The 71,083-nt window shown below is 44.1% G+C and overlaps 2 protein-coding genes and 1 long non-coding RNA gene across 22 annotated transcripts in view; 1 reads left to right on the top strand and 2 right to left on the bottom strand.

Moving 5' to 3' along the window:
* The window catches only part of LOC106505376 (uncharacterized), a 675,862-nt gene extending 640,857 nt beyond the window's left edge, over positions 1 to 35,005 (bottom strand). For all 13 annotated transcript variants that reach the window (XR_014824140.1, XR_014824144.1, XR_014824146.1 and 10 more), the window contains exon 1: positions 34,741 to 35,005. This is a non-coding gene — a long non-coding RNA (uncharacterized LOC106505376). The remainder of the gene's footprint in view (positions 1 to 34,740) is intronic.
* A 6,760-nt stretch (positions 35,006 to 41,765) lies between these two features.
* Positions 41,766 to 46,801, bottom strand: ZIC1 (Zic family member 1). Its single transcript, XM_003358599.4, has 3 exons — positions 45,090 to 46,801; positions 43,501 to 43,664; positions 41,766 to 42,828 (listed from the first exon to the last, which is right to left on the bottom strand). The coding sequence occupies exons 1-3, from the start codon at positions 46,069 to 46,071 to the stop codon at positions 42,631 to 42,633; spliced, it is 1,344 nt and encodes a 447-aa protein (XP_003358647.1). The 5' UTR covers positions 46,072 to 46,801; the 3' UTR covers positions 41,766 to 42,630.
* Positions 46,802 to 49,526: 2,725 nt separating this feature from the next.
* On the top strand, positions 49,527 to 69,683 carry ZIC4 (Zic family member 4). 8 transcript variants are annotated; one of them, XM_084990003.1, is made up of 5 exons: positions 49,527 to 49,731; positions 53,380 to 53,464; positions 59,549 to 60,166; positions 64,638 to 64,956; positions 66,900 to 69,683. In XM_084990003.1, coding segments are annotated over exons 2-5 (1,008 nt in total). In that variant the 5' UTR covers positions 49,527 to 49,731; positions 53,380 to 53,394; the 3' UTR covers positions 66,901 to 69,683. The 8 variants fall into 8 exon arrangements, with proteins under 8 accessions (XP_084846129.1, XP_084846124.1, XP_084846126.1 ...); XM_084989998.1 differs by lacking the exon at positions 49,527 to 49,731 and adding an exon at positions 50,243 to 50,727; XM_084990000.1 differs by lacking the exon at positions 49,527 to 49,731 and adding an exon at positions 50,243 to 51,049.
* Positions 69,684 to 71,083: the final 1,400 nt, after the last annotated feature.

Below are 71,083 nucleotides of genomic sequence, written 5' to 3'. Positions count from 1 at the left end.
ACGAGTTTGAGCCCTAGACAGGCACTTTGGGTTAAGGATCTGACATCGCCACAGCTGTGGTATATGTCACACCTGCAGCTTATATTCAGTCCCTGGCCTAGGAACTTCCATATGCTGCTGAAGTGGCCAATTAAAAAAAAAAAAAGACTTCAATATGGAAATTGACACACATAATAATCACAATTCCAAGGAATATGTGATTTTATGATTGAATGAATTCTATGGGGATGGCACTATACCAGATGCAAGGTATGTACACCAACTATACTGGATTCGGGGTGCTCACAGTATAATAAAAATGGCAGATATACAAACAAACAAGTTACAAAACAACATGATAAGGGCTAAAGTAGGGGTACATAAAATCTGTGCCATAAAAGCCTAGAGGAGGAATGGTCAATTGAGCCAGCCAGGGAAATCAGATTACCTCTGTCACTTATCAAGTGAGTGGGTTTTGAAGGATGGGTAGGATTTTACTAGGGAGAGAATGGAACTGATGACAGAGGAGATATTCCAAACAAAATGAACATTAGACACAAATAAGACACAAATGTGAAAGTTTAGGGGGATGACAGACACAGTGATCCAACTTTTGCCTGTTGTCCTGACATAATTGTTTAGTAGCACTCCCTTTTACTCTTGAAAGGGCTCTCTTTTGGACAATACAGTATATGGTCAGCCTAACAAAAGAGTTAGTCAGAATTACTGGAATCCTAGGCATATTGGAGAAGGTGAGTGAGAATAAAGAAACATTAAGGAATCAAGATATTTTCTTCTTAGAGGCCATGGTGAGACACCAGAAAGGTTTAACTGGCAATATATCAGAATATGTGCATTTTAAGATAAGACTAATTGGCTATTTGGAGACTGGACAGGGATGTAGGGCCTGACTAGAGAGTCTGATAGCATAGCAATAAACAAAGGTATTAATTAATGGAGAGGAAACTCTAGGTTCTGGTAAAATCAATAAGACTTTAAAGACTAGTCAACAAAAGAAGACAACCAGAAGGGAGTGGGAGGGATCGGGAGTTTGGGGTTATCAGATATAACTTAGAATAGATTTTTAAGGAGATTCTGCTGAGTAGCTTTGAGAACTATGTCTAGATACTCATACTGCAACAGAAGAAAGGGTGGGGGAAAAAATGTATACATGTACGAGTAACTTGATCCCCATGCTGTAACAGCAGAAAAAAATAAAATAAAATAAAATAAAAAAGACAACCAGAACAGCCTCTTTTCTCATCCTCCACTAAAGCTTGTTTCTAAACCCTCAAGCCCCCAACCATGAATGCCAGATCCCAAGGCAAAAGTCAAGGAACATGTCCATCAAACCTCCTGACCCTAGCTCCAAATTCTTTTCCATCTCTCTCTTGTATCTTTCAATATCTCTCCTCATCTAATAAACATATAAGTCTATCCATTTCTCCCTTTCTTATAAAAACGCTTTCCCCCTTATGGATTTTCCCATTTTTCTCATGACCATCATCTCCAAATGTCTTGTAGAAGTGGATTACAGTCACCATCCCCAGCCCTCTACTGTCTTTGCTATTAAGCAAATAAAAATAACAACCACAATAATCACTAGCATAGATTGAGCACTTACTAGGTTTCAGGTATGATGCTTTATATGCTCTGTTTTATCAATCTTTTTATCAAAAACTCATAGTATGGATGCTATTACTATTCCTTTTTTACTGATAAGAAGACATTTGGTGAATATGAGTAACACAGCTTGAGAAAATGAGGCTCAGAGAAGTAACCAAAAAGAGCTTCTTTGGGGAACATCAGCCGAAGAGGCCTCAGCCATCACCTGTATACTGGTGATTTCTAATGTAAACGATTCCAGAACTGGCCCTTCCCTCTTGAGCTCCAGACCCATCTTCAGAACCCCCTGAATGACATTTCCACTTGAATAATCTGCTGTAAACCCAAATTCTACAGGCACAAAACTGAACCTATATTTACTCTCTTCAGTAATTCCACTGCCCCCACAAAAAAAAAAATCTTTCCAGTCATTTACCATACTAGGGGTTTTTGTATGTTTGAGGGTTTTTGTCTTTTTAGGGCCATACCTGCAGCACATGGAAGTTTCTGAGCTGGAGTCAAATCAGAGCAGCAGCTGACAGCCTACACCACAGCCACAGCAACACAGGATCCAAGTCCCATCTGTGACCTACGCCACAGCAACGCCAGATCCTTAACCCACTGAGCAGGGTCAGGGATCGAACCCATGTCCTCATGGATACTACTTGGATTCTTAACCCACTGAGCTACAACAGGAACTCATATACTAGATTCTTGAGATGAAATCTTGAGTCTTCCTTCTCCACTCTGTCTTTCTTCAATCATCATCATCAACTTTTCACCATGTCTCATGGCACGTGCCTCCAAAATCTCTCTCCTATTCATGATTTTCTTTCCCAAAGCTGCCCAAATCCAGCCCTACATCATTTCTTGACTGTAACATTACTAGTCACACACTTCAGTCTTTCAATACACCAATCACAGGCATCTTTCCTACACAAATGGCTACATCTGTAGACTTTATACACAGATCTGATCATCCCTGTGATTAAAACCTTTATGGGCTCAAAGCTTAACTCAAATGTCAGCTCCATTTTGAAATCTAACTGTGCCCCCTGCCCAAAGGAGAATTAGTCATCATTACCTTTAGAGATTTCCCTTCTTAGTTCATATGCTAGGATAGTATTCATCACATTTATAATATGTGGTTATAATATGTTGTGTTTCTTCCCTCTTGGCCCACATTGCCTTGATGGTAGGATCTGGACTTAGGTACCTTTGCGCACCCAGCATCAGGAATGGTGCTTAGCATCCTCGTTAAATAAATGTTTACCTAATTAATCGATTCAGAAATGAGATATGGTAACCATACAGTATCAAGTCCGTGGTGAAACAAGCGCTAACCACCTTCTTTGCCAAATATAAGGACACTCATGAGGCATTTTACTACAAAAATCTCACTAGAAGGAAATGGTAATGAGAAATCAGTGCCTAGTAGTTCTTGCCTAAAGCAGAAGATGCCAAATTTCATAGAAACTTTGCTACAAAGTGATTTTTCTCATCAGGCTTGCATTCTGCAAAGGTGTAGAGGTCAGATAACTAGCAGATTAACTTCTCAATACGCTCCCATTTTGAAGACTTATCTGAATGTTTCCAAGTTTTCGCCTTCCCATCTCCCTCAGCTTTATCCTTTACACCCCCATCATCGAGAATGTTAATAGCCTTTAAAGAAATCAATATCCTGCCATGGGGCTTTCACAAGGAGCACAGCCCAGGTCTGGCAGGTGAGTCATCATAGCACTGGTTGTGGGAACAGCTGCGAACATTTTCCAGGGACATCAGCTGGTATGCAAAAGGGCAGAATGTGGCCTTAAGATGAAACCGAATGCAAAGTCAAAATTAATTTAACTTATATTTTATTTATGATTCAATGAATTAATAATCAAGGATATTTGCATGGGCAAGATTTTTAAGCAGTGGTGTATCCTTTGATTGAGTTAGTATTTCCCCTCACAAGATACTTAAAATACTAGTGTAATAGAGCATACTGGAATGAAATCCAAAACTCAATTTGTGAAAGTTCTTTATACCTTAGGCAGATAATACCAATCCAAATTAGTGAGTAGGTAGTAAGTGGTGCCATACAACCTTATATAGGCTAAAACCCATCCATGACAAATTCTGTTTTGATGAAATTTTCTTGTACTAAAATTCTATTTAAAATATGGGATGCAATGGTTTACTGGTGTCTGATCTAAATCAATATCCTTAAGCATTATTTTTCTAACTTGTGGCCTAGGAGCCTTTTTTAGGTTCAAGAGTGATAAAGAAGGTGGGAATAAACACTATTTTGGTATCAAGAAACTGAGGTATTTACACAACTGGTTTTGTATTTCCCAAAGGAGGTAACTATTACTACTAATGAATCTGAAGTCTCCTTGAGCTACATGGAACCTTTCATTCCTATTTGACATGTATATATCCAGACCTTTCCTTTGGAATTATTTTCATATGTGTTCATATGTAGAAATAAATGACTATATCTGAGGCCTTTGTATCATGCTGATCACATTATTCTGCAACTTATTTTCATCTGTCTGTAGTTAAAGACAGTTTAGGGTGAAACTCAAACTCTGCCCCTTTATTACCTGTGTGACCTCAGGCAAGTTACTTTGCCTCCTTCTTGCCTCTGTTGTCTTGTTTGGAAGGTAGGGATAATAATATTACCTCCCTCATACAGTTTTGTAAGGTTTAAATGCAAGTCTTTTAGAACATAGTTTGCATGGCATACACTCTATATGTGTTGGCTTATTAGTATTATCAGATGTTATTGTATCCATTATTCTCAATTGTTTAATATTATCCCAAATTCTGGAACCACTGGAAGTCTCCTCCATCTCATGACTTTAAATGCCATCCACACAATAACAGCTCTCAAATTTATGTCTCCAAGATGGACCTCACCACTAACTCCAGATTCACATATAAAACTGCCTACTGTAGTTCATTTTTCTTGGAATATCTTCTCTGTCCTCAACTTTCATTCTCTCCTTGCTGAAATTCCACCTACCAATCAAAACCCAACTCAATTTCCATGGCCCAGAGGTAAGCAATCCCTTTCAGTTTTCTCAAGTGACCCTGATTATTTCCTCATCTGTGCTTTCTAGCACATGTTTTATATACCTCTTCTTTAACCCTTATCATGTTATTCTATAATTTGTGTGTCTAGCATTTGTGTTATGGAATGAGCTCCCACAATCTAGAATGTTAGTGTATCCTTGGATGGTGCTGAAGTGTTGACCAAGACAAGTCAATCGATCAATATAACAACATATTTCAATGAATAATGTTGACCCTTGGCACTGTCCTCCAGAGATTCTGATTCAATACCTTCTAAGTAGAGCATAGGAAACTGAATGCTTATTCTGCACCTCAGGTGATTCTAATTTAACTGGTCCACAGTACACACATTGAGGAATACAGTTATTAAAAAACAATAAGTACCTCAGAAAACTAAATATAGAACTACCACAGGATCCAACAGCCCCACTCCTGGGCATATATCTGGACAAAACTTTGTTTGAAAAAGATACATGCACCCCTATGTTCATTGCAGCATTATTCACAATAGCCAAGACATGGAAACAACCTAAATGTTCATTATCAGATGAATGGATTAAGAAGATGTGGCACATGACGTTCCCTTCATGGCTCAGCAGATAACAAACCCGACTAGGATCCATGAGGATGTGGGTTCAACCCCTGGTCTCACTCAGTGAGTTAAGGATCTGGTGTTGCCATGAGCTGTGGTGTAGGTCACAGACGCAGGTCCGATTCAACACTTAGCCTGGGAACTTCCAGATGCTGCACAAGGGTGACCCTAAAAAAAATTTTTTTTAAAAAGAAGACATGGTACATATACATGGTGGAATACTATTCAGCCATAAAAAGGAACAAAATAATATCATTTGCAGCAACATGGGTGGAACTAGAGACTCACATACTAAGTGAATTAAGTCAGAAAGAGAAAGACAAATACCATATGGTATCACATATCTGGAATCTAATACATGTCACAAATGAACCTATCTACAGAAAAGAAACAAACTCATGAACATGGAGAACAGAGTTGTGGTTGCCAAGGGGAAGGGGGAGGGAGTGGAATGGACTGGGAGTTTGGGGTTGCAAACTATAGCATCTAGAGTGAATAAGGAATAAGATCCTGCTGTGTAGCACAGTGAACTATATCTAATCACTTGTGATGGAACATGATGGAAGATAATATGAGAAAAAGAATATATATATGTGTGTATGTGTATATATATACAAATAATGGGTCACTTTACAGCAGAAATTGACAAAACATTGTAATCAACTATAATAAAAAAAAATTAAAAAAAAGACTAGGGAGGGAGTTCCCATCATGACTCAGAGGTAACGAACCCAACTAGTATCCATGAGGACGTGAGTTCGATCCCTGGCCTCACTCAGTGGGTTAAAGCTCCAGAATTACTGTGAACTGTGGTATAGTTCACAGAGATGGCTTGGATCCTCTGTTGCTACGGCTGTGGTGTAGGCTGATAGCTACAGCTCTAAGTCATCCCCTAGCCTGAGAACTTCAATATGCCGTTGGTGTGGCCCTAAAAAAAAAAGACTAGGGAAAATATACTAGGATCAAGCATTGTAGAATTATACCGCTATACCCTACCCACATTCTTACAGGTGGGTTTGTTAAAAATCATTTTTAACCCTTTGTTGACATATGATTAACATACAGAAAACTGTATATATTTAATGTGTTCAACTTGAAGATTAGTATACATCCATGATACCAAAATCACAATCATGTCATAAATATTTTCATCACCTCCAAACATTTCCTCCAGCTCTACATTTGTTTCGTTTTGATTCCTCTACTTTCGCTATTGTTTAAAATTTTGATACTATTAGGTATCTTCTCAAAAGCTCACAGATATCAGCCAATTGACTCAGTAAACTGTATAGGAGAAAAAAATAATTGACTGACTATAATCTACCCTAGTTAAACTAGGTTAAAGAACTCAGAATACAGTTTCCTGTTGTTTTAGTGCTGTTTCAACTTATTGAAATATGAGCCAGAAGAGTTAATGTGACTTTTAAACAGGAGGAAGCAGGGCAAATGGGAGGAGAGAGTTTTATCCAAATACACATACCAGACAGACACAGACTATCTAGAACAGATATTCTCATCAATCCAAATTTTATAGAAGTGAAACCTGAGGTTCAAAATGGTCAAGTAATTCACTCAAGTGCATACCTTCATAGTAGAACTCAGATTTTTAATCCATTTCTTTTTGATTCCAAAAGTAATGCTTTTTTTTTCCGACATACTGTGTTTCTTCCATATTGTCCAAAGAAAATACTGCTAAGTACATGAAAAAAATTATTTGTGTTTCTTGTGATAAAGAATCACCTAACACTGCTATTCTTGGGTGGCCGTGGAGTGAGAATACTGAAATCTAATCACTTGATGTGGGTCCCCAGTACCTGTCCCGAAAGAATCTGGCAAAGTAACTGAGCGTAGTGAGGCAAATAAAGTGTTTATTAAAAGAGAAGAAGAGAAAGCATAGGCAGGCTCTGGTGTCAGGGGAGAGGGGGTGGGCAGAGAGACAGAGAGGAAGAGAATGATGTGTGATTTGGATGTGGTTTAAATCACTTGTATGGGGGCAGTCCTTCCAGGCTTCCTCTGGCCAAACATATTGCTTTCATCTGGCCTTGAGTCCACGTTTGGCCTGACTCAGGGCCCTCCCCTGTGTGTGTGTGAATCTTTTAGCCAGGATGGATTCCAGCACGAGGGTCTCTGGGAAGTTGACAGGGTGTACTATGGTCTGGTGCCCCTCCTTTCTCTGACCCCTGACGAACCTTTCTGCGAATGTGTAGTCCCAAAAGTCTCTTTGACCTCAAGAATGAGAAAAAAAGGTGGTCTCTATCTTTTATCCAAGCAGAACACAGCTCCTCCTTGCTCCTTCCAATCTTTATCTTGAAGTATCTGTCCACAGGGGACACATTACAGTTGCTCAGCCTGGGACCCATCTATCTCCTGCCTCACTACCACTTAATAGTTGTGTAATCTTCTACTGGTCCTTTCATTTGTTTCAGCTTCAGCTTCAGTTGATGACCATGTATGAAAAGAAACAGTCTGACCAAAGGAAGTCTATGGGATCAAGACCAGCAGGAGGTAGCTGTTAGGAGACACCAAAGATGGTAACTCCATAAGCCACCCCACAGGGCTCCCAGAAGAAGACTGTTATGGACACTGTCTCCAGAAGGAGTGAACAGAAGTATTTAGAAACAAGAGCCATACCCTGCTTTGTTATTAGCAAACAGTAAGAAAAAGTATTAAAGATTGATGCCAAAGTGCCTGAGTCAAAATCTGGGTTGCCATTGCAGGGGGATTAAATGAGCAAAAAAACCTAAAGTGCTTAGTATAGTACCTGCCATTCAACAAATCTTCCTTATTATTAACTGTTTTATTATATCACAGGGTATTCAAGTGGGCAATATAAACATCTAAGATTTCCATTCCCTTAGAATCAGAAGCATAATTCGAAATACTTAGATACCATGGGCCAAGCCAAAAGGGTGTGTGTGCTCCATCTTGATGCCTGAGCCTAAAAGTTTGACCTAAGGGTTTGGTTTGTAAATACTGAATGCAACAGTGTTACATAAATATTATCTAGAAAAAATTCTCTGAGAACTAGAGTGGAAATTTGTGAACTTTTTACCCAGGCCTGGAAACTTTGATCACATGTTCTACCTACGTTGAACAACAGTGTATATAATATTCGATTTATCGATTTAACAAGATTGTTTATTTAACATTATAATTACTCTTAACTTTCTATTCTCCATGTGACAATAAGTGTATTTTTTACATTAACGTAGTCAGATACTAAAGGTAATAATAGTTTATAATAAATTGACATTTTTTCATATGAAAAGATTTTATGAAACATTCATGGTAGAACCAAACCTTATGCTATTTAAGAAAACAGATATATGGGTACATTGCTGTATTAAAGATACTACTACAAGAAAAATTACAGTGCCATATTTTAAACAAGTCTAAGCAAATTGATAATATGTGATATCCTACATATTGCCTGGGAATCACTGAATGTCCACACTATAGACTATGTTTGTAAAGTATGTATTTAATCTGCATAAAAAACCAAAGTTTAGTTCATATTTTAAAATCAAAGTCAATAATGTAAAAATTTTCTTTCTGGTAAAATCTATTATTTACCAGAAAACTTGACTATGTAACTGAATTAAAACAATGCTGGAGTTAACATCATGGCTCAGCGGTTAATGAAACCGACTAGGATCCATGAGGACATGGGTACAATCCCTGGCCTTGCTCAGTGGGTTAAGGAGCAGGTGTTGCCTTGAGCTGTGGTGTAGGTTGCAGACGTGGTTCTGATCCTGCATGGCTGTGGTTGTGGTGTAGGCTCCAATTCGATCCCTAGCCTGGGAACTTCCACATGCAGCAGTACAGCCCTAAAAGAAAAAAAAAAAAAAAAAAAAAAAAGAGTAAGCTTTCATTTCGTTAGCTACTATTAATTATTTTTCTCCACCATCTTAAAATATTTTAGAAAATCGATGACAGCTATTCAAGACCTAGTTCAATTATTTTGTCTAACTTTATTTTTCATTCTAATATTCTTCCACTTAACTTTCTACTTATAAAGTGTTATAATAAAGTTAGTTCATATTAGAACATTAGGTTGCTATGTAAACAGCCAGTGTCTTAGTTGTCACTTTAAAGGACAAATTATATTTGTATCAAGTTAGAGTTTTTGTGTTTATTTTCTTAAAAGACCCAAACTTACATTTCGGTGACTTTTATTCAAACTCACTACTGCTGAATTGCAAAATGTTGTCTTTGTCCTTAAGACCATGACAGAGAACTTTATCTGCATTCAAATTGCCTACCAGTTTGTGGTATTTCAATAATAAAACAGCAGGATTGAAGGCTCATGATGAGAAATCTGACTAATTACCTGTTAGATGATAGATGGTTGTAACTCGGCAGTGCCAGTCACTGAAAACAAAACACTTCGAGATATCAATCAGCTTCCTGACAAATCCAATTTCCCTCACATTCAGTGGACAATAAATGGGAATTTTACCTCTACATCTACATAGCACAGAGTTTTAACTTTAAAATATGCATAATGATATTTTAATAAAGTACAGATTTTTTAAGTAAATTAGTATTTAAATACCTGACATATTCATATTTCAATCTCATAGCTTTTAAATAGATAGATGGTGGAAATAATTAACATTGTAAATCTGTATTGTATTCCACTGAGAAGGGCAAGGTGTTGTTAATAGTAGTTTTCCTATTTTCTTTCTGCATTTACATTTAACTCAAATTATTCACAACAACTCTAATGGCTGTGTTCACTCTCTTCATTTTTTTTTTAATTTTGTGGTAAATGAGTTGGATGTACATTCTACATGAGATTCAAAAAGCAGAATGCCCAATTAACACTGCCACATACCAGCATGTGGGCAGAGTTAAAGCAAAGAGAGATTGAAGCATGGAAATTGAATGTAGGCCCAGAGAAACACCTTGTTCTTCCTTATAAGCAATGACTACATCATCAACATTTGGAATTTATTCTTAACTTTAATAAGTTAAAATATCTTATATATATATATATATGTATCTTAAACATCTTATTCTGTGATTGAAAATAAGAAAATAAAAGGCAGGAGAAAGGAGAAAGAGATACTGCTTTTTATTTATGGAAGAAAAATGAATTGGTAGACAAAGCTCAAAAAGTTTGATAGTAAATAGTCTGAAACCAAACACTTTCAAATATTGTTAGTAGAAGAGTAAGTTGATGCAACATGAAGGACAGTTTGGCCATAGTTATTAAAATTTAAAGGTTATACACAGCAATCTCCTTTAGGAATGGCTCCAGTAATTATCCTCATATATCTCTATGAATGCTCACTGTAGTATCATCCTTAATAACAAAAAAAGAATTTGTAACTGGGAATAACTTAAGTTCCCTCCACAGGGGATTGGTTGAATAAATTAGGTACATCCATGCAATAAAACACTAGGTAGCTAAACATGGTCGTTCAAAAGAATGAGGTATAGTTTTTTGGAACAATATTCAAGACACATTTCAAGTGAAAATATGCCAAATGCATCTGAGCTTTTTAACAGGATACAAAGTAAAAGTATAAATACCTTTACTTTGATTAGGAACAGAATATATGTTTGATGAGGAACAGAAATTTTATGGAGGGATACTTAAGAAAATGCTAAGCCTTTGGGAAAGGAGCCTAGAGACTTGAAAATAGAGGGACTGCATACTTTCTATCATAGACTCAAATTTGTTTGAAATTGCATCATATTCTTGTATCTCCTTTTCAATAATAAACAAACAAGTGAAAAAATAAACAAGGAAGGCAGGGAGGAAAGGAGGGAGGAAGGGAGAGAGAAAATAAGCACACACATGGAAGGTTTGTTTGACTCCAAAACCCATCCTTCTCTAGCCATCACACACTCAGAAACTTGGGGAGAGGGGATTACATTTTTCAAAGTAGCCTAAATCTTGCACTTTCCTAACAGAACTATGAAAACAGAAACAAAAGTCATATCCCAGACTGGTACTAAGAGTTGAACTTGAACATGACCATCCCCTGGGGCTGCTGGCTATGACCTGGTCTGTGACTAAGAATTGTAATTGAGTATTTGAGGATGGCAGTATCTAATTCAAGCCACCTGGGAGAATGAAAGGTCATTCTGGCAGCGAATCCCATCAAGCTCATGCTTTACTCAACCTGTCAAAGAACAGGATATATAAGGACTAGAAAGTTTTAAAAAGTTTGAAAAGTAGAAATCTCCTCTCCAACTCATCCTGCACTAAAACTCTATGAAGATACTGGATACCTCTTCTCCAGGGCCATAAAACACATGTTGGTATACACACACACACACACACACAGGAATTTCATGCACTCTTTGCAGAAGAGGAAATAAACAACTGCAAAAGTCAGAGAAAATCTAGAAATAACCAAATCTGTTGTCAGAACTAATTCTATCAACAGAAAGGACAAGTCTTCAAACAACATATGACTAAGGGGCATTTACTTATTTGACTGAAAATTTCTACCACTAATAGCACTGGCATATTACATACAAAATCGGGAATCTATAAAGTGTAAGAAAACTCTTGTCCCAAAGTGATGGAAAACTACCTTAGCAGTGTGACTTGTAATGACAGGCCACCCTGGAAGGATGAGGTGCAGGAAACTGAGATGGACTCCAAGAGGAAAGAGGAGATTTAAAGCAAAATATGTACTTGTTTCCAAATATTTTGTAGTAAGACTGTGGATATTTGTATAAATAACTAGAAAAGGTATATATTTTTACCTTTTGACAATTTTTTATTAAATATATATGTCTATATATTCAAAATATAAAGATTAACTATGAAGACCTAAAACACAGCACAATTATATTAAATGAGAAAATAAAAATAATTATGTGTCATACGAAGATGAAGAGCAACTGGTACTCTCTTCCATTTCTGGTGGGGAATTAAAATGGTATACCTTGTAATTTATACAAAATAAAATATATACTTACCATATCAACTAACAATTCCATTCTAAAGTATTTACTCAAAGGAAATAAAAGCATATACATAACAAAGACTTGTACCTGACTCTTCATAGCAGCTTTGTTCTTTTTTTTTTTTTTTTTTTTTTGTCTTTTTGCCATTTCTTGGGCCGCTCCCACGGCATGTGGAGGTTTCCAGGCTAGGGGTCGAATCAGAGCTGTAGCCACCAGCCTACGCCAGAGCCACAGCAACGCAGGATCTGAGCCGCGTCTGCAACCTACACCACAGCTCACGGCAACGCCGCATCCTTAATCCACTGAGCAAGGGCAGGGACCGAACCCGCAACCTCATGGTTCCTAGTCGGATTCGTTAACCACTGCGCCACGACGAGAACTCCAGCTTTGTTCATAATATGCCCAAACTGGAAACAACGCAAATGTCCCTCAACAAATGTATACAGAAATAATTGGGGAGTTCCCGTCGTGGCGCAGTGGTTAACGAATCCGACTAGGAACCATGAGGTTGCGGGTTCGGTCCCTGCCCTTGCTCAGTGGGTTAACGATCCGGCGTTGCCTTGAGCTGTGGTGTAGGTTGCAGACGCGGCTCGGATCCCGCGTTGCTGTGGCTCTGGCGTAGGCTGGTGGCTACAGCTCCGATTCGACCCCTAGCCTGGGAACCTCCATATGCCGTGGGAGCGGCCCAAGAAATAGCAACAACAACAAAAGACAAAAAGCCAAAAAAAAAAAAAAAAAAAAAAAAAAAGAAATAATTGTTGCCTGTCGATAACAATTTAATACTGCATAGAACTAAAAAGAAATGGATTACTGATAGAAGCAACAACATTATGCTGAAAAATGAAGCCATGTATAAATACTACACATATGTTTGCAATAGTATGAAACTTTTGGAGTTCCCATCATGGCTCAGTGGTAACAAACCTGATTAGTATCCATGAGGATGCAGGTTCAATCCCTGGCCTCGCTCAGTGGTTTAAGGATCTGGTGTTGCTGTGAGCTGTGGTGTAGGTTGAAGATGCAGCTCCTAATCTGGCATTGCTGTGGCTGTGGCATAGGCCAACAGTTGTAGCTCCCTTAGACTGGGGACTTCCAAGTGCCAGGGTACAGCCCTATAAAACCAAATAAATAAATAAAAATAAAAAATAATATGAAACTCTGGAAAAGGCAAAGCTAATCTTCAGTAACACAAAGTATTTCAGGGTTTGCCTGGATCCAGGACTGCAGGGGATTGATTGGGATGGAGTGTTGAAATGTCTCTCTTATCTTGACTGTAGAGGTTGTTATATAGGTATAAATATTTGTCAAAACTTTTTGAAACTTTTCCAAAATGTACACCAAAAATGGATGCATTTGCTATACGTGAATTATACCTTAATAAAGTTGATTTTTAAAACAAGTTATCTATGCTAATAATTATACCTGTGTGGAAATTGTTTGCCCTTACATACATCCAAAGAAAACTCTAGTCCTAAAAGATACATGCACCCCAATGTTCATAGCAGCACTATTTACAATAGGCAAGACATGGAAGCAACTTTAATGTCCACTGACAGATGAATATATAAAGAAATTGTGGAATATACATATATTACACAATGGAATATTACTCAGTCATAAAAAGGAATGAAACAATGCCATCTGCAGCAACATGGATGCACACAGAGATTATAATACTAAGTGAAGTCACGTCAGAGAAAGAGAAATATATGATATCACTTACATGTAAAATCTAAAAAATGATACAAATGAACCTATTTACAAAACAGAAACAGACTCACCAACATAGAAAACAAACTTTATGCTACCAAAGTGGAAAAGAGAGGGGAGGGATAAATTAAGAGTTTGGGATTCACAGATACAAACTACAATAATAAAATAAACAACAAGGTCCTACTGTGTAGCACAGAGAACTGTATTCAATATTCTGTAATAAACTATAATGGAAAAGAATATGAAAAAGAGTATACATATTTGTATAACTGAATCAGTTTGCTGTACATCAGAAACTAACACGGAGTTCCTGTCGTGGCGCAGTGGTTAACGAATCCGACTAGGAACCATGAGGTTGCAGGTTCGGTCCCTGCCCTTGCTCAGTGGGTTAAGGATCCGGCGTTGCCGTGAGCCGTGGTGTAGGTCGCAAATGCGGCTCAAATCCTGCGTTGCTGTGGCTCTGGCGTAGGCTGGTGGCTACAGCTCTGATTCGACCCTTAGCCTGGAAACCTCCACATGCCGTGGGAGCGGCCCAAGAAATGCCAAAAAAAAGGACATAAAGAAAGAAAGAAAGAAACTAACACAACACTGTAAATCAACCACAGTTAAATTTTTTACAGTAAATGAAATTTTTAAAAAAGAAATTACTTGCCTTTATACTGAAGTAGCAATTTGGAAGGAAAATGGATTATGAAATAGTTGATTCACTAACTAGTGAAATTGCACCTAAAACCTACCTTTCTACGCTTTATTTAGAACTTCAGGAGTTCCCGTCATGGCTTAGTGGTTAACGAATCTGACTGAGAACCATGAGGTTGCGGGTTCAATCCCTGGCCTTGCTCAGTGGGTTAAGGATCTGGCGTTGCCATGAGCTGTGGTGTAGGTCGCAAATGCAGCTCAGATCCTGCGTTGTTGTGGCTGTGGCGTAGGCCAGTGGCTACAGCTCCGATTTGACCCCTAGCCTGGGAACCTCCATATGCTGCGCAGTGGCCCAAAAAATGGCAAAGAGACAAAAAAAAAAAAAAAGAAAAACAAAAAAAGAACTTCATTGATGTTGCTAATGTTTTAAATATTTATAAAGCATAAGACCATAACACTTAACACATGTATTTATTTATATTATGATTGGGAAGTACATTAATCATTTGATTGAGTTTAAAATGGGTAATGTCTAGGAGTTCCCGTCATGGCTCAGTGGTTAACAAATCCGACTAGGAACCATGAGTTTGCGGGTTCAATCCCTGGCCTTGCTCAGTGGGTTAAGGATCCAGCGTTGCTGTGAGCTGTGAAGTAGGTTGCAGATGCGGCTCGGGTCTGCCTTGCTGTGGCTCTGGCGTAGGCCGGTAGCTACAGCTCCAATTCGACTCCTAGTCTGGGAACCTCCACATGCTGTGGGAGCAGCCTAAGGAATGGCAAAAAGACAAAAAAAAAAAAAAAAAAAAAAAAAAAATGGGTGATGTCTAATCCACATTATTTCCATTCATAGTATGTACATTTAGAAATTGTTGAAGTTGGATCTGTGTGAAGATTGAATAATGGAAAAGAATGCATATGGAGATTACCAACATATAAAGAAAAGAAAAAACAATGTAATACCCAAGGAGAAAATCTTAATATAAGTTATTGAAAAAAAATCTTAGAAAAGAAAAATACAAATATAATACAGAAAGAAATTAAAAGGGAGTAAAAATGTAATACTTTTTACTAAAGGTTCCCAAGTATAAAATACAAACTAACAAAGCTTGTTTGTCTGAGGAATCAATAATTTGTATTATCGAATTATAAATATGTATTATATAATGTGCATTCATAGATATCAATCCAAAAAATTTAAACTATTAAGAAAATTATAACATAAAAAGTATTTTGAGTCCTTGGAGTTCCCACCACGGCACAGCAAAAACGAATCTGACTAGGAACAATGAGGTTGGGGGTTGGATCCCTGGCCTCGCTCAGTGGGTTAAGGATCCGGTGTTGTTGTGAGCTGTGGTGTAGGTTGCAGACGCAGCTCAGATCTGGCGTTGCTGTGGCTGTGGCGTAGGCCAGTGGCTATAGCTCCAATTGGACCCCTAACCTGGAAACCGCCATATGCCGTGGGTGCGGCCCTAAAAAAAAAAAAAGAGAGAGAAAAGAAAAAAGTATCTTGAGTCCTTAATAAATTTGTCAAAGTTTAACAGTCATGTCTTCTCTCTCCCTGATCATTTGCAACTCAAAATTTTTTTCAAAGGACAAAGCTACCAAAATACACATTCTCCACCAAATATCAAAGGAACCTTGAAATTAGGCCCCAGAATTTGCCCACAATAGACAGCAGAGGTCTTCAGGGAACTGGAATCTGGCAACACTTTTGCAACTTTGTAACAAGGCAATGAGATAAATTCACCGAAAATCATTCAAGGGGCAAACTAATGGGCAAATCAACACGTGAAAAGATGGATACAGCTGAAGGACTAAAGAAAATGAAGTTCAAAATTTCCTTTATTTTTAATAATAAGTACAATTATACTTTGTTTTTAGACACAAATATTGGATATCTCCCTCAGCAGTAATAAGTATTCAATGACTCTTGAAAAGTTCCTGAGAAATGCTAATGAAGTGTCTCAGTACCAGGACTCAGGAATGGAAGGACAGACTCATGGTGAAGAGGGGGAAAAGAAAGAGGCTACAGAGAAGTCAAGATATTGGGGAAAATAAGAACAATTTGAAACATAATGGGGAGTTCCCATTGTGGCTCAGCAGTAACAAACCTGACCAGTATCCATGAGGATGCAGGTTTGATCCCTGGCCTCGCTCAGTGGGTTAAGGATCTGGCCTTGCCATGAGCTGTGGTGCCAGTCACAGACACAGCTCAGATCTAGCATTGCTGTGGCTGTTATGTAGGCCGGCAGCTGCAGCTCCAATTCAACCCCCAGCCTGAGACCCTCCATAAGCCATGGTGTGGCCCTAAAAAGACAAAAAATAAAAAATAAAAATAGATAAGAGAAACTTAATGGGTTAAAATGTAAATATTCAGTGTTAGGTTGTTACTTAAGTAATATTGATTCAAAGGGCATAAGAAATTATGGATAAAATAATATGGAATCTGGGATTTCCTTCAAAATAATACAGAAGTGGAGTATGGCTAAGGGTATAGAAGAAAAATGTATGGCTGTTAGTTGGTAACTGTTGAAACTAGATGGTGGCCACATAGAGATTTAAGATATTTGTCCAGTTTTATATATATATATATATATATAGAGAGAGAGAGAGAGAGAGAGAGAGATTCGCTTTTTAGGGCCACACTTGCAGCCTATGGAAGTTCCCAGGCTAGGGGCTGAATTGGAGCTGCAGCTGCTAGCCTACACCACAGCCACAGCAACACAGGATCCAAGCCCCATCTGATACCTACACCACGGCTCACGTCAATGCCCAATCCTTAACCCACTAATGGAGGCCGAAAATAGAACTTGCATTCTCATGGATACTAGTCTGGTTCATTACCACCAAGGCTACAATGGGAACCCCAAAGGTTTTTTAATATTTTAAATGTTCCATGATAGATTTGTAAAAAGAAACAAAAAATAAGTGAAAAATGGGGAATAGGAATAAAAGAGTCTTAAAGTGTCTGTATTAATTTATTATCCAAACTGGACTATGTTGGGAATGAAAGGGAGCAGTATTAATAACTATAACTGCTACAGGCCTAAGCCTGTCTGTGCTGGGAAGTCTGGGGTATATGGTCACTCTACTTTTAATCAGGTTTCAAATATCAGACTAATGTGATTTAACGTTTGTTACAAAAACAGGAAAAATGAGTTCCGTCATGGCTCAGTAGTTAATGAACCTGACATGAATTCAATCCCTGGCCTCGATAAGTGGGTTAAGGATCCAGCATTGGCATGAGCTGTGGTGTAGGTCTCAGACACGGCTTGGATCCCACATTACTGTGGCTGTGGTGTAGGCCAGTGGCTATAGCTCCGATTCAACCCCTAGCCTGGGAACCTCCATATGCTGTGGTGCAGCCCTAAAAAGACAAAAGACAAAAAAACAGGAAACAGAGAGAACAACTTATAATTGTGAGCATGCAGATCATTAGCAACTAGTTGTTTTTAAATCTGAAAAGAACCAGTCCCAAAGTATTGCCATAACTACTGATCCATCTGGATCAGAAACTGGTGGCCTGGGATTGGATCCAGACTGCAGATGTGTTTGCTTTGGCCTGTAATACATAGTGTTACAGAGTGCTTTTCTTAAAACTTTGAGTTTGTTGCCAATATTTCCAAGCTGAGAGATATCATGTAAAAATCCAGATTTCCAGCTTCTCTTGAAACACTTGAGGAGTATTAAGACCAGGCAGACATTCTCATGTGGCAAATGACTACAGCCGAGCATCCTCTCTCTAATCCACCCCAGTCCTCATCTCTCTCCAGGGATTTTTTTTTTTTTTAACAAGGCCACACTTAAGGCTCATGGTAGTTCCCAGGCTAAGGAGCCACAGCCACAGCAACACCAGACCCAAGCCATATCTGCGGCCTACACCACAGCTCACTGCATACACCGGATCTTTAACCCACTGAGCAAGGTCAGGGATCAAACCTGCATCCCCACGGAGACTAGTCGGGTTCTTAACCCAGTAAGCCACAATGGGAACTCCTCTCCAGGGATTTCCAATGCTGGGCTACTTTGCTTGGTTCCTTCTTTGACTCCTACATATACTTGTCTTTCCAAACTTCACACTAGATCAAGCTCTCATCATCAGAACAATGAAAGTGAGGTTAGTTGCAGGGGCTGTCATCTTATAAACAATTGAAAATAGAAATCAACCAACCCAGATAATAAATGGGGAAATTTCTGAAAATTTGTAGGGGGTGTAGTATTGCTACTCTAAATAGTCCTAACAACAACAACAAAATATAGTTCTATTCAGAAAAATCCTCTTTAATTTTCTATACTTCCGATCATTTCCTATTTCCCAAATAAACTGGCCTGAACTATATGAATATGGCTCCCATAAATTCTCTTAATAAAAAAAAAAAAAAGGCCAATCTACATTCCCATTAGCAAAATGCAGTTAAAGGCCCAGCAAATGAATGCTGCCCACCTTGCTTCTTTCAACAAGCCCAAAACTCACTGCGAGTTAAATCTTCATTAATTACAAGACTCATAAACAGCTGTGCAGTGTGGGAGGTTGGGGAAAGACAGCTCCTGTCTTCACAAGAGAGAGTTCGGATCTAAAGGAGGGTTCCAGCTAGAAAGCATTCCAAAATAGGATGAGCTGTTTTGAGAGCACAGCAAATACTAGTAGAAAGCAAGGATGTTCATCCCAGAGATTGGTACCCAAACAGCTGAAAAAAAAACTTTCACTCTTTAGCACAAAGGAAATGGAGAGCTATAGTTGGTTTTGTAACAAAATTACCAGAAATTATGCTTTAAAATATATATATATTTAATATATATATAATTGGCAAAAGTATCTAAGGTATGAAAGGGTATATGCTGTGAGGCAGAGAACCGTGATTGCCTTGGATTAGTGTTGGTCCTAATCCAAGGAAGAGAGTTGTCGGAGACCAGTTCAGGGGACTTCATTTCCTACTGGTTTCCTTATGAAATCCCCAATGCAGCCAGGCCAATGTCCACACTTGTCCCCATACAGACTGTTCAAAATTCTGTTGCCTCTCCCACTGTCTCTGGAGTTCCACTGAATATTTTGGCTGTCTTAGTGTTTTAGGGTAGGGATGACTGACATTATTGCTACAAAAACAGAGAGTTAGGGCCTGTTTAAAGAACCATTTTAAACAACTTGTGGTCATTCATCTCATTGAAAACAATGCAGTGATTAAGAGAAATGAGATAGAGCCATAAAGAATAGTATAAATCTCTAGCACATATGGTTCTGTGAAAAATTTGCAGAATATGTTACCATTTTATTCATCCTATATACTCATTGTTTCCTTTCTTCCTATTGTGTCCTGAAAACCCACTCCAAAGAGATCTTTATCTCCACCATCACAACCCCCTGACTGTTCATGTCAAATAGCTTCTATGTAACTGAATTGAATGATCATTTCATTTATCTGACTTGACCGATATACAGTATTTGGCAAAGCTGATCATTCCTTCTTCCTTGAAACACTCCCCTCCCTGGCTTCTTAGATACCACCCTTTCCCAGGTTTCCTCCTTTCTCAGTCACGGCTTCTTGGTCTTTGCAAAATCCTGCATATCACTAAAACTTCTAAATACTGGGATGGCAAAGATGGGCCTTAAACCTCTTCTCATCTACCTTTAAATTTATTTATTTCCATTTAATTCTGTTTCAAGGCTTAAAATACTACCACTATGTCAATGACTCAAATATAACTGCTTGCTCAACCACTCTACACAAATCCCTAAAGGCATCTTTAACATTCCCAAAATTGAGCTCCTGATTTTTCCCCCAAACACTCACATATACAAAAAAACTTTCTTTTTCACAACCTTCTGGAACTTAGTTAGTGAAAACTCCATTCCAATTATTCAAGTTCAAAAATGTTTGGTCAATCTGACTTCTCTCTTTCTCTCACATGGTCATCTAATCCAGAAGAAATTTCTGTTGCCTCTACTTTCGGGATCAATTCAGTCTTGACTACTCACCACTTTTTCTCTTTGTCAAAGTCGCTATGAGCTCTTGCCTGGATCATAGCAACAGCCTCCTCACAGCCAACGGCTGCCAGCCTCCTTCAGTCTAGTCTCAACACAGAAACTGTAATGATCCACTGAGAGTATGTCAGGTCAAGTTACTCTACTCAAAACCTTACAGTGTCCTCTACTTCACAGAGAATAAAAGCCAGAGACCTTAAACTTGTTAGCAAGGACCTGAATGATCAGTCATCCAACTCCATCCTCCAGCTCCCAGCGCTTTTTAATCACTCCAACCTCTCCGACTCTCTTCCCTTCATTCATTTTGCTTTAGACTCATATAACTTCTTCATGTACTCTGAACATGCAGGTCACTTGCTGTTTCCTCTGCTTAGAATGTCCTTTCTCTAGATGATCTCTTACAAATCTTGGCTCAAATGTCACTTTCAATTAGAGCTATTCTCTGACCACTCTATTTCCTGTTTATACTTAGGATTTATTTTTCTGCCAGCACATATGATCTTTTCAAGTACCATATAACCCTTATTTATTTAGTTTTATGTCTGTCTGCATTCCAAGAAGGTAAGCTTCACGAGGGCAAGAATTTTTATTCATTTTATTCAGTGCTGAATCTCCCACGCATTCAATTAATACCTGTTAAATAGAGAAATTACTTTATATAATATTATATATTTTCTGTGGAATGTGTGTATATGTCCAAACCTGGTTTAGCTCTAGGAAGAGTAGTGAGTAGGGAGAGGGTGAATAGGCTCAAGACTAGTGTGGGTGGAAAGTCTATCAATACGGTGCTTTATTCTTATAAGTACTGTTTCAAGTTTCTAAATGTGATATAGTCATTAATATTTTTTATCTAAGAGGGCATTATTTGTTAGTAATAACCTACTATATCACAGGGTCATACTATGTAGCCCCTATCTGCTGCTTGCCGATTCCAGCTACAGCTGATTAGACCAGAATATATATCTCATTCAAGCTGGGAAAAATCAGACCATCTCCCCCAGGAATTTGAGAGACTAAGTCAGTCAGAGAATAAGGACTGGAACCATAGGCCAAGTAAAATCTGAGACCATTATCAATAAATGCCATATGTAAAGTGAATTTTTGGAGAGAGATAAAAAAAGAGAAAAGCATAAGAAAGCTGCTGAGGGGAGGAACAGGAGAATAGATGTAGCAGATGTGGAGACAGAGATGACACAAGGGGCCTCCTACTTTTCAGTGCTATGCACATGCAGAATCAGACCTGTTTCCCATCATGCTATTTCCTGTCAGTACACAACATCTAACGTGAACTGCTTTAAATAGAATTAGGTTCCCTGCAATGTTAGACTCTTGACTTAAATATCCAATATCTTTTCATTGTACAAGGTAATATCCCAACATTTGAAAAAATATATAAAATACAAAAAAATTCTCAATGCTGAATCCACTGCTTTTAATTTAAAATAGTATAAAAAAGCTAAAACTGAGGCTGATTCTTGTCTTTGCAGGATTGTTCATATCCACGTTAATTTACACAACCCCATTATTTAATTTTAGGTTTCACTGCTATCAAAGCTATTCTTTAATGTTTGTTCAGCAAAAGCTCCTTAATTCTGCCACACACTCTCTTCAATTAAAACTGCTGTTTTCAGGAGTTCCCACTGTGGCAAATGGTAGCAAATCCAACTGGTATCCATGAGGATGTGGGTTCAATCCCTGGCCCTGCTCAGTGGATTAAGGATCTGACATTGCCATGAGCTGACACGGCTCAGATCTAGCGTTGCTGTGGCTGTAGCTTGGGCCAGCAGCTGCAGCTCTAGTTCAGCCCCCACCTAGGAACTTCCATATGCTGCAGGTGAAGCCCTAAAAAGAAAAAAAAAAAATTTAATGCTGTTTTCAGCCTAAATATCCCAAATCTTTGGTGAGGAGAGTTGTACATAATTTACTACTAATAAGTACAAAAATTTACACATTATTTCCCTTTTCTATAAACTCAAAACAGTTGTAGTAGAAGAGAAAGTGCTGAGGTTACAGGTAAATCTACAAGAGCCACACATTATCCTCAACCTACTTTGTACTATGTACCAACCCATCATTTGAAATATCCAAAGGGAGCATGTGACACAAGTCTAAGTGTGGACTTCATATTGGTATCCTCCTAATGTATAGGTCACTTACTCAGAAAGGCATTTTCTGGCCCCACTAAAAAAGTTTCTATCATGCTATTCCTTCTCACTTAGTATTTTTTTTTTTTCTGTCTTTTAGGGCCACACCCATGGTATTACTTAGTATTTTTTTTTTCCTGTCTTTTTAGGGCCACACCCATGGCATATGGAGGTTCCCAGGCTAGGGGTCCAATCGAAGCTGTAGCCGCCAGCCTACGCCACTGCCACAACAACGCAGGATTTGAGTCACGTTTGCACTCTATACCACAGCTCACGGCAATGCCGGATCTTCAACCCACTGAGCAAGGCCAGGGATGGAACCCGCAACCTCATGGTTCCCAGTCAGATTTGTTTCCATTGCCCCACGATGGGAACTCCTTTTTTTCCACTTAGTATTAATTCACTTATTATCATCCCATATTCTTCTGATTTTTTTTTTGGCTTTATTTTGTCTTTCTTTCCCACTAGAACATCGTTCTATGAGAGCGGGAGCCCAAAATGTCTGTTTTGTCCATCACCATTTCCCTAGTACTTTAGAGGATGTTGAACATGGCACAAAACAGGACCAGAGCAAACACTTGTGGAGAGAATAAAACCAACGGTTTGATTAACACCTCAAGCCAGTTGCTACCCAAGGGCCTTTATATTGCTTTTCCTCAGCCAGTCCTCTGCCCCTTATTCTTCTCAGGGCTAAGTCCGTGCACCATTTGGGTCTTAGCTCCAGCTCCTCAGAAACGCCACTGACTACGAGCCTCCCCACCTCTCCAGGCCTTCTCTGACCCATCATCCTATCTTGGGTTTAACACTGCACATAAGACTACCTGAAGTTCTTTTTTATGTGTGTTCATTCCATGTTTATTAGCATCACCTGTTTCCCCACTAGAACGTAATTTCCACAAGGACCTTTGAATTATCTTATCACCCTGTCTCCAGAACCTAGAAGAGGGCCTGGAACCCAGGAGGTAGTCAATAAATATTTTTTCAGTGAGTGAATGAAAGGTTGAAAACTGCAGTTTTTAAATATATGCCCCACATGGTATCACTGTTCTTTAGCATTGGGATACTAACAACAAACTACATTGCTGTATATGCATGTAAATTTTTAACTATTAAAATTTCATGCAGATTATAGATCAAAAGATTGCCAAGTTATATTTCCAGATGTTTAGAATCCTGGCTGGGTACATGTAGCATATGATCAGTAGCTGGTTCAACTCTGACTAGCCTCACTTATTAGTTTCCAAGAGAAAATCTATTTTACCTCATATGGATTGGAAACTAAAATTGCAAAGGAAACTGTGCTGCAGTGAAACCACAACTACACAACTACTCAAACTTAGCAAATGTGTGCCACTGTCTAGTGTATTTGTGTAGGGTACACAGATACAACTCCTTAAAAGGAACAAACTTTCCAGTTCCAAAAAAACACCTTCCCATGCCTACATCCCCAAACAGAATTAAGTTCCACTTCAGAACAGTCTCCCATCTAAAGGCGGGGGTCCCTCCTATGAGCCGGAAAAATCACAATTACAACCACCCTAAGTCATTGGTTATTGAATTGGCCCCTTAGGAGGCAGAGTGAAACTGTCAAATGTGGAGACATTCACCTCTCAGACAATTCTGACAGACCTGCAGTGCTCCCTGCTCCCCAGACAACCATTTCCAACCAATCTAGGGACACCTGTGAGATCCCCCTTATATTTGCCACCTTTTGGAAACCTTTTCTCATTAACTTCATTTATTCAACCATGACGGCAGTCAGTCAGACAACAAATATTTATTGAACATATATTGTGTAGCTGGCACAATTTGTGTAGTAGAAACACATCAGTAAACAAAACAGATAAAAATGCTTACCCTCATGGAGCTTACATTCTAACCACTGCACAGCCACTTTAAAAAGAGATAAATATAGATATGATGTATAGTGTTTGATAAAAATGAATGCATAAAGTCAAAGATACGTCAACAGATACAATAGTTGGTACATAAACACATCCCTATCCAGAATGTCCCAGGGCACTCAGATTTGCATCACTAAAGAGCATATTTGGGGTATGAATCAGGTATGATACTTTTCAATTATTTTCCCGTAACATTATGTGTGCTCATTATAGGCCTTTTTTAGTAAGACAATATGTCTTTCATTTTCTTTGCACTATATTCAAGGAGCAATTTGTACAATGCCCCCAAATAGACTATTAGTTCATTCACTGTTTATCCAATAATACATTGCATTTATATAGCACTTTTAAACTCTTTAAAAGGCACTTCCATGTGCATTATCACCAATATCATGAACTTATTGTAATACTAGATCAAAAAGAAGACAGTGGATTGCAGTAAGGGCATTCATTGGTGATAACACAGTATTGTGTTTGAGACAACCATATTTGCTTGCTAAGAACTAGTCTAGTGTTCTTGTTGTTGTTTTTCTGAATCTCTACTAAAGTCCAGATTCTAGAAAGTGCAGGAATCAGGCAATTTAAAAATCACAGCAACAGAAGCAGGAGAAAGAAAAGAAAACTTGGCCTCAGAGAAAGGCTCAAATCCAAGTGCAAAGTCTAAGGCTTTGGTTAGTGATTTTCAAACTCCATTTAGTTAAAACACACATTCCTGATTAACACCCTAACCCAGACATTCTGATTCATTAGACCTGGAGTAAAGGCCAAGAATATGAATTTTTATAAACATCCCCTTTATGATTATGATGCAAGTCCTTTGTAAAACACTGGCCCAGACAGAGCTTACTTGACTGCAAAGTTTGGACCAGGGAAGAACAGTTATTTCAATGCACAGCTTCTGAAGCTTTGCATGTTCAAATACAGTTTGGTACCAGAGGTCTGTTACAGTAGGCAAAGCAGCACAGTGATAAGAAAAGCCACCTCTCTGGGTATTATCAGAAGAATCACTGCTACTGGAGATGAATGGACCAGGATCTAGCCCCAGAAAGGAGAGAACAAGAATGCTTCCAATATGCTAGTCTCATGATGGGTCTAGGGCTGTTTTGTACCCTGGGGGAGATTTGGTCCCAGGCAGGATAATCTGGCATAGCCAGCACATGTAAGAAACCTTAGAAAAAATCCCAGTCTATGGGAAGATCAGGCTGGGAGGAGGAGAAGTTTGCCATTTTGAAGGGTGTGCCGTTCTCATCCCTGAACTCTCAGACCTGGTTAGACAATGGGGAATGGCAACATATTCTAAAAATGGAGGCCTGCTATGAAAACCTAAGTTTCAAAATCATGATTCAACTCCAAGTTCCACAATGAATTACAGCTGAGAATGCTGATATGTTTTCTACCTCCAGCAGGAGAGGCCCAGAAATGAAGTCTGAAGGGCAGATGTGTTATAGAGGAAGAAACAATGAGGCAAGGGTTAACCCTAAACTTCAAGGGTCCACATCTCACACCAGGAAAGTGGATGGCCCAGAATCACTCTAGCAATAATCTCATTTTAAAATCTATAGCTATTGTTATTTTCCCCCATACTGAGAAAGGTTCTATGATAATCAATGCACAAACAACTACAAGCAGAAAGTAACAACTAGATCTTTCCATAAATCTCAGAACGATTAGTTGGCAAACATTCAAGTAACTGAAAGTATAAATTATTAAGCAACATTTTTGCTTGCAAAGTGTTAAGAATTAGTATCTAACATATAGAAGTATCTGAGAAAATGCTGGCATTTATTTAAACTAGAGGGAGTATTTTTATACATGTGAAAACCCCAATTGAAAGAGGTTCATTGGTTTTTCCAAGTATACACATAGGTAATCCAAGATGAAGAAAATAGACTTCCACTTTTTAAAATTTTGAATTCCAAACATTTTCATTCTACCTTTTGACCTCTCTGCTGATAGATGAACAGACAGAAATACACTCTAGTGGGATTTTTTCCTGGCTCTTTTTTTTTTTTTTTTACTATTTTATTAAGAAAAAAAATATTTACAGAAGTAGCAAGAATATTATCATGAACTGCCAAGTGATCATCACCTAGCAATAAAAATCTTGGTTCTCAGCATCCCCCACCCAAGATTATTTGAAGCAAATTCCAGACATCATTATTTCATCCATAAATAGTTTGGCATAGATCTCTAATGGATTATCAGTACTCTCTTTTTTACAAATTAACCACAACATATGACTTCATAAAATTTAATGAGATAAGAAAACATTACACTTAAATCACAGTGTGTGAATCCATCTTTATTAATGTATCAACAATTGGGGAGTTTCCCTGGGTAGTACGAAGCTAAAACCCAGTGCATATAAGAGATAGTTTTTCCAAGTACAATGGTTTTTCCATAACAGTACAAGCTCATATTATTTTTTTATAAAAGGAATTTATAGTTATTGTATTTTCCCAAAATCAGAAATTTGAGTGAATTATTCTGATTCCACTATGACTACTAGACTCTGAGAATTGTGGGATTTCCCACTTGAAGCTTTCATCTTCATTGATTATGATGATAATCAACTAAATGATTCTTTTCCTCTTGAGAACTAGAGCTCCTTGATTCCAGTGGCTAATAAAGACTCTAGTATTGGAAGCAAAACTGTTAAAAGGATCATGAACAGCAACCCAAAAGCTCAAACCAGGCAGTGTTTCAGAAAAACACACTAGTTGCTTTGAGAAAGCCACTCTGGCTTGTAGCACACATTAACTATATATTAGTTAAACAATAAATATTTACATATTAAATAATATGATGTCTAGGATGTGCTTCAAAATAACCCTGGGGGAGAGTAGTGAATGGAAGTAGAGATGAAATTAAATTGGCTATGAGTTGATAAATGTTGATGTTGCATGATGGAGGTTTATTATATTATACTCTCTACTTTTGTATATGTGAGAAGTTGTTCAGAATGAAAACTTTACTTTATAAAGAGGATAGAAATCACATGAAAATGACAAAACAAAGTCCTCAAACACACTTTGCAACCCCTCCTGCCCAAATCCCCTCACCCAAACAGCCAGCAAGTGCTAATCAGACTGGTCTGGATGTGCCACTTTCCAATTGACCCAAAAAATAGCAACAAAGGAGCAAAAAAAGGAATCTGAGTAATATATAAACTGGCCAGTTACTTCTACTTCTTTGATTAGTTATAAGTTAGTTCTACTTAGAACTTCTAAAACTCTTGAATGTAGCCCATTTGGGAGAACATGAATTATTCCTTGGTTCTGTGGGGTAACTATCAAATATTATGAGGAGGACATAAAATTTCCTTGGAAAATACTGCCAGAGAATCAAGTCAGCCTCAATGAGAGAAAAAAACATGGCTCAACAGCTTTTTAGAACAGACCGAAAACTTACAAAAACTTAGTTAAAATTTTCATAGTAAATATTTTCAAAACAGAATAAAAATGAACAAATGAACCATCATAAAAACAAGGAAAAGGTTTATTTGTTAGTGACAAGACAATCTGTATTTAGATCAAACAAATAATAGAAGAGAGAGAAATCCTGCACAATTCTGCTAAGTGTAAATGCCCTGGACCAATCAGTGTCCTCTTTCCAAATATTTGCCTAGAGTTGTCAGAACTTAGTCTCTGCCTGGTCTGACCTACTTCAACCACAAGAATGGACACCCTGGTAGCTGAAAAGCTCAGACCAGCCTCAAAGCCCAGTCTTCACAGAGCTTAAGCTCATCCAGGGGATCCCAGGCTAGCTGGCTACAGATGGGCACTTTCGACAAAACTGCCCCCAAAAGACAAAGGCCTGAAGAGGATTCAGGCAACAAGCTCACATTTTCACATTGCCTGTAGGTTCCAGAGCCAGGAAGAGGGGAGAAAAAGAGGGAGGAGGTGAGTGGAAAATATGAAGGAGAGAGAAGGAAAAGTTTGTAACATGGTATTTTGTTCTGATTTTGTAAGTCAGAAATGACCTTTGATCTCCTAAAGAAAATCAGAAAGTCAAACATTTTCCAATCAAATTTTGTTTATGACAAATACCATATTTCTTGTTCCTTATGACAAATGCCATATTTCCATCTTACATTTTGTTTAACTCTATGAGTTCCTCCTATTGTATTCCTGGAAGGAAGAAAGCATTTAGATTTTTTTTTTTTTTAAGGTTCTGGACTCAATAACAGTGACCATTCTTGCCTTTGATGTTTGTTGGTTTAATTAACTAATCAATTAATTGGTCCAGTCAAGTGCAGTCAGCTGATAGGTAACAGGTAACAGCTGCAGAACCTATAGATTGGATAATACACTCAATATATTTAGCTCCTCACACTGATCCAGCCATGAGGGCAGAATTGTGTTTTCCTCTTATTTTTGTTACTTTACAAAGTAGGATTTGTAAATTCAGGGATTTAATACAGATAACAAACATATTTTACATTGATTTGCACATGACCAGAGCTTAAAGTTCCTCTTCCCAAATACACAACTTTAGACAATTGAATTTAAGAGTGTTTCCATTTCCTAAGTACCCTCTGCCCCGGGTTTATGAAAATATTATTTGTAATTCACATAAACAAGACATTAGGAATATATGTTATTTCCTTTTCAAACTAAGAAAGAGAAAATGATATATTCCCTATATCCTCCGTCCTGCTGAATAGAATGCATATTTCTAAAACAGGACTCTCACAAAAAAAAAAAACCTTAATGTTGAATTACAATAGGAATTGCTAGTCCATTGCATTTATAGCCAAATCAGTTAAGCAGATTTCCCTGATTTAATTTTTTTATCAATAAAATTTTACCTTCACAAGTTTTTAAAATTTCAATCTAAAAGTAAGAATAAGCAAGGTCACTGCTTTGAGAATCATGTAAAAATTTAGTGAACATCTTGTCTAGAGCACTGACTTCACAATTGAAAAAGCTCAGAGCCAAGGATATCAACTGACTTGACCGGGTCAGCAAGTGAAATTATGACTGAGGCAGCACCAAAAATCACATAACACCTATAGAATACTATCTAAATTGTATAAATTTCTTATGTGAACTCACACAAACACACACACACACACACACACACACACACACACACACGGACCTGGAAATTTGAGATATTTGTTGATTTGGGGAACTATAACAATATTAGCTGACTTTTTAAATCTAATGAATATCTTACAGTTTTTCCTCAGAGTGTTATATATATAGTCTGGAAAATATCTTAGACCCATATATTTCAGCCTACTCTACCAAAAATAGTAGAGTTCTCTGAAAGATTTATAGTATATAATAGTAGTATTACATAAAATAAAAACAGCATTGAAGTTGTTGAATGCTGATTAACTGTTGCCCTCAATTCCAAATATTTTCTATTTCAGTTAACACACATTTTTGGAATTTAAGATAAAAACTTAGGTATTAGAAGCCATAAAATAGGTGATAATAATTAAAGAAACATGTGGGATCTGGGAACTTTGTTTATTTTTATTTATCCTGAGGTTCCTTTTTATTTTTCTTGTGTGTGCAGGTATCTCTTTTCTAATACTTTTAACACACAAATTCTGGAAATTTTTACTGATGCATGTTTTTGGAATTCTGTACGTTAATGTGACTTTTTAAGCTTTTTAAAATTCTCTATAAAAATTTCAATACTGCAAATATATTTAAATTTGCTTAAGAATGAGCTCCATTTTTTCTCATATTTTACAAAACAGTTATCACATACTTCTGAGAAATCAGCATGTATTTGTTAAATATTTACCATATAATTATTGGTTAAAATAAATTATTAATTTCAGAATAAAATGGTCACCATCACAGCTTTGAATCAAAAGCTGCATACAGAGCTCTAAAAGTTTCAAAAGAAAAATTAAAGTTCAGTTCACTCTTTTTCTGTGAAACTCTAAACAAATTACCTACCATTTAAAGTAGTTTTGAGGATATTTCTACCTCCTATAGATATAATTAGAAAGGTTTTGTATTCTGACTCTGTGGGTACTATCAAATACATTCTGTATTCATATGTATGAAGATAATTTTATATTTGTGAGAGCTGCTATTTACTAACAATATGCAGTGATATATGTGAGTTTTATTTTCAGACACAAGGTCTTCCAAATGGCTAATTTGACTAGCCAATTTCAAGGAAATTATTTATGACAAATAAGATATAATTAAGATGCTTGGATTTGTGGATTATTTCCATGTACATAAAAATTGTCTTAATTTGGGTGGGTTTTTAGTTTAATTCTAATTTCACTTCATTCTTCCTTTCAAAAAATCACTTAACCATCACCTGTGGAATCCATCATCTATGGCATGATTTTTTTTTTTTTTTCTTTTTGCAGGGAAGAGTCCAAGAGAGAATTCGGCTCACAATGACCTGCTGTGCTCTATGTTTACTCGGCAGTGATCCTCAGAGAAAGGATTTTTGAAAATGTATTAGAGCTAAAGCCAAGAACTAGTCGATTTTGAAGAAGCTATTGCTGTTCTGTTTAAAAGTCTATTTTGAGGTAGATATTATACATCTAATTCCTTTTAAAATAAAGGGGGGGGGGGGAGGAAAGCTGCCTTTGATGCTGCAAATGAAAGGTTTCACTCCTGAAACTGGAATTGCACTGTTCATTTATCTTGGCCCTTATCAGTGTACATGCCCCCCACCCCAGCCCCGCTTTTTACTCAACAACAACAATAATAATATCAGATCTTGGGCTAGGGATCTAACCAAACGGAAAGGGTGATATGAACATCCTAGATCCAGCTTTATCATACAATGCCCATCCCCACTTCACCCCTTTGGGTGTAGGAGATGATTAAGCTCCTTAAGCTTGAATCTACAGGAGAGTTGTCTCTGAGTCCCACAGGAACAAATATTGGCGCTTCCACCAAGGATTTTTCAAACCAGGTACAAAGTGAGGAGCCCAGTACCTACAAACGGGTGCACCCAGGGGGCAGACCTGGGCGCTGGAGGGGGCGAAGTTAATAACTATGCTTTGACAAACCGAATCGCTGTTTCTCACTCCACTTTTTTCTCTTCTTTTTCCCTGCTCCCCACTCAAAAAAAAAAAAATTATATATATTTATATATCCAAAATCAGCTCCCTCCTGAAGCTTTCTTCGAATCATTTGGTGCCTGATAATTAACAATGCCCACGCCCGGCGCCTGGTGGCCCCGGCTGGGGTTCAGGTTTGGGCCTCCGGGAGCCCCTGACGTCAGCGACCGCGCTGCCTGCGTCAGGTCCAGAGCTGTCCCGGTGGCCTAGTCTCGGGCCGCGGGGGCTGCGGGAGGAAGCCTGGGGCAAGGCCAGAGGAAACCCCAGAAGGAGCCAAGGGGGCTGCCCCCACACCCACCAGAAAGTCCTGTAGCAGTCAAAGCCGCAGCGTCCGCAGCTTCCAGGAACACGGGGGCACCCAAACTTGGGACCGCGTGTGGAGGCCCCGAACCGGGGCTAGACTACCGCGGCTGGACGAGGGTGGCCAGTCTAGGAAAGAGGGCCAAAAAACTCCGGACAAGATCGCAAGCGGCGGGCGCTTCCTTCCTTCCACTCTTTTATAAAGTCAACTGTTATACTGTTTGCACCGTCTTCAAAAGTGGACTTTAAAATGAAATATACCCGCCGTTTCTACCTCAAACTTGACACAACTTGAAAGTTGCTGATCCCGGGAGTTTCTCTCCGGGGTCTGGTGATCCAGACCTATGGGGGAGGATGCTGGGACCCGCCACTGGAGAAAAATGAACATCTCTCAGTTGACTGGCCACAATCTATCCTCTCTCCTTCCTCTCCCAACCTTTCCTTTTTCCTCCACTTTTCTCTTCTTCCTTAGACCAGTTTTTACAACTCTCCCGAGCTTGGGGCTGTCTCAAGATTTAGCAAAGGTGTGCTTTTTCTGAAGGGGGTCAGGGCTTCTGTCCCCGAAAAGTGTTCCATCCGCTCAGGTGCCCTTTTCCTAAGGGTCGGGGTCAGGAGTTTGGCGAGACGTCAGCCAGCTCCTGGGACTGGACCTACAGAACTCGGTCTGGAACGACTCCTGTAGCTCTTGTGGGCCGGGCCCTGTCTTGGATTTCTCCAACATGTGTCTGGGGGAATCACTTCTCTCCCCTAGAATCTTTATTTTTAAACAATCTTTTTTTTTTTTTAATGATAGCAGGTGCATTTCTCACTTAATTTTCCATCTTTTCACCTGCACTCAGAGGATGGAGGGGAGTGGAGACAGAGACTCCTAGAGCAAAGATCTGAGGCCAAAAACTGCTTTGCTGCGTCTTCTCCTGGAATAAATTCAGGTCCCAGGAGCAGCTCCTGTGAGGCCCCAGCAAAACCCAGCTGCAGAAGTCAACGCTGGGGTGCAGAAAACTGCCACTGCTGCAGAGATCCTCCCCCAGGACAATAGCCGAAGTTGGCCCTTGCAGAGCTGGGGTACCGATCAAGAATATGATTTTCGCTTCGTCCTCCCTCTTTCACCCTAACAGTCGCTGGGAACTCCAGCAGGAGTGAATTTCTACCCCCCTCCGGTTGAGACCACTTCACAGGCTATGCTATTAGGAGAAAGAGAAGAAAAACATTTTCCGGGGCTGCTTGTTTTTTTGTTTTTTTTTTTAAGTTCAAGCTTTCTTGTCAACTTAAATAAAATGACACCTAGCCCAAGTCAGTCAGTAAATACAGCAGGGGCTGCCGCACTCTCCAATTGGCCTCCTATTCCACTGCCTCAGCCAAGTCCCCAACTCCAACTTCAACCGTGAGGCTGGGGATCAGTAGGTTCAGCCGCCATGCACCAGGCCAGAGTCCCTGTGGTCAGCCTGTCTTCCCTTTCTGGGCTCCAAAGTCTGGAGACAAGTGGAACCAAATTAAATTGAGACCTCTCAACTTTTAAACGGCTTTAAAATCTATGACTTTAAATAGTGGGGCACAAACCTCCGTATGTGCTCCACTCCCTGGCGGAGATAAACTGCCACCTTCTAGTATCTCTAGAGAGTAAAAGAGAAATATATGTGTGTGTGCGCGCGCGTGCATGCATATATGTGTGTGTGTATATACACACATATGCACACATATCCATAACTATGACACTACCTTCACAGCTTTGCCTGGTGTTAGGATTTAATATAACAGAATTCACTGCAACGAGTTGATTAGCCTTATTACTTAAAAGTGGCCACCTGGAGGATTTCAGGAATTATTCAAAGAGTCCAGGGTTTTATTTCATTTGTATTTTAAGGAGCAAGGAATGTTCCTTTTACCCAGTGTCCTTCGCTGCCCTTTTCAGGCAGCAATCGGCCCTCCTGACACTTGCTTAAGCCTCAGGACTTAAAAAGATCATTTCCTCGTACACTAATTTGAGCGAAATCTGGATTCAGAGTGTGGGTTTACACGCCCAGCTCGAATGTCTAATGTATCAAATCCTCGTTAACGAACGGCCCGCTCCGTGGCCGTGTCAGCCAAAGGTCAGCCCCGTGCAACAGGGCAGCGCGGTTCAAAAGCACTCTTCCAGGCCCTGCCTCCCCCTCCCCCTCCAAAAAATCCATCTTTCACATTTCAATAATAGAGCACAACGAGAAATGCCAAGGTTGTTTTTCTTTCTTTCCTCGTATTAGTGACTCGCAAACGTATCCTAAGGCAACTACTGAAAAAAAAATAAGATTTTTTTATTCTTCCAATGGGAAGGGAGTGCAGTTAGTGGACAAGGTAATTGTTGAAATGCCTTCAAGAGGCACGTATATTTGAGAAGCTGTGACTCTTAGAAATCTTCACTTAAAATAGTAATAATCTCACAGCTTTCCAGTGGAAACCATGAGTAAACTTTGTTGGGAACCTTAGGGATTAGAAACTGCTTAGGGGAAGCGGCAATTCTCCTCCCCCGCTTACTTCTACCCCACCCCCACCAACACACTCAAACACTTCAGAGACGCGCAGAAAGCTTATTCTTAAAAGATAACTTTGGCGCTTGTCCATAGGGACAAAGGGTGTCCAAGAGAGCGAGACCCTCTTCTCTCGGTCCTCACTGGGAAGCACCTAAACATTCCTGACCACCTTGGGGTGCTCGGCGTTCACACGCCCCAGCCGCAGAGGCCGGACTGGCCGGGCTGCTCCACACTAGCCCAGGTTCTCGGCGCGCTCCTCGGGCCACGCGCGCGCACGCAGCCGCTGGCCGAGTCCGCCGGGAAGGTGGCGGGGCGGGGTGAGGGAAGAGCTCGACTTACCGGCTCTGGGCTCTAGATTTCGGGCAAGGTTGGCAGCGGAGTGAGGCCGGGCAGTTAGTCCTATGAAGACGGGCAATTTGGGCAGGGATTGAAGAACGACTGGGGCGTGGGGAGGGAGGAAAGGAAAGAGCCTGTCGGGTTTGGGGTCCCTTGCTCCTTGGCCTTGGCCCGCGCCTCCCGCCGTCGCCTCCGCAGACTAAACTCGGCCTGGCTGGGGAGGCCCCAAAGCCCGCCTCGCCGTCTCAAGTCAGAGCCTCAGGGTCTCCGGGGCTCTGGCGCCGACCCCGGGGGCGCCGGGGGGCGGGGAAGGGGCGTCCCCACTCTCTGGCCGGGAGAGGGCTACCGCGCCGCCGGCACTGACGCTGGCAACCAAGCGGAGGAGCGGGGCAAGTCAGCCGCGTCGGCCGCTGCTTTGCAGACCCCGGCCCGCTCCCGCCCTCGCCCCTCCCTTTCCCTCTAGCCCTTCGCCAAATGAAAAAGGTTCTTTGGGCCTTGGCCTTTTGGGCAAGAACTCAGGAACCCACGCTGGGTCTGAGCTTTCTGCTCAGAGCGAGTCCAACATAGGTCTTTATAATTAGCATGGAGTTCGCGGAGTCTACGAACATGTTCAAACACAAAAGGACCCAAACCGCGAATGGGTTTCCTGTGGAGTGGCCCTTGTGGCGGGGGTTCGGTGGATGGAAGGATCTTCCACTCCTGACTAGACACCTGTGCTCTGTCCTCCAGAGACCTCGGACAAGAGAGCTCTTGTACCCCAGCCCCTTTCCACCGAGTCCCAGGGTGGTTGGCTTTTGCCAGGCCTCCTTGGGCCTAGGTCCCAAGGGCTCTTCTCCAGCCTTGCTTGTGTTATTAAGCGCGGAGACTCAGAGGCTGGGTAGGAGGACAGGCCTTTTCCTAGCAGGAACTTTTCCAGAACCCCTCTGCCACTCCACTAGGTTCAAAACTGAAGATTTGGCAAGTGGTGGCTGTCATGTGAAATGATGCTATGGGCCCCCGGATCTCAGAACTGGCAGGAGTGAAGCGGGACTTGGGTTAGATGCAGGGCAAAATTGGCAAAGACAAAAGCCTTCTCCTGTTGGCAGGGGGGAAAGCGAGAGAGGTGGGCGCCATGAAATGGGTCTGTCCCTCCAGTTGAAAGTAAAATCCAGGGAAGGATTGGAATCCTTCTGGCAGCCATTTTCTGATACCATGGAACCTAGGATTTTTGATTGAAACACCCAAAGGCATAACTCCATAGAGTTGAATGTGAGGCTAGAGTGACCAGGGACCCTCCACGACCCCCGTCCCTTTGTTTACAAGTATTGGTCATTCCACCAGGCAGTTATGTACTCACTCTGAAAATGTCAGTACATTGGCCACAAAATATCATTCAACGTGCAAACTCCCAAGAATGTCTCCAGGAAAGGAAAGCAATAGCCCAGCGCTCTGGGTTTCTCTTACCAAACCCTACACTTTCCAGGTCTCACGCCCACAGCAGTTTTCCACCAGTCGTCGCCTTTACATTACTTAAGCAGAGCTTACAGAGCTTAACAGGTCTATACCAGCTCTTAAACAAGCGCCAGCTGGTAAGTATTATTCGGGAAGCGTCTAGTGAAAACCGCAGAGCAGTCGTTCAAACGAGCAGCGGACAGTCCCCCAGATGAGTGGGTAGAGGCTGGGGTACAGCCTGAGGTGGGGATAGGAACCCGCAGAAGAAAAGGGGGCAAAGAAACAAACCCATCAGGCCTGAATCAGAGCAAAGAAAGCGGGTTGACACTAGGAAAACCCTTAGTGCCCCTCCCCAAATCAGGCTTGGGCTCTATCTAGGGGCCAGGGAACTGGGGGGGACGTCTTCTCCAGATAAGGGATATTAGAACAGCCAGGGTGCCAGCTCCCTGGAAGGAAACAGGAGGATGGGACATAAGTGGACATGGTTCGTGGTCCGCTGACTTTCGCGCACCTAGCAGCCCGCGGCCCTCAGGGAAGGGGAGACTGCCACTGCCGGGCTGCTCCATGGCTGGTGCCTATGCTGTCTGCTTGGCTTTGCGAACTCACTTAAACCAGCGCGATTTCAAAACAAACACGTGCAGCTTCCTCGACGCACTATTTTGGCAGCGCGGCCAGCAGCTTTCACAGGCCAGAGCCGCAGAGTTGTTCCCTCCGCGGCCAGCGTGGGCGGGGGCGCCTCATGCATATTCATCAGCACGTGGAAAAGCGGGCCGCGGGCCGCGCATGCGCATTACTCTCCCAGCCCCAGCCCCAGCCGGCGGCGGCGAGTAGGAAAGCACCCCGCCGGGCTGCTGGGTGGCGCAAGGGGCCTCTCAAACGCTGATCGCCAGGCCTTATGTGGAGTTGCTACGGTGAAGTGTCGCTGTTCCACCCCACCACCACACACTCACCTCCAAAGCCTGTGTTTATGTATATTCAAGAAATTCTCCGAGACAGGCACCCCCTTGACGCACAGACTCACCAACCCTGTCCTTTCTCCACAACTTTCAGTTTTCTTTGCCAGAGGCTAGGATTCTCCAGAAAAGACAACAAAAAATTTAAAGGAATGGGATGTGAGCTTCTCTCACCGTCTTTATGCCCTTATGTTTTCCGTGCCTTAATGAGGATTGCTACACGGAAGACAAAGGCAAAATAACCATATCTTTTAAGTTTGCTAAGGTCGCTAACCTTCGAACGTTTTTTTTTAAAGCTATAATTCCCATATGCTTATAGTCGAGCTGAATAGTTAACTTGTGTGTGTGCTGTGTGTGAAAATATCGCTGTGTAAGTTTCACAACCTGTGATTCTTCTTCATATATTTACAAGGATGACCTGCAATGCAATATGAGGCAGCCAAAATTTTGTGGATAGTTGACAGACAACACTGAGTCTCTAGTATCATCGCCAAGCAGTGTCATTTCCATACTAGATAACTAAATCCGGTTTCTTGAAAAACCCACCTCCAGTATAGCACCAATTGGAAACTTCATACTGTTTTAGCTCCTTGCTCTGAAGTGGAAATAAGTTAGGAACTAATGCCAGAATTCAGCCTGCATGGTAAAAATAGACCCTGTTTTGGCCTGATCGTGTTTCCTCTTGCTTAGTCAAACACTCTGGAGTAAACTAGTCTTGTGTAGATTCGTGGAAAACATTGCCCAGGTTTTGTGTATATTATGCCATCATGTTTGCAATACACCTTGAGGAAAAGGCTCAAATGTGACATGCTATAGGAAGTTATTAACATTTTTTTCTTTCCCCAAACTAGTAATTATCATTTGAAAAAATATATTGTTTTATAATTATCCCCTATAAGGTCTTACATTCTATATCTAACCAGTTTAAATGAGTCTATATTACTGATGGTGAATTGGGTGGTAAAATGCTGAAAAATAACACCCTGGCTAATGTGAACCCAGAGTTTAGTGGTTTGCCTGACATAGATGAGATAAATCTTTCCATTGCTACTCTATTTTCAAGAATTCTAAAACCAGAGAGTGATATCAACTATGACCAATTTTATGAAAACAACACTTTGTCTTCCTAATGTGAAGACATAGTTCTAAGAACTGTGCTTGATGCTAGGAGCAAGAACTCTGTTCCCAGAGAGAAGATATATTTGTAATTAGTAATTTGAATTGGAAAAAAATAAATGTGAGTTGGGAATCTGCTGACTTTATATCTAGTCAACAAATAGTCAAAGGCACACACTCAGCCTTCATTTTGAGTCTGCCAAACCACTTATAGTTACTCCCCAACACATCATAAACTGATGCTGCTCTTTAAGCATCAGAGCCTTCCCCCAGCTGCTTCCTAGAAAACAGTATCCTCAGGTACCAACTCCACCAGCACTGATTCACAAGGGGTCCAGGACACAGATTACAACTTGGCCTCAAAAAAGGAAGGTTTTAGGGCTGGATAAGGTATTTGGGGGGTGTAGTTCTGTCGCCAGCCCTTTAAAAGTTCTGAGAAAACTTCGCAATCAACAAATAAAAACATCTAAATGCCAGGCCCATCAGCAAAGAAGGTTAGTGCTATTTTCATTGTCAGCTAAAGAAGGAAAAAAAAAGAAGAAGAAGAAAAATGATAAGCATATGGGGCAATTGAAAGGTTACATCTTTCTTTTGGAGGTGGTTTGCTTCTTAAAGGTTAACTTGAATGCTTGACTTTAAAAAATCAAAGTCATCAGCTGCAAATGCTTAAAGCAGTTGGGGGTAGCTTTTGAAGAAGAAAACAAAGGATCTGAAATGTTTGAAAATTACTTAGCCCCCACATAAATGGTGCTTGTATATTTACATGCTTACTCTATAAATGTACATACATATACCACAACACTTTTCTCTTCATTTCTCAAATATGATTTCTTGTACTCAGACATTTTTTGTTGACACAATATAACTTTTTAATAACATGTTACCTGTTCTAATCATCTGGTAGTAACAGAATACAATGCAGTCAAAATATGAACCGGACGGCTTTCTGCCTGAATCAAAATCCACAGCTACACAGAGAAACCGGCCATTTGCAGCATCTTCAGCTCCTGCTAAATAGGGTCTAACAATATATTTTGCTGTTCACATTCATGTATTTCAAAACCTAATAGCCCATGAAGAAAAGTATGAAGAATACATCTCAAGAAGCAGACATTAAAGGTACCAGCAAAATAATAGACTACATTTAAGTTCGAAGCATTATTTTAGGTAACCTACATCATTAATGAGTTTTTCTTTATGGTAAATGTTGAAGAGAGTGCATAAGGAGGATTGGCATAAATATTGGCTTTTACCATAAAAGTTTCTTTTCTGTGAGCAATATTATTCACAAATATACACAGTACTCCTCAATTTTTTTTAATTTTTGGCCTTCAATGTGTAAATGTTTTTAAAATATGAAGTAGTTTTGAAGTAAATATCTCTAAAATTTATCTTTAAAATATCATACTTAAATCATATATCATACTATGATATTAAAGCTTAAAGGGGCATCAGGTACGTAACAAATGATGAGACATTTACATTTCCAAATTTGAAATAAACTGCTTTTAGGAATGGTCAAAGAAAAGAACACACTAATTTACTATCTTCCTAAATGCATTAATAAAGTTGCAAAAGCACTGTTGTTATTATGATATTATTATCATTATATTTATGTCAGGCTCCTAGACATTTTGATTGCTAATATAAAACGGAAGGATTATTAATTGAGGTATTTATCTTTCTTACCTAGAGAGATGATTTTTTTTCCTCTTTCTATGTTTATTAATTATTGGGCTTAATGTCAGGAGTCACTTCAAATACTATACCAATTTTAAGCCTCCAAAGCCAACTGGGGTCAGTGTTGGCCTCACAAATTTTCAAAACCAGCAACAATTCCTGCTTAGGTGTTCAACTTCCTCAAATCTCACCAAACCTTGCAAGGTGGCGCTCTTTTCATGAAAGGTTGGTATTTATTCTTATAAATCAGAGTAACAATTTTTTAAAAGTTAAACACCACCATCTCCAGTTTTTGATGTGGTACAGAAAGTGTAGCAAATCCTCTCTTTCCCAGTAAAACTTTGTTGACTAAAAGTGACAAATACAAATTGCAAGCAATGAAAGGACAAGCCAAAAAAATTTAAGAGAATTTAACATTTTGATGTTGTAATTTACCAATAGTACACTTGGAAATAGATGTACTTTAAGGGGTTCTCATACTCTTGAGGGATTTTTCCTTATTTTCCTTCTCAGAGTGAATATGGCCTGTGACTTTTTCAACACACATATAATGTTAAAGATGCCAGCCTGGGTTCCTTCCTAGCCTACAGTGAGGTCACTTTCTCTCTCCTGCTCTTTCACAGCCACACCCTTGCAGCTACAGCCAAGGCCCTGATTTGTGATCTCCAGCTACACTGTCTGCTTAATGGGGCGATCATGCAAGCTACAACCAGAGACAAAGAAGCTTGCGTTCCTACCAGCGCAGCTAACTTCTCGGGAGCAGCATAGCTTGCAAATCTATCAAACTAAACTGCAAGAAAGACAATCTGATTTAGAGAAAAGGCGTTCTGCTACAGTCATTAAGCACAAGTAATTTAGATTTTTTATATTGTCTCCTCATTTACAAATTTACTGTATCAACGCCAGCCAATGGAACGAATTTCTTAAGTAAATGAGAAATAAATAAAAGAGATAGAAAGATAATCAAATTACATAAAATAATTCTCTTTTCTAGATGTATTTTTGAGAGAACTAATAACAGTGGCAAAATTATAGGAATAATAACATATCACAGGAAGTAATTAATTTAAATTAGCATCACGTTTGAAAAAATATAAGTAAAACACTTTATGGACATTTACTTTTGTACAAAGAAGGAAGGCCTGGAAAAGCATGCATAGACATCCTGAAAATTAGTTATAGCCATAAATGGTTTAATTGAAGACAGCAATTTAAAATATGATATTGTAAATCTGCAACTCGGTTTCAGCTCGGGGAATTTAATTTGGGGGACAGCGGAACCCTCAGCTGCAAGTTCATTTGCAACGCTGTAGAGTGAGCCCCTGAGCCTCTGACAATTCACCTACATTAATATTGATGTCGCCTGCACAATCTATTTCTGTTATTTTTATGGTTGTTATTCTACGTCTGCAAAGGTCATTTAAATTATACTGCGGCCGAAAATTTGTTTCATAAATTTTGATATAAATACTAATTACACCCTCTCTGAGAGCCAGCAGGGTAGCGTTCATTTATCACGTTTATACGACCTGCGATGACAGAAAGGGAAGGCGAGGGAGACTGGTGAGGTTTTCCGAGACCCACTAAGGCTGGCAGAAGAGGCAGCAGGTTGCTGGGGGGAAGAAGAAATTCCTACCACAATCACTGAGATTTAAGAATCTTTAATAAGGTACGAAAGGTTACCAAACAGTTCTGGAAACTAAAGTGTACATACGAGTTCTTCTAGCCATAAATATTGAATAGCTGTAACATGAATAAGCCGGCCCTTTACATGCGGATAAATATGGAAACTAGGAATTATATACATTATGTGGTTGTATCTCTTGCCAAAAGCAACGGACAGTTATAGTTTATATCTTTTTTTTAATATCACTTTACATAAACAAATGAAACAGTTTGACACGCAGATCCAGGCTCGTACTATACGAATTCTTGACAGGACGTGAAACAACATTTTACCGCACTAAAGTACTTAGACTTTGGGACGAAATGTTTGCACTTTATACAAAAAAAGCACATTAATACCAATAATATTCTGTTAGGTCGACGTGGAGACTGTAATCGTACAAAGTAATTCACATTTTGGTACACATTTACTAGAACATTCTTGCCATTCAGTACAAACAGTTGGCTTTCGGCCGCCCGCCCCTCCCCTTCCCCTCCCCCCTCCCCTCCCGGCCCCTCCCCCCTCCCCAATGCAAAGACCACAACGCCACGATCCCACCCGCCCGTTCCAACCGAGATATAACTATATACAGAATCCAACAGTACAGGTTTAAGCTAATAATTCTGTATTTACAAGAATGCAAAGCAAAAAAAAAAAAAAAAAAAAAAAAAAAAAAAAAAAAAAGCCGAATCCCAGAGAGCCAGTTCCGACTCCGAGGAGAAACTGGCCCTCGGGGTTGGCGGCATTTGGTCAGACAGCCGCCGTCTCCTTGACCCCCTTCCCGCCCCTTGGCTACCAAACGTTTGCCAAAAAAAAAAGAAGAAAAAAGAAAAAGAAAAGGAAAGGGGAAAAGGGGGGGTAAATGTAAAGGTTTGGTGCTTTCTCTCTCTTACTCGGTCCTGGGTCTATTGACAGATTTAGAAAAAATAGGATTGCAGAGTGGGTTGGGGGCTCTTTTGATGCTCAGGGTTCTTTCAGTAATACTGTGTATACATGTGTGTGCTCAGTCTCTTAAATAGGGTTTTGTTTTGCGTTTTGTTTCTGATTTTAAACGTACCATTCGTTAAAATTGGAAGAGAGCGCACTGTGGCCGGCTGTGTGGTGGACCGCGGAGGAGGAGGGCGACAGGGAGCTGGTGGTTGGGTTGTCTGTGGAGGGAGACACGATGGTGGGAGGCGTGGAGGACTCATAGCCCGAGCTGGCGGCTGGCGAAGGTTGCGAGCCCTGCGAGGAGGATTCATGGACCTGCGGGAATAAAGTCGCGTTTTTATGGGGATAAAGAGCCAGCGCGGCGGCCACCTAGGACGGGTGAAGGCCGTGCCACCCCTCCCCCCAGAGTCCTGGGTACTCTTGAACCCCAGGGAGGCCTGGGACTCCGGCTTGGTTGAGCCGCCTCGGCCCTGCAGAGACCGGGATCCAGAGAGCGGCAGTGCCCCTGGGACTCACAAAAGAAAATAGATCTGGGAAGGGGAGGCTGGACATGAGTCCAGAGCCCGAGATGGTCCCTCCTGCAGCCACCGAAATTTGCTTGCTCAGCTTTAGGGGAGCAAGTGCGCAGGCCTTGGTGCAAGACCCCAACTCTCTGCCCACCGCTTCCGGCCAAGCCGCGATGACCGCAGCTTCTGCAGCTTCAACCCTTTGGGACAGCCCTAGCTCGCCATCAGTAGTGGCCTCTGCTCCAATGCTCACTGTTTTTGACTTTTACTATTAAACAGTAAATTTAGAACGTCCCTGGGTGTCCCCATCCCCTTTTCCAGCCCCCGCCCTCTGTGGCCAACCCCATCCAGCGGAGAGGAATAACTGCTTCGCCCTCCGCGGGCTCCTGCCGCCGCCCGGCTGCCACTCGCCGCCTGACCCCGGCCAAAGAGCAGAGCGGGCTCTTGGCTCCAAGACGGGCGGCGATAGCGCGGCGATTACCTTCATGTGTTTGCGCAATGAACTGGGGTGAGTGTAGGACTTGTCGCACATCTTGCAAAGATAGGGTTTGTCGCTCGTATGCACATGCATGTGCTTCTTGCGGTCGCTGCTATTAGCAAAGCGTCGGTCGCACCCCTCGAACTCACACTTGAAGGGCTTCTCCCCTGGTGCGAAAGGTGTGAAAGAGAGAGATCTGATTAGAACAAACCCCGCAGCGATTTTTTAAAATTTAAACAAATGGAAAAAATAAAAACAAAAATTAAAAAGGCAGGGGCCCAGGGCCAGCACCTTGCAAGCTCAAAACCCGGATCTTTAAAAGTCGTTTATCTGCAGTGGAATTATAAATATCTGAACTATTTTAACTCCTAATCCAGTTAGATCCAGATTTTTTTTTATTATTATTGTATTGTTATGAGTTGTAGTGGTGGTAGTTTTTTAGATCCCAGAGTAGCAGCTGGGCTGGCTGCTGGATTTTAGGCCCGGGGCTATAAGATGGCTTGGGGCAGCTCCTACCTAGCTCCGGATTTCTAATTTTCACATTCCCGGCCGACTCTCTTACTGTTTTGCTGTTCTCTCCTCCCCTTACCTCCCTCCCAGACACTTCTCACCCACTTCATCGCTGCCCCCACCTCCTATACACACTCACATTTTATAGGGTAATCTGGGCCAACAGCTCGGCGCCGGAAATTCTTTCTGACCCTTGCATTAAACGCGAAGTTCCAAACTCGGTTCTCAGAAATCGCCCGGGCAAACCAAAACAGGGAAGCAGACAGGATTCCCGGCCTTGTTGGCCCAAGAAGCCCAGAATGGCCTTCCCCAACCTGACTACAGCCCTGAGCTCCAGCAAACTTTTATTTTAAATGTTCCTGACCGATTGCTTTATTTTTAAAGGCCAGCCCATGGTAACCGGTGTTTTGAAAACGTCCTCACGGAGTCTAATTAACAAAAATGATTTTTCCGCCTTCTGCCCACTCTCCTGACTCCTCAAGCCTACTCACAAAGTCGCTACTATAATCGGGGTTCTTTAAATATGCATTAATCTCCAAAAGCCTCCTCAGGCTCGATTTACTTGCTTTGACCACCACCAACCCTCCTTTTCTATCTTTGCTTTTGTTTCTTTCTATCCCCCTTCATCCAATTTCTTCCACTTTTCTCAGTTCCTTCCTTTGGCAAAGTCCTCACTAAGGTGCATAGAGAAGGGATGCTAGCCAAGAGCAAATATTTAGATTTGCCTGCACCTGGAGCAGCTGACAACGCCGCCGCCCAGACCCAGCCACCTCTCCTGGCTTAGCGCACACCAAGGGCTCCACAAAGCCGATTCGTCTCTCTGCTCTCCTGGCCTTTTTTAGCTCTCATTTAAAAATCTGTATTCTTAGGTCTTTCTCATCCTACCCTCTCTATACGTTATTAGAATTTCAAGCCTCAAACTAAAACCCAGAACACACTGGGTTTGCTGACTGCCTACTGGAACCTGACTTCCAGACCCAACCGAGGCCGGGATTTGTGCGTCCCCCGTAGCCGAGTTTTGGATTTCGGGTCCCAGGGCGAGAATGGGGAACAAGGGGTGTCAAGGATAGCTGTTTCCGTACCTGTGTGCGTCCTTTTGTGGATCTTTAAGTTCTCAGAACGGGCGAAGACCTTGCCGCAGCCAGGGAAGGGACAGGGGAAGGGCTTCTCACCCGTGTGCACGCGGATGTGGTTGACCAGTTTGTATTTGGCTTTAAAGGGCTTTCCCTCGCGCGGACACTCCTCCCAGAAGCAGATGTGGTTGCTCTGCTCAGGTCCGCCGACGTGCTCCACGGTGACATGCGTGACCAGCTCGTGCATAGTGCTGAAAGTTTTGTTGCACGACTTTTTGGGGTTGGCCAGCTGCTCGGGCTCGATCCACTTGCAGATGAGCTCCTGTTTGATGGGCTGGCGCATGTAGCGGAAGAAGGCTCCTGCGCCGTGATGCGCGGCCATGTTCACGTTCATGGGCCCGTAGCCGTGCAGCTGCGGCGCGGCATAGTGCTCTGAACGGGGACTGGTCACCTGGCCGTACTGCTCGGGCCGCGGGTACATGTCCCCCGAGAAGCCAAGCCTCATCTGCCCATTAACCACGTTGGGCGATGCATGGCCCGTTGCCTGCTCGTGAAGGCCGGGAAAGAGGAGGTGGCCCGCGGCGTCCGTGTGGCCGTGTGGGCCCCCGAAGCCCCCAGCCGAAGCAGCGAACAGACTGTGTTGCGCGCTGGCTGCTGCTGCCGCGTCGCCAAAGCCCCGGTTGCGGAACAGAAAGTCCCGCGTGGAGTTGAAGGCTGCGCTCGAATAGGAGCCGACGTGGCCCGGGTGATGGTGATGTCCCAGGGCCGCCGCAGCCGCGTAGCCAGGAGCCTGCGACGTGAAGGCGGTCTGGCCGGCGGAGGCCAGCTCGTGAGAGCTGGGGTTGAGCTTGAAGGCGCCCATGCCGTCGGCGAACGGGTTGATGCCCAGGCCCACGTCGCGCTCGGCCACGTCGCCCGCCGAGTGGTGGCGGGACGCGCCAAAGGTGGTCACGCCGATCGCAGGGTACTGGGGGCCGGCGTCCAGGAGCATCGTGGCTGCTCGGGGCAAGCCCCGGCCTCCCCCGCCCCCCCCACCCTCGCCCGCCGAGGAGGGAAAATTAGGAGGAGGAGAAACAGGAGGCGGAGGAAGAGGAGGAAGAAGAAGAGGAGGGAGGAGGAGTCGACCCACCTCTCGAAGTCCTAGCCTGCTGGCAGCGGCGCGGCGCGCCGGGGCGCCCGCCTGGCCAAGCGCGGGGAAGCCGGACGGCTGCGGGCCGCGAGCAAGGCGGGCTCCGGCGCCCGCCGAGCAGACCCCGCCGGCCCGGCTCGCACTTTCTCGCCGCTCAGTCTCTGCCGAGAGGACCCCGCGTCAAGGCTGCCCAGGGAAAGGCGTGGAGCATCTCAGCCCCCCAAAAAAACTTCCTCCTGGATTTGTAGCATAGAGGAATGTGAGCTCCGGAGCCACGACTCCTCGCTCTCTCTCCGCCTTGCGCCGTCCGCCCCTCCTCACTTCTCTACTAGACCCTCGCCCTTTCTTTTCTCTCTCTCTCTCCTTTCTCTCAGGCTCGCCTCCTCGCTCCTTCACTCTCCTTTTTCCCCTCTGCTTTTTGCAAAAAGGGGGGGGAGGGGGAGAAAAAAGAAAGAAAGAAAAAGCCAAAGAAAAGGCGCAAATCATGCACAATATTGTCTTTTGCGGTTTATCTTCCTGGGGAGAAACTTTCACCTCCTCAGCCGGGCGGTGAGCGCGAGACTGATAGCAGCAATCATTCCTGCAGATAAATGAATTGAAAGGACGACACCGTCCCCCCCTTGATGAATGGGAGCAGGGGGAGGCGTCACGTGCTGCTGACGCGGGCGCCCATTGGTGTGCCCGCACTCCCCCCGCCCGCAGCCGCCGCGCCAACGGAGGGCGCGCCGAGGCGCCGCGCGGCGTTCATTGGCCCGCCCGCCTCATCAATCCCAGGTATTGTAAAGCGCTTGACATCCCCTTTTGACAAACAGGGCTGCCAGGAGTGGCAACTTTTTTTTTTAGCCAAAAATTTTCCCTCTTCTCAAGGAAAGAAAAAAAATTGCCATGATTTCTTTCCTTTTTCTCAGTCATACATTCTCTATCCGTATTCCTCTCCCTCTCCATCTGTATCTTGCTTTATCTTGTTCTTCTTCAAACCTACTCTTAGCTGGGGGACAAGAGACTTCGGATGTCTCCAAGAACAGGAGGCGGGGATGGGGCTGGTAAACACAGCTAAGGCACTTCCAGAATGTCCCGATTCAGCAACTTTCTTTTCTTTCTTTCCCCCTGTCCCCGCCTTGAAGGACAGAAAAGGAGGCTTTTGTTATTTGCTCCTTTTGAAGTTCGCTTCCCTCTTGCTTCGTCCCCCTCCTGTTTATAATTTAAGATCTCGGGAACACACAGGCACTCCACTTTCTTACAAGAAATGTAATTTCTCAGGATAGCCGGTCGCCTTGATTCTTTTATCAAATCAATCAGGCGTCTTGCTCCCTTCTCCCCCTAAAAAATAAGCACAGGTGGATGGGAGCTCTAACTTTCCAGGTTGAGGTTTTGGAGGTTTTTTTCTCCCCAGCAAAATTTAAAACATTGTTGCCAATTTTTTCTTTTTTCCTCTCCTGTGTTATTCTTTTCTTTTCTCCCTTTTCTCTAGTCTCCCTTGTCTGCCCCCGTTAACCCCTCCCTATGTACTCCTGTTCCCAACTCGGGCCCCTTTCATTCAGGTAAAACTGTAAATTTCCCAACGCGCCATTGTTCTTCAGGACTGCCCAAAGCTCCCTAGAAATCCCCGAAAACTTTTTGGTATTTAAATCTCCGATAGATAGGACCAATGTAAATTTTGTGACATTCAAACCTTTTCTAGTTCACAAATCAGTCACCCTTGTCACAGTTATTGAAATTCCGCAACTTGCCACACCAGGACGGTGGAAAAAGCGGGCGCGGTCTTTGTTGCCGACCAGGCTTTTGATCGCCAGAGAAAATTTACTTACCTTCAGATGAGTGAGCAGAAAAAGAAATAACACTCCCTTTGATTTAGTTAGGAAAATGCAGACATTTGGATTCAGTGCAAACATACAACACTCGCTTGTTTTCGCGATGCGGCCCTCGATTAACCTGTCTTTGCCCAGCGCAAAGTCTATTCAACAACTGCGCGTAGTTGCTTTTTGTCCCGTCCACAAAGAGCCATTGACTATATATTAAAATGATTGTTGAAAGGTAGAGGAGTATGGCACTTAAAAGCAGGGGAAAAAAATCTCTGTGACTCAATCAATTAAGGCGAGCAACATTTATGCATTTCAAAAAATGCACGCGGATGCGGGGGGTTGGGGGATGAAGGTTGCATTTCTCCGCAGCTCTGTTTAAAACCCAGCAGCCCGGGCCGAGGGTTTAGCAGAAGCGTCTGCATATTCATTAGGTCTAATTATTTTCTAGTAAGGAAAACACAAAAAGCCAAGAGTCGGAATCCTTCAATTTGCCCTTTGTTTCTAACTTCATTTGGCTTCTTTGCAGCTGAATCAGAGCCCTAAACTCTTTTCTCAGACAAAGAGACCTCAACTCATCCTTTCACAGGCGACCCGTTAGGAAACGTACCAGTGCCTGGGCAAGAGGAAAATGAAAATGAATATTCTTTGCCCAGTCTCTGGCTTAGGCTGGAGAGGCTGGAGGAAGGCAGGGTCAACGTTGGCCTCTCCACCTTTCTTATTTTCTAGTCTTTTCCATCAGCTAGATTACTTACTTGGGTTGGTGAGCTGAGCTGCCCTTTCCCTGGGCTCTCCCTGCTCAAAATTGGACTTCTGTTAAATGGGATGGTTTCCTAGCATCTAAAGGGAACTGGCTGAGCGTTTGTGCTTGTTCGGCTGGGAAGTAGAAATTTGAGAAAGAAAAAAAAAATCAAATGTTCAGTACTCAGCAACAAGTCTGAGTGCAGCAGCCCTGAATTCCTTGCCAACTTTGAGTGAAAGCAGGATAGGGAATGGAGGCAAAAAGCTGGGGCTTGAAGGGTTGCTTTTCAAAAAAAAAAAAAAAAAAACATTATGTACCTTGTACAAAAAAAGGTATATCAAAGCCACTCAGAGCCTTCTGGTGCCTACAAGGGGAATTTAGACCCTGCCTCCACTAGAGTTGTAAAAATCTTATCTGCAGAGAGAATACGGCTTTCACCAGGGAGAACAAATATTGAGCCCACCTCGCCTGCCTTTCAAAAACAAGGGAGGGGACCTGAGGGGAGAAGGGTAGCTGTTGGGAGGGGGAGAGGGAAAATAATTATTCAAAAAAGAAAAAAATCAGTCCTCTCCTCTCCAGTCCGTGGAAAATCCAGGGGGGACATTGACAAGAGGGTATTTTTAGGAAAAGCGTCCAAATATACAGAGTAAGAGTGAATGTGAGAAGAAAAAAAAAAAAGTTGTGGGTTGTAGAAGTTATCAAGTGGGATTTGCGGCGCTCTCTGCAGGAAACGCAAGCGGCTCCAGTTCAAAGCCACATGCACCAACGTGACATATAAGCCATTAAAATATCATCCTGACGGCTCATTTCTGCTTCATCATACATTCCCTAACTGCTTCCCGAAAGCTGGAAAAGGAGAAATGAAAGATGACCGCCTCGCTGGAACCACAAAAGAGAGGCTTAGAGGGGTTTGTGGTCCCCCCTCAGCCACACCAAAGTGATGTGCAGAAATGAGGCGATTCCGGCAACAGGTGGAGTGGGGTAAGTGTATGAGTCCAGGGGGCAGCCAGACCGGACCTGTCCCCCCAGCAGCTGGGTAGGGAGCACCCTAATTGCTGCCCTTGGCACCCGAACCTCACTGGGTAAGAGGCCCAGCTGGATTTTCTTTCCCATCCCCTCTCTTCTTACCCCCCCAACCAGAGGTACAGGCCCCACCCCACTGACACTGAAGGGAGGAGGGGGACCTTCTGCCCGTGGGCAACACTGGGGATGAGTCCATCCCTTCTTCTCTGAGGGGGGTGGTGGTGCAAGGGGGATGCATGGGGCTCCCACTAGTAAGGGGACGAAGAGCAGCTTGTTGCCTGCCTGCCTTCCCTCCCCCCTTTGTAAATCACCTGGGTGCCTCACCGTTGCCACAAGAAGGGGAGTCACAGCCCAGAGCTTCTCTCCCTGAGTAAGCCGGACATCGTAGGGAGGGGCCCCTCCAAGCAGCTTCTCGGCCCTGCCCTCAGAAGAATGGCAGGGAAGGACTTGGCTTCCCTTCTCCAGGGTCAGAGGAGCCAAGTTAGCCTGACTGGCAACAAGATGATGGAGCTTCTCCGCCCCCAACCAGAAGAGAGATACCGGCTGGGTCTGCTGCGGGACCGGATCCTTGCCCTCGTGCAGTCTGGTCCTACCTCAGGACGCTGACCGCTGGGATCTGCTCTCTGTGCCCACCGGGCCGTGGGTTTGGGACTTGGTTTTTTTCTCCAGGATGCGAACTAGCTCTCAAGGGAAAGAGCAATAGCCACCTGGGATTCTGGGCACCACCCTAGACACCTAAACGCATTGGAAATTAGGGGCAAGTTGGGGGGGAACAGAGTCAGGCTGGTAAAGAAAGCAAGAACCGCCTGAAAGATTTAACGGGAAAGTTTGGGGTTGATAAATGGTCCATGGGGACGGCTGGGAGCCAGCGAACTCTTAGGAATGGAGAAGGGGCATCCGAATGGCTGCATCTTGGCTGGCACCATCATCACGAAACTCCCTTTGGAGTCCAAGGTCATATTTCTACACCCTTTCCGACAGCATTGACCTTAGAGCGACCTGCAGCAAGGCACCACGTTCCCGTCCTCTGTCTAGCCGCTGGCAGGTTGAGGGTGGTTCCAAAGGGACTGTTAAATATCCAGGCTTCAAGCGACCCACTAAAGCAGATTCTATTCTGGGCACACGGAGGTCGCCCAGGCATCATTCAGCCCTGAGCTAGCGGATGCCGAGCTTTACCCTCTAGGGAACAGAAGAATGAGACAAGGCCGCCGCACAACCCCAGCCTCGCAGCTCAACTTCCTGGTGCATGAAGGCCCGATGGAGGGGAGCCAGGGAAGTCCTGGGTGCAGCTGGTGACCTCGGGCCGGGCAGAGGTGGGGAGCCATTTTAGCTTTGACTGGGGAGCTTTCAGGCAGCCCGAAGGGCCCCTGCTCTGCATCGCCGGCTGCAGAGCTGTGTGGGAGAGGCGGGCATGGCTTTGCCGGCGCGCTTGCGGGTTAATCAGTGTGAAGCAGCAGTGAAGGCTCTGGACTGAAATCGCTGGCTTGGGAAGCAGGCTGAAGATGACCTCTGATTTTGGGCAGGCCTGCACCTGCTAGGGCGACAACACAACATGTAACCTTGGTGTTCCCCCCAAAGAAATATTATGCCTTTTGCCTGTACCCAAGGGTCAACTTTCATGGCTCTCCCCTTAGCAAGATCAATTACTGAAACACCCTTTCCTTTTCTCAAGGTGTAGGAAGGAAGGCAAATTCCAATAAGTCTCCAGATTGTGCTCCTGACTGATAATTTAGTGTGCAGGGCTGATGAGAAGAGACAAGTCAGAAGCAACCACTTGGAGAAAACCAAGCCGAGGATTTTCAGGGGTTTTATATCCCTGGGTTGGTAGGGAGCTCAGGTCCAGGGTCCCAGGGACTGCTCCTAGATTCTTTCAGCCCTCCTTCAGCAAGATGATGGACTTGCTAAGTGGGGTCAGAGCTTGAACCAAAGGAGAGGATATTTACCCAGGTTCCATGCACAGGCCAGTAATGGAGCTGCTCCAGGAGCAGCTTAAGGTTGGTCCCAGTTGCCTGTCTGAAGCCCAGTCTCTAAAATGTTTGTTTGCATGCCTGTGGGTTTATAATGCACAAAAGGCTGCCAGGACTTGGGGATAGAAATGACCCAGGCCTCTTAAAGGGAGGGCCTGGCCTGGGCAGCATTGTGGGTGGACAGAGTTCTCTAGGGAAACTCACACCCATTTCCCTCAGAAGCAAAAAAGTAAATTATATTAGTTCCAACCAACCAGGACTTTTCTCGTGCCAGACATCCTGCCATGAGGAAATTTTAGAGCAAGGACGCCCAGCATGCTGCCCTTCTGTAGGAATGCAAAGTTGGGCTTCCTTTCTTTTCTGATTTGTGCGGGAAGGAGCTTATTACCTTTGGGGACAGATGTCTTTCGGTTAGAAAGAATTGAAAATAAATAAAACCCTCTGGGAAAAGGTGAGTCTAACTGCACCCACCCTTACCCCCCAACCCCCGCGTACCCCAGGCTTGGACCTAGAAAAGAAGGAAGAGGGAAGGGTGAAAACACCTAAGGTAGTTCAAGCCTGGGTTGGGGGTTGAGGGAGAGAGAAAGGGATCCTTGAGCACAGAGAACTGGAAAGCCTTTGAGATAGCAGAGTCCCACTTGGATTTGGCCTGTGGTTCAACAAGTTAAACAACCGCTTGTTCTGTGGGCTGGAGTGTCAAGACAGGCAGACGTCCTCATTGACAGAGAGCTTGCTGTGTTTGTCCAGCCTGAGACCTTTTCAATGACTGTTTGTCTTTCTAGGCCAAATTGAGGGTTGGGGCTGGGTGAATCGCCTCTGTTTGCCTGCTCCACTGCTTTCAGCCTTGCCAGACAGATGCAGAGGTCCCCTAGGATTGGTTTAAGGCTTTGAGGTGGCCAAAGGCTGGATTGCTGTAGCCACAAAGTGAATCCAATAAGGAATGTTAATATTTGGGGGGCTTGGGGGGGGTATTTCTGAGCTTCTTAACTAAGAAATGTGGATAGCCAGGACCAACTGATAGAAATCTTTCCCCTCCTTAACCTGATCTTAAATTAACTTTGATAAACCAAATGATGGTTTACAAATGGGTGAGGGGGTGGAAGCCATGTGAGGGTTAGGGATTCACACCATCACAGGATCTCTACAAATCCGAAAAAAAAAAAAAAACATCTCATCAGTTCCCACATCCACAACTCAATTTTCAATCTGATAACCTCCCAAAGGATACCCAGAGCTCCTTCTCACCAAACTCAATTCATAAACTTACAGAAAATTATTGGAGTTTCTCAAACAAAAAATTTAAATTCTGGAGTGAGAGGTTCAAATATTGACTGACTGAAAGGGTGCTTAACCCTACCTGTAATGGAGATCCACAAATGAATTACAGATAAAAATCTAGTGGGGAAATGATGACTTTTAATATTTTTATCACCAAGGATATATTGTTTTGCAGTAAATGTAGGTAGTTTCCAGCAGGGTCCTCTTCTTTCACTTCCAAATTTGAAAATAATCAAAGAAACACTTATAAGCTCTCCAGACCAACGTGTTATTTCACTCATTTATTCAGGCCACAGTCTTGCCATGCAAATATGTAGGAAATTATTTAACTAGTGACCATCTCTCTTTTCCTCCCAAACAGGCTCAAAGGCAGAAAATGAGATACAAGACTTCTTTGGTGATGAGGAAACGAATACGGCTTTACCGAAACACCCTGAAAGAGTCAAGTAAGTTAATATCCTCTTTTTGAATACTGGTTTGCTGAAGTTATTTTTTAAGTAGGAAGTTATTTGTGTATTCTTTTGGTCTTTTGGTTATGTTGGTTGCTAAGTTTGGAATTGAGACTCAGTGACACTTAGAACAACACCTTGGTTCTAAGTGATTTGATGCATTTGCACACAAATCAGCGACACAAGGTCCCACCAGCAGCCAGCTAATCCCCCTCAATGCCTACTCATCTGGACGTTCTAGAATTAATATTTGACGACTCTCTCATTGAAACAACCACCCCTGACCTTCTGCAGTTCCACTGTCACATTATTCTATGACATATTCATCTTGAATTCATTTCCGGACGATTTGATTGGAATGAGGTTTGACATGTATTGGCTTCCATGAAAGGAGCAGACTTTGATCTTGGTGATGGGGTTTACATGATATGCATCATCTTTACCAGGGACACCAGCCTTCTGCAATGTGGCAGCAACGATGTTCCCACAATGTGGTGTCTGAATGGGGAGTGACTGACAGCCACTCTGTCAGGAATACCTTCATTGTGAAGAATTTAATTTAATATTCCATTTAGAATAAGCATATGATTTAGGGTTGGGTGTGTCCCCTTTCAGGCATCTGGTTTTCCTTCATTTCAACTACACTATCAGCTGACAGTTGCCTCCAAGGTATTTCCTTGTTGGTAGGAAAAGCAACCTTCTTAATGGAAGTTAAATGGACAACTTAGGAAATGATCCTCTTCTATTATTTTGGGATGATTCAATAGCAGAATTCTCAAGAGAGATGTGGCTATTATGTAATTTCAGTTATTTTAATTCCTCAGTGCTGCTCTGGAAGATCTTTTAACCATGTTTTGTAATCTTTTGTCAAAAGATATTTTGCTTGGAAATTGTATCCAAGAATTTTATTCAAGCATATTTTCTTTCATACTCAGTTTCATTAATGATGATTAATGCCTAAACTTCTACAGCAGAAGGAAGGAATAGCTTTATTTCAAAAATCCCAAAAGATCTCATTTCCTTTGTATAGTTTGGGCATGGATCAAAAGCAGGCTTCGGGAGCTTAAGGGCTTTGTTTGTTTGTTTGTTGTTGTTTTCTTTCCCTGGTAACACTAGAGACAACTTCTCACTGTAAGAATCTTGAATTCTGTCTGTGAATAGCCTATGAAAAGATTTGACCCTAGTTTTGGGTGGTATCCTGACCAGAAACAGGGAAGAAAGGATTTAACAAGAGACTGCAGACCTAGATGCAGAATATTCAGGCAACAAGTTTTGTGATTGGCCAGGCTCTGTGCAGTGGCTCTCAGCCCCTGGGATCCTAGCATAAGCAGCAACAGATAATCATCTTTCAGCATTGTTTAAAACAGCAAAATGGAAAAATAGCTCAGTTACTGGTCTGAAATCTCCCCCACTTCTTTTATTCCCAGAGAAGAGAAGATAGACATTCTCCCATTTGAACCAATGATGTTAGGAGCTCTGGCAGATGGTTGGGCCACAAAATATCATATTTCTATACAACAGGACTAGACAATCACTTTAGTTCATGCCATTGCTGTGTCATGGCCTGGGTAAACACAGGTGCTTAGGATATGATTCTGGGACCTAATAGCATGTTTGAAGTCTTGTAGTAAAACTTGCTCCAAACAAGTCCCCATGGAAATTCCTAGTGCTTCTTGAAACTCTGCAGAAGATCTGAGCTACAGAATACGTCATTTCTGCAAATTAAACAGAAATGTAGACTTAACATTGATATAACCCCCAGAAAGATTAAGAAGAAAATGCTTCAGCCAAGCATTTGGTATTAGGGATAAGTGTAGTGAGAAAGTTTCTGAAGGAAAAATTCTGAGCAACACTGATAGACACTACTACTTAGCCTGCCCAAGAAATAGTGAATGAAATCTGGAATCCTTGCTACCTGGGCACTGGAAGACTTGGAGGAATGCACTGAAAACTAAAATATGCCTCCTTGACATTGATGCCCCACCTGTCATCTGTGATTAGCTGGATACTGCTTTGGGGCTTATTTCAGAGATATGCATTGAATACCCTTATGTAATCAGCCAAAGTTCCCAGTCTATAAATATTTGTGAGTGAAATGGTTTTTTCTTTCTCCCTATCTCTGTCCATTGGGAAATGTCCTTCTGAAAGAATGCTTGGTCCCATTGCTGTGGTTAGCCAACCAAGGTATGAACCATGTGGCTCCAAGGAACTTGCAAAGATCAGGCAAACTCAATGACCTTAGATCAACTGACCCCTGCCTTCTCAAGAAGTATCTACCCAGGATCTGTCCAGATGTTTTCAGGGCTTCAAGAGAAGGCTGCATCTGGAAAGGATCTCCATGGGGCCAAGTTACTCTCTGTGAATTTGGCTGAATCAGATGTATCTGCCTTTTCACTGCTGGAACAAAAAGCCATACTCATGTTCAAAGCTTTTCAAAGATAAACTTACTAAGAGAGAATATGTAGTGTAGTAAAAATCTATGTATATAAAGTATCTACTTCTTATCCCTGCAGTTCATGGAGTCAGTGATTAGAATTCAGGAGGTCCACAAATTTGGATGGGGAAAAAAATTGCTTCTTTATTTTTACCACCTTCTAATGGAATGTTTTAGTTTCCTTCCATTATAAGTGTAGGCAACAAACAAAGAATTTTTAAAAATCACAAGCTTCATCAGACTTCCAAAAGCGTCCACAGCCTAGAACAACTGCGGTATTAGTCAAAGCTTTTGATGCAGGTGTGGTCAGGCTGATTTTATTTTATTTTATTTTGCCAAACCCACAGCAAGTGGAAGTTCCTGGGCCAGGGATTGAACCTGTGCCACAGCAGTGACCTAAGCTGCTGCCATGACAGTGCCAGAGACTTAACCCACTGTGCCACAGGAGAACTGCAGGTGTGGTCACAATGTATAAGTGATCCATTTTTGCACAAATCAGAGTTTTAATAGATGCCAAAGTAGATGTTTGACAAACATCCTTAATGGTAGATTTTAGATTACCTACTTTTGGATAGGAAAGAAAATCTTTTAATTGCTGGACTACTGAAGAAATGTCCCCTGCACTTAGGCCTGAATACTACAGTAGAAGTAGTCTAAGTTCTGTGATGAAGAATGGTTAACAGAAACAGCTAAGCAAGGGGCCCCAAAAAGGAACACATTGGTTTGATTTTTGATTTTGATTTAGTTTTTGCTTGATTTTTGAACCTTCATGGGTTGGCCTAGACAGCTGTAGCACTCACTCAACAGATACCTGTGTGGTGGAAAGCCTGAAACCAGTGCTTTGAGGAAGTGCAAAAGGGTGGAGGAAATGGAAACAAGGCACCTGTGGGAAGAGGGGTTAAATCCCAGAAAGTGAGCATGTGGGAGAGGGTGAAAGCTAGAAAAGGAGAAAAATCCTCAAAGTCTAGTGTCAACACTGCTATATGGAAGCCCTTGGTTTCCAGAGGAGAAGACATTTGGCTGTCAAATGCCCTCCTTTAACTTTTTTTTTTTTTTTTTCCTAATGCTAACACAGTATCTATTGGTAGTTTGTTTGAGCTCTTCTGGCCAGAGGAGCAGAAAGACCTGGACTTGTCAAAGCTGAGGGAAATTGTTGTGGAAATCAATCCCTCATGAGATTGTGGCCCTGAGCAGGGAACAATCCATTAAATGAAGAAAGTCTCAAAGAATCTGCCAACTACTATAAATAAGTTAATTATTTTTAAAAATTTAAAAGAAACCCTTATTTAATGACCAGGAAATGTTTAAGAATAGTCTTTAGTGCTGGAGATGAGTGGGGTAGCTCAATCAACTCCATCAGAGTTCCTTGTAATCTGTACAAACTTGTCACCTCTGCTAGGGGAATGGGTTTTTTTAACTCAATCCTTAAAACTTCTCTTAAAAAATCCAAGCCTTTCGCTGCTTTGAGGGTACTTTATATAGCCACCGGGGAGCCCCAAGAACTTAGGATGGGATTTTCAGCTACTTAGTGCAAGGCTGGCTTTAGGGCCACCAGGCCTTTTAAACCGCCCGGCGGTGCATCCGGCCCTAGCCGGTGGGCGCAAACAAAGAATCCCACTCCTCTGTTTATGCCACACTCGGCTGGGCTAGAACTGAAGGTTTTGTCCACCGGCTGACCCCCCACCCCAAGACGGCGGAACCCACAGCCCAGAAGGGCATCCCGAGAGAGGAGACCATGGCCCGCGGTCGCATTCCCAGCCAGGGCCGGGAAACCTGGCATCCCCTCTTCCAAAACCCAGAAAGCAAGCGACTAGAGACAGGATGAGGCCGCGGGCAACAAGTGGCTGGAGGGAACTCAAAGTGGAAGTGCTTCTATCCCTTTTCCCAGAGGCTCAGTTTGCGTTCGGGTACCAAGCTCAAGACTGCAAGGTGACGGTGGGAGACCTGGGGTTGAGGACCTGCTCCTCCTCTTCATACTTCGCCTTTGTTTCTTTGGCTGGTTGGCCCCGCAGGTCCTTGTGATTTGGGGGGGTGGGGTGGTGGAGTATCTTTAGACCCTCTCAGGAGGGCGATGTGGGTTCCAAGCCAGCCTCCCCCAGGTCATCACCGTCTCCGGCCACTCCTGGGGCTCGGTTCAGGGCCAGATTCCCTGGTCCGCCGGTCTCTGAGCTCTCCAGGCACCGGGGTGAAGGAGCCAGCAAGGCTGAGTGGGAAGAAGAGAGGAGGAGGGGAGAAGAAAGGATCCAAGTAAGACGCGAAAGTGTGGCCAGGGGTTTCGTGGAAATGAGAGAGAGAGACAGAGACAGAGAGAGACAGAGGCAGGAGAAAATTCGAAGAAAGCGAGAAAACAAAATTAGGCGCTAGAGCTGCGGACCTAGGAGTTTTCCGGCTGCGGGCCTCCAAGTCTGTAGTCACCTTTCCTCCCCCAGTCCCGGCCCTCGCCTCGGCCCGACTCTTGGGACAAACTGTAGAAGCAGGCCGCGGTCCCCGCGCGCCCGGTGCTGCCCATCAGTCCCGGCGGGGCTGGGGGCTCTGGTCTGTCCTTAGGACCTTTGGTTCAGCGCAAGCCCCCTCCCCAAACCCAAGCCCGCTCTTTTCCAGGAGCCGCGAGGCAAGCGGATCTGCCCAGCCTGCGGGAGAGAAGGGGGAGGGGGCTCACAAGTGGAGAAAAGAATCCATGCCCGGGTCAGAGCGCATGAGCAGTAGAAGCCTGAGATGGGGGTGGGGAGGGGAGCTGGAGCAGTTGTGATTGTGTGTGTGTGTGTGTGTGTGTGTGTGTGTGTGTGTGTGTATTCGCGTGCGGAGAGACCTGTCATCGCTGACGTCGGACCGGGCCGCGGGCCAATGGGCGACCTAGGCGATTGTTCCTCTCGGCGGGCCCGGGCCGCGGCCCCGAATCTCTATTCACTTCCTTACGCTCCCCGCTGCTGCCTCTGTAGTGGACAGGATTTCAAGTAGGCATTAAAGACAGAGAGAGGGAGGAAAAAAAAAGTCACAACCCAAAACTTGAGATGGGGTTGGGGGGTGGGGGGAACTTTGCAGAAGTTTTTTTCTGGTTGTTCTTTCCCCTCCCCTCTGTCAGGTGACAGTGGCGTGAGCCGCCCGACCTAAGGAGCTCCGGGGAGCCGCGGCCGGGATGCAGCAGGCCGCCCTCTCCCAGCCGAGCTGGGCTCTGAAATTAGTATATATGGCCCTAGCGCTTCGGCACCACCACCACCTACAACATCACTTCCCCCACCTCCACTCCTCTGCAGGGCACCGCTGCTTGGAGCGTCCCGGGGAGTTGGCCGCCAAAGTGCGCTTGGAGCGCAGGTGGGACCCCCTCGGAGAAAAGCCCAGGGGCCCCCACAAGCCACAGACTGAGCATTGCGCACCCCACGGCCCCTTCCACCTACCCTGCCGCCACCGTCACTGTCTTGCTCATGAAGCGACAGGGGGCTCTACTGCACTGCCGCTCAGCCGGACCTTGGTGGAGGCGCTTGGCCTTTCGCTGTCCGCCCTGGTTGCTGCCGCCGCCGTCTGGCTCTCGGTCCCGGCGTTGACCGCAGAGGCCGTGGTGTGGCTGGGCTGGGTCTGCCCCCTGGGGCCCGGTAGAACGCTCAGCCCACGCCGCCCGCTCTCACTCGCGCTATTTGTCTCGACAACAGGTAGCAGCTCTGGACACCATGGCCCCCAGCTCGCTGCCGCCTCCAGCCCCTTGGTGTTCCCAGGCCTTCACGAGCAGCCTCCCCAGGCCTCCCCCAGCGGCACTTTGAACGGACTCCTGCGTCTGGGGCTCCCCGGAGACATGTACGCACGGCCTGAACCCTTCCCGCCGGGACCTGTGGCCCGCAGCGACGCCCTGGCAGCTGCCGCAGCCCTGCACGGCTACGGGAGCATGAACCTGACCATGAACATCGCCGCGCCCCACGGTCCCGGCGCCTTCTTCCGCTACATGCGCCAGCCCATCAAACAGGAGCTTATCTGCAAGTGGCTGGCGGCTGACGGCCCCGCGCCCCCGCGCCTCTGCTCCAAAACTTTCAGCACCATGCACGAGCTGGTCACGCACGTCACCGTGGAGCACGTCGGCGGCCCTGAGCAGGCCAACCACATCTGCTTCTGGGAGGAGTGTCCGCGCCAGGGCAAGCCCTTTAAAGCCAAATACAAACTTGTAAATCACATCCGCGTGCACACGGGCGAGAAGCCCTTCCCCTGTCCTTTCCCGGGGTGTGGGAAGGTCTTTGCTAGATCAGAAAATCTCAAAATACACAAAAGAACTCACACAGGTCAGTATTCGGCACTATCTGTCTCGTGCGGACCCTCTGGGGAAGCAGAGGGCCTCTTTCAGGCCCCCAGGGCTGGATTTCCTCAAGTTCCACCTGGGGGGAGGGGGGATATTTTGGTGTTTCCGTGAGCCGAGTTCATAAAATATTAATTATGCCCTTCTGTTAGAATCACAGAAGTTTCCTGAGGCTGTGTATGGGGAGGACAGTATGAGATTACTGCTGGGGGGGGGGGTGCTTGGGTTTCTGTGTGTGTGCAAATGTGTGGTCTCTGCTTATGGAGTTTGATTTTAAGATAGTTGAAAAGGCATGGTTCCCCGAAGTCGTAAAGACATAGGAACAATTTAATTCTTCCCAGTCCCTTTGGAATTGTGTGGCCACCACTCTTCCAATGGTTGGCCTGAAGACCTGACTGCCACCTGAACTGATGTCCATCAGGCCTTTGGTTCCTTCTTTAGGACTAGGAATCTCAGGGGCTAACTTTGCCCCTGTTTTGGATACTTGGTGCCCTGCACTTGGGATGTTTTACAAACCCTCTCTTTTGCTTTAAAAGAGACTCAAGGAGACTCATCCACTTTAAATGTCATTTACTGAGCTGATAAGTGAAATGGGGACATGTGTCAACCACATCTGTTAGTTCTAGTTAACAGAAAGAAACGGAGCCTGCTCAAAAGCCTGCAAAGTTGAACTCCTCTGGCCAGAAGCATCTCTAATTAATGCAATTGCAAGGAGAAAGTTTTCACACTTCCCAGAACAGCCTGTTAAGTTACATTAATTAGTTTAGCAGGCGATGTTTGTACTCTCCTTAGCTAGGGTTTTCTTGCCCCCACTTCCTCAAAGTTTGAGAAGTCAACATCTCTCCTCCTCCTTTTTAGGGATGGGAGAAGGAGGCCCATGAGGAGAGGATGAAGTAAGTTACAGTTTGGTGCCCCACCTTTACTCCCTGGCACTCTGCCTTACTCACCTCTATTTTTGGTGGAAACATCAGCAATTATTAGAATCAAAGAACTCTCCCAGGCTGGCAATGCCCAGGAAGGAAGATTGCTAAATTCTACCTTCTCCCCCCACACCATGCAATCTTGGGGCAGATCCCTGACTAGGACATTGGCACACAAGGAAGCTAGATCAAAGTCCACTTTAGTCTCCTACTTTATTTCCAGAAATGTCCGGATTTTCTGAGCTGTTTCCAAGGCTCCCCACCCCAACCTCTTTCAAACATTTGTGTCCCCTTGCTTGCAGTTTTATCCAGGGTAAAGAGTAGAGAAGTGAGGCCCAGATCACAGCCCTCAGGCTAGCTGCTCATTGAGTTGGGGGAGCACCACGAAGGTAGACTTGCAGTCCTGAGCCAGAAAAGGAACTCTTTTTTTAATGACGGGGGTGGGGGTGGGGGGGTTAAACAAACAAACTTTTACTGCTCTTTGCCGGCCTACTGTTTGAAGTCCGTGAAGCAGAAAATGGTTAAATTCTCAGTGCAATCGACCTACAGCAGAGAAGCAAGTTCAGTGCGCTCGAGCTGGCTCAGGTTTACATCTATTCAGAACAGAATTCTAAGTGCACCCTGTCCGGTTCCACTGGCAGTCCTGATTCATTACCGCCGGAGTTAAGGGGAGGGGGGGATCTACAGAGCCTCTCCTGCTCTGGCGTTTACCTCAAACCATCCTCTCAAAAAATGAAAAGAGGGGGGGGGGAAAAAACCCCAACAAAATGTTTCTCAAATGGCAATAGACCTCACTACAAATTATTCATGAAGACAGTTTTCGATTCAACAAGAAAATAATTGCCTTTTCAAATATTAATAGCGTTTCATTTCCTCGAGTCGCGGAAGCGGCGAATAGGAGCTGCTTTCTCAGGAGTTGAGATTTTCCGGGATCTGAATCCCGGGCCTGGCTTCGGAGGCAGCTGCTCCGAGCCTGCTCCGAAAGCTTTCGCTTTGCGGCGCTCACAGCAATCCCCGAACAATGGTCCCGCCGCGAGGGAGGCGCGGGCCTACCGGCCGGCGCCCTTCTCAAAACCCCTGAACTGGGGGCTCACCCCACTCTCCCAGGCAATTGGTAGAAGGAGGCAGGGCTGGGATCCGAGAGAGAGGAGGATAGACCACGCTGGGCGGAGACGCTCGGACAGCCTAGTGCAGCTACAAGTGCTAGAAAATGGCGCGAGCCGAACTGCCCCGCTGCTGCCGAACTTTGTCCAGGGGGCCTGGGCGCCGGGCCGGGGACGAGGTCTCTCCCGGCTGCTGAGTTTCTGGGAGGACACTCCTAGCCTTTCACGACCTAGCCTCCGGCCCAGGCTCCTTGGGGCTAGCTGCGGGGCCCTATCCCAACCTTGCTTCTCCACATCCACCCACCCACCCAGGGCGCAGCGCCCAGACCTGGTGGGAGGGAGAGAGCTGGAGGCTGCGTGACGGGGGGTGGGGGCTGCAGAGTTAGGCGAGGAGTCCTGAGCTCCTCCTGCTGCTGTGGAGAACCGGGAAGAAGCAGGGGCGCGGCCTCACCTGGCCTCCCGGGGGCCTTGGAACTTCCAGGCTGCCCCTGCTTTTTTCGCCTCTGTTCCTAGTCTGGGACGAAATCATTGTATCTGCTTTACATGAATATCCAACAAGGAGATCATGATATGGGATTGGGGGGGACGTTTGGGGGTGACAATCAACCTCAAAATCCCTTTCTCCTCTGTTGTCTCAGCAAATCTTGCTTTCTTTTGCAGGCCCTGAATTCTATGGTTCTTGTAAGTGATTTTAAAAAGAAAAGAAGGAAGGGAGGAAGAAAAGTTTTAGTTTTGCAGATGCTAACAGGAATCAGAGAGGAGAAAAAGAGGGCAAATAGGAGCCCAAGTTTATTCTGCATCTTTCTTATTTTTTTAAATAAAATTGTACCAGTGTGCCGAGAAATGGCTGATGCCGGCACCGTCCAGTGTTCCACTGTACTGACAATACTCCTGCAGCGAGAGGACCCCGCGGCCGCGCGGTGCTGGAGCTCCAGCCGCTGCCGCGCGTAGGCGAAGGTTGTGCGCAAACCTCTAGCTCAGATTGAGCCTCCATAGGGCCCCGGAACGCGGGCTTTGTTTTTTCAAATCTGCCCCCTAAGCACCCTTCTTTCCAGGAAGCGGCGGGAGAAGCGACCACAAAGGCAAGAGTCCTACAGCTGTTCATCTCTTCCTCTTTAGCCAGACGCTTGGTAGTCAACCTAGGGCGTCTGGTCGCATCCGTTTGTTTAAAGAGCATGGACACTTTTTCCCCTCCTTCCCGCAGCGTCTGCAGCTCCAGCGGGAACCTGGGCTTCCAGGTTCTTGGGGTCCTTTCCTCCCCCACAAGCTGGCGAAGAGAGCCGGCGGTGAGCTCCCGGATTGGGGCTCGGTCCTCAGCCAATGTTTCCACCCTAACACGCGCTCGCGCCTTCCCCTGGCTCTACAGGGCATCACACCACGGATCCGATCCCCTCCCTGGTCTACCCCAGCAGCTCGCTTGCTCTCTGGTTCGCAGAGCCAGGCCTGGCCTGACCGCTGTAGCTGCGCTCATCCTGAAGCCTCAGCGACCAATCGTGAGGTTGCAGGAGAGGTTCCGGATCCTGCTTGGCTCGGGCAGAACCTGTCTTGCGGGTCTCTCGGCTCAGGCCTGGGAGGCTGGACCTCTCGCGGGTCGTGGATGGTCTGGGGAGACCGGTCAACCTCTCACAGTCAGTTTGGACCAGGAGAGCCGGCTGCCCGCGGTAGAGTCTCCGGGAGGCCGCTGGAGCAACGTAATAAAATATTATTGCCGGCGCGCGTATCTGGAGGGATCCGGGAAGGTTTAGGCAAGATTTGAAGAATGCTGCTAAATGTTTGCCCTCAGGGGGTAAAGGGGAAGGGGGAGGGGGCTCCATTTCCCGTAAAAATCGTGTCTGAAGTGAATCATTGCTCAGAATACCTTTCCCTGCAGCACGAATCCACATTATGCACAGGCCGTGTGCATCGGCTGCGCATCCTTAAATTATTCCATCGCCTTGGCATTTGCACAAAACCTGTTTTAGGAGACAATTTGGGCCACTACTGAATGTATGCGGGTAGGACCGCTGGGCGGGGAAGTGGGGGGAGCAGAGACGTTTGGGTGGAACAGCAACTTTAAGTTGAGCGGATGTAAGCTCCTCAGTCAACTCTATTCTCTGGGCAGAGGTGCTTTTGACTCCGGGTGCAGAAAATTTGGAGGAAAACAACCGGAGTGGATCAGGATTTTCTAGGCAGGAAACTAGACTAAGATGGAGTCTTTGTCGCTCCTCCCCGTCCCCTCCCCCCAGGCCCTGGCGGGAGAGGGGGAGGGGTGGAGGCGTACGGGAGGGAGCTCAGGGGGCGAGCTCAGAGCAGGGGCCTGAAGCGCCGGGGAAAGAGGTTTCTGAAATTTTTCGTGGTAATTTTCCCAAAATGGAAGAGAAATTGGGGGAGGGTGGTGAGGCCGGGCTGGGGCCACAGCCCACGCGCATTAATGTCTCTGCGTTGCCTCCATCAGGGGAGAAGCCCTTCAGGTGCGAGTTCGAGGGCTGCGAGCGGCGCTTCGCCAACAGCAGCGACCGCAAGAAGCACTCACACGTGCATACGAGCGACAAGCCCTACACGTGCAAAGTGCGCGGCTGCGACAAGTGCTACACGCACCCCAGCTCCCTGCGTAAGCACATGAAGGTGCACGGGCGCTCGCCGCCGCCTCCCAGCTCTGGCTACGACTCGGCCGCGCCGTCTGCCCTCGTGTCGCCCTCCTCGGACTTCGGCCGCGAGCCCCCAGTGGCCTCCTCGGCGGCGGTGGTGGCGCGTGGCGCCGACCTGAGTGAATGGTACGTGTGTCAGGGCTCTGGCCCCGCCGCCGCAGACCCTGCGTCTCCCCTGAGTGCCGCGTCACCACCTGGCCCTGCCGCTGCTGCCGCCGCCGCCGCCTCCAGTATTAAGGCTTGAAGAGAGAGTGAGGAAGGAAGAAGGGAAGGAAGGTCACCACTGATAGTTGTTAGAGCTGTTGAATATGCTGATATAATGTCCATTATCTTAAAATATCAATAATGGTACCCATAGAGATTCTATCATCACATCCTGCACTCCCACCCACCTTCACACACAGATGCCCTCATAACTGGGTAGCTTGAAACCAATGCAAAGAAACTAGAGAAAGAGATAAGCAAGAGGTAAACAACAACTGTATTAGGAGAGTTTATGTGCAATATTAGCAACTACAGGTGGCATAAGTAAGACCACAAGGATCTTGTGTGGTTCACAGAATGGGAAATGTTTTCCTCGAGGCTTGGGTCACTTGGATTGCCATCCCTACTCCCTTCCCAGCTCCCAGTCTGAGCTTCCTTAGGAGTTTCTCTGCCGGTATTGTCCCTTCCTATTTCTTTCCTCTTTTACCTCCCAACACTTCCCCCTCCCCCACCTATTCAAGTCCCAGATTCAAAATTTTCCAACCACTTATACAGAGTGGGGTCAGCATCTTCACTAGGGATTACATGCCACTCCTCTGTAGACTGTCCCAAGCACACAGATACATCTGTCTGCCTGTCTATCTGCTCAATATGCTTGGGGTAGGTTGTGAGTCTAAACAACAGAAAATATAAACAAAAGAGCTCAAAAAAGATTTTGCAATTCAATGCTCTAAAGGCTCCTAAGACCAGCCACCTTTTCCCCACCCAACCCTTGTTAGAGGTGCTGCCTGTGGGATTTTGTGGGAGCTTGGCATTGAGGGTTCAGAATGGGCCAATGATATCACTAAGCCCAGGCCTCCACAGGAAAGAGATTCTGCCTAGGCAACAACATCTGGATGAATCATGTCAATTTAGCAGTGGTCTTTGTCAAAAATCACACAAAGATGGTCTTTTTTTAAAGGAGGGGCAAGAGATGAACTGTAATAATAAATCTTTTAAAGGCAAATACCCAATTGGGTCTAGATTGAATGTGTATTTGATATACTGGGCACCAAATTCCCTGAAGGAGAACCAGATGTTGGGCACAGGGAAGAGGAAAATCTTTGAATTTTTTGCCAAGAGGGGAAAAAAATCAGGGGCTGGTTCTCAGTCTGCCACCCTCTGCGGGGCGGGGGGGGTGCTGCTCAAAATCTTTGCTAAGATTTGGGGGTGGGGGAGAAATGGAGAGAAAAGTTTTGGTAGACCCATTTCAGTCCCCTAAGAATTTAAAGATAAGTAGGTGTGTGGTACTCCTACCTAGGGGGATTCCCCTGAAGAGCTCAATTTAAAAAGCTGAGTCCAGACAACAAGCCCTTGTTCTGTCACTCTGCTGGATACACTTGTTCTCTCTTCTTTTCAGAGACCATTCGAGGATCCTCGGTTCTGTCGCTGCACACCTACATGAGATAAATAACTCCTAACTGGAGAAGGACTGTTTTCATTAACGCTAATAAAACCAGGATCTTCCAAATACATCCTTAGTGAATCTGTCCTTGTAGAAGGGGATCTTCAATTCCCTCCCCACCCTGCCCCCACCACAATAGGGCCCAGAGGCTGCCTAGCCAAGGACCTGAGTGAGATTCACAGCAAACAGCTCCTTTCCATTGGGAAATACGCGTCCCAGTGCCAAGGTGCTGAGGGCATCTGGGGAACTTGCTTCTTCTGAAGATGTTTTGAAAAAAATCCTCCCCCCCTCCAAAGAGGACTCCTTTCTTTTCTATTTCTAGGCCCTATTTTCCCTTCTACCCCGCTCCAAAATAATGAAATAAAATAAAAATGCATAGTCGGTCACTAATCGCCTTTAATTTTTCATTTGCTTGTTACAGATGTCCACCGCGTTGCTCGCAAGGTAATCTCGCCCAGCGCAGCTGAGCGCCCGCATCTCGCGCCTGCGACATCAAAGGGCCCGCTCACAAAGCAATGTTTCTTCGCCACGGTGCATCTTCATGGTAAGTTAGGATTTCTATGGCAATGGGCAAGTCGCACTGAAATCCTGAAAGGCCGAGCCTGGAGCCCGTCCAGGCTTTTCATTAAGGACATAATATTTACGTCTAACAGGCCTTTTTTCTTGTGTATACAAGTATATATTTTTGTTTGACGCGGGCTAAATCATTTTCATTTAATTTCCGGTAAACAAAACCCACGCGAATGGGCACTTGTTCCCGATCATAATAAAAATGGATAATAATGTGAGGAAAGAAAAGGGCCGCTTGAATCGCCGCTCAGCCCCCTTTGTTTCTGCTTTCTGCGGTGATCAGAGGGCGCATTTGGGTTTGATGGCGAGTTTCTAAAGGCGAGGAAATGGTTTGTAAGAGGGGAAAGAAAAGGAGAAAGGTCTAATCAAGCTCGGGTTGTTCAAAGAGTCGGGTTTTGGGGTTGAAAGTGTGAGTTTGACGGCGCATCAGCATGCCGCGTTAGGCTCGCCATGGAAATGCGCGCGGGGAGCGGCCGCTTCAAAGGCGGCACACTTCACTGCAGACACTCTATTAAGATACATTTGCGCTGACCTTTGCTTTCACGCCATTTAATACTGTCACCGTGCTCTCCAGTATATACTTCCTCCTTAGGGGCCTGCCTGGCCAGAGTTTAGGGGTTCACCTTGCACTTCGATGGGGGCGTGGGCACTTTGGCTCCAGGGACGCTTTCAGGAAAGGGAGGAGCTGGACTCTGTGCATTTCGACTGCGCCCCAAAGAGGCTCTAGGGTCAGGGCTAAATAACTTTAGGGGAAGCTCAGAAGCTTAACAAATGAGCATCCCCAGCTCAGTTCAGTGCCAAGTGCCTCTCTGCATCTGAAGCACGGTGAAGGCCTAAATTTGAATAGGACTTTAGAGAAGGAAGGGAGCCACCCTGGATGAGTCTGGGAAGTTCAGACTGTGCCTTTGGGACATTTTCACTTTGGCCCCAGCACAGCGCATTCTGCCTCTCTATCCCAGAAGTTACTCATAGCTCTCCAAACTTGTTTCTCCCTAGGGAGGGGTTATGGTACCCCTCAGGCCTGGGCTGGCCCTGGGCACAGACTCAAGAGCCCAAGGCCAAGGGGATAGGGAAGATGGCAGGAAAGTTAGAAGTCCATGTTCCCTTAATTGTCTTGTTGTTTATTTTATCCAAGTACCCCAGTGAATAGGGGAAAAATAAACATGGTGGAAAAAAATCAAACAGTGGAGTCTTCTTTAGTGCCAGTCCTTGTGGTTGAATAAAAAGGATGGTCCGCTTTCTATTGAGCTGAGAAATCTTTGAAGTGGGAGTTATTATCTGAGACATTCCTTCTTGTCGTCCTAACAACGCTGATGAAACGTAAAAGGTTCTTTGTCAGCGATTTGTTCTCCTCTCTGTCAAACTCCCTCTGCCCCCTTAGTTTCAAACCGTTTCTAAAGAGATAAAATCAAACTTCTTAAAAAAGAAAATACATGCACACTACACTAACTGGTAACTTAGGGCTAAGTCCTGCTACCAGAAAAACAAAAGCAATGCAGAGACATCAAGTCCAGGGTGTGTCGAGGTGTGCAGATGTTGAGAGGCCCTTTGCTTGGCTCTGGGACAGGAGGGAAATAATGTAGGTGGTACAGACAGAGATTAGGTACCCTAAGCTACACTGCATGTCTGCTTCTCTCTTCACTGGTCTGCACTCAGTCAGTCCAAGGCAGGTCACCTAGGGACCCGTTGAGCTCCCAGCATTCTTGCTCCTGATCCTTGGAACCTAAGGCTGCAGCCAAGCAATTGCTAACATTTCCTGCTCCTTCAAAGACAATCTCTGCTAAAAATAGACCCATTGTGTGTTTCTTCCCACTAGTAGCAATCAGCAAGCCCTTTCTGCCATTAATAGAAAGGAGAGTGGCTTGAGGGAGAGAGACATTTTTATAATTTCCTGCTTTCTTCAGAATCTTGGCAATTGGAGTTCAGAAGGTCCAGGATCCCAAAGTGCATGCAAACACCCTCCCCTCCCATCCTCGTGTCCTGTTCTTTACTTCATATTGAGCCCAGGAAAGAAACTTTCACCCTGTCCAGGTTTCCCCCAACCCTTTGGATGTGGTTTTAAAGGTGATTTAAATAAATGAGGATGTTCCAGCCTCCCCACCCTGTGTGTGCAGACTAAATGATTTGTAAAGAAGTTTCCCCAAGCTGTAACCCATGCTGTTATTATAGTTGCTACAAAATGTTGTCTCTTATATTGATTTTTTATTTGTTTACTGGAGGTCCCCATATGTTTGTTTATATTGTTAATTTATGGGAAAATGTAATGATTGCAATGAATGTGAATTATACAGACAGGCAAATGTTTTGTAATCATAATTCACACATGCAAGAAAGCCTGACTTAAACCTTAGACTATTTGATGCCCTCTTTACCCACACTGTGATTTATCATCTGTCCCCTTAGCATCCTTAAATTATGAACTAACTTCAAAGAAATAAAAGTTGTTATGTGTTTGACTGAAAATGCTTGTTGAATGAAAACATAGTTGAAATCTGTGGTTTAATCTTGCTTGTAAATATGTAAAAATGAATTAAAGTCTGTGAACTTTTCCCTCCAAAGACTTTTGTGTAATGGAGCTCCATTTTGCTATTTTCTTTGGAAATAAACCACGTGATGTTCCCTTTCCTCCTTTGAATCTGAGTGTCCTGTTATTTATTGTTTTACCATCCTGGGAGAGATTTAGGGCTCTCATGTTGCACCCTGTCCTCTTCATTGCCTTCCCTCATGGCTTCACAGAAACATCTCTAAAGCCTAGTTATTCAGGGCAGCAAAATGGAGGAATCCACCAAAGCAGCCTTGGAAGGGAAGACTTCCCCTGCCCTAATTTCACTGCAATAACACTGGCACTAATCAACTGGTGTTCATTACAGGACAGAAAATATAAAACAATGCTTTCAATGTCTTCTGGGCAAGGCTGCCTTTCATGGCACTGGCATCTCGCACCCTCTCACAAACCACCTCTGACTTACCAGAAAAAACCCTGATAGTTGATAAGAATAAAACAAAGGAAGAAAAAGAGAGGGCTAGCCTGGCTCCAAGACTTCCCTAAGTGCTGATGGGGTACCTTGGACACAGTTGCCCTTAGGAGTCTTCCCAGCTGGATCCCACTCCCTCTGGAAGCAGCAGATGGTCAGACCTCGCACCTTCCTTCAGAGAACAGGGAAGAGCCAAGCCCTAAGACTAGGTGGCTACAGTCTACTGACTCTTCTTTGTGCCGCGATTGGGATCTCCGGTGAGTTTTAGCCTCTGATGCAGAAGCTCTCTTATCTGGCCCTGTCACTGGAGAAATGATTTCAGATGTATCAGAACTACCTGAACCACCAGAACTTTCCTCCTACCTTCCCAGCTCTCGCCGAGCCTCTGGGCACCAGTATGCCTCCTCCCTCGCATTAGAGCTTCTCCATCAGCTGTCCACAGGCCTAGCTAGGGCTTAGGATGAACTGAGTTGGAGGACAACGGCTCTTGGGTCTGAATGGTGTTCCCTTTGAGAACACTTTAAAGAGCCAGTTCATAGGGTCAGGGCGGCAGGTTTGCAGAGAAGGTTCTGGGAGGGACCCCAGCGCTCAAAGGTTCAGGGCGACCCGCGGGTGTTTGAAAAGAGCGGCCCCGAGGGGACAGGCACTGGACTGGCCAAGACAAGCCCAAATGGCTGGGCGCCGAGAGGGAGGAGGCCCTTGGCCGTTAGTCCTGGGATGAGCGCCCCCTCCCGTCCCTTTCTCAGAAGAGTCCCCCTCCTCCCGCTTCGGGACCAGTTAGAGAGACCTCTCCTGCTGCTCCCGTCTCCCCGCCTGACCTCTGTGGGAAGGCGCTCAGTAAACCCTTTGACCGACGGAATCCTTGTGGTGGGAGCAAATAGGGGTGAGAACGGCCCCGGCATCTTGGGCCAAGGGCCCTCCAGGCTCGTCGCCTGGTCCTGCTGCCGAGTCTGGACGGCCGCCCGCCAGAGGGAACATCGGCCCCTCCAGCCGCGCCTCCCCATTGCGCCCCGGACAGCGCTGTGCCCCTGGGAGTCATGGCCCAACCATCCCCGGGAAC

The sequence above is a fragment of the Sus scrofa genome, chromosome 13 (assembly GCF_054392235.1).
Source record: "Sus scrofa isolate SSC_HxYL_T2T_F1_AM1 chromosome 13, Sscrofa_HxYL_maternal_Yorkshire_Landrace_v2.0, whole genome shotgun sequence".
Taxonomy (NCBI): Eukaryota; Metazoa; Chordata; class Mammalia; order Artiodactyla; family Suidae; genus Sus; species Sus scrofa.
This window is presented reverse-complemented; position numbering and strand designations above follow the sequence as displayed.

What these genes read in the sequence shown, in the direction of transcription:
- ZIC1 (XM_003358599.4), bottom strand. Translation starts at nt 46,071, where the DNA reads ATGCTCCTGGACGCCGGCCCCCAGTACCCTGCGATCGGCGTGACCACC. An exon ending in CCACAAAAGGACGCACACAG is followed by an intron (nt 43,665 to 45,089) that starts GTACGGAAACAG and finishes CTTTCGCACCAG; the next exon opens with GGGAGAAGCCCTTCAAGTGT. An exon ending in CATTGCGCAAACACATGAAG is followed by an intron (nt 42,829 to 43,500) that starts GTAATCGCCGCG and finishes TTATTCCCGCAG; the next exon opens with GTCCATGAATCCTCCTCGCA.
- ZIC4 (XM_084989998.1), top strand. Translation starts at nt 50,656, where the DNA reads ATGGAGAAGGGGCATCCGAATGGCTGCATCTTGGCTGGCACCATCATC. An exon ending in AACTCCCTTTGGAGTCCAAG is followed by an intron (nt 50,728 to 53,379) that starts GTCATATTTCTA and finishes CCTCCCAAACAG; the next exon opens with GCTCAAAGGCAGAAAATGAG. An exon ending in ACACAAAAGAACTCACACAG is followed by an intron (nt 60,167 to 64,637) that starts GTCAGTATTCGG and finishes TGCCTCCATCAG; the next exon opens with GGGAGAAGCCCTTCAGGTGC.